Source organism: Panthera tigris, chromosome A3 (assembly GCF_018350195.1).
Source record: "Panthera tigris isolate Pti1 chromosome A3, P.tigris_Pti1_mat1.1, whole genome shotgun sequence".
Taxonomy (NCBI): Eukaryota; Metazoa; Chordata; class Mammalia; order Carnivora; family Felidae; genus Panthera; species Panthera tigris.
In genome coordinates this window covers 42851953-42919389 of record NC_056662.1, presented here as the reverse complement: position 1 = coordinate 42919389, position 67437 = coordinate 42851953, and the positions used below count along the sequence as shown (strand labels likewise).

General features: G+C 43.3%; 2 protein-coding genes, 1 non-coding gene and 1 pseudogene across 8 annotated transcripts; 3 read left to right on the top strand and 1 right to left on the bottom strand.

The window, feature by feature from the left end:
- Positions 1–14959: 14959 nt before the first annotated feature.
- On the bottom strand, positions 14960–33255 carry MGME1 (mitochondrial genome maintenance exonuclease 1). Of its 4 annotated transcripts, none has more exons than XM_007096539.3 (5): positions 32924–33255; positions 31694–32276; positions 27210–27426; positions 16045–16177; positions 14960–15654 (listed from the first exon to the last, which is right to left on the bottom strand). In XM_007096539.3, the coding sequence occupies exons 2-5, from the start codon at positions 32205–32207 to the stop codon at positions 15493–15495; spliced, it is 1026 nt and encodes a 341-aa protein (XP_007096601.1). In that variant the 5' UTR covers positions 32208–32276; positions 32924–33255; the 3' UTR covers positions 14960–15492. The 4 variants fall into 4 exon arrangements, with proteins under 4 accessions (XP_007096601.1, XP_007096599.1, XP_007096600.1 ...); XM_007096537.3 differs by having other exon boundaries at positions 31694–32273; XM_007096538.3 differs by lacking the exon at positions 32924–33255 and adding an exon at positions 32616–32910.
- Positions 29443–29540, top strand: LOC122237553 (annotated as a pseudogene).
- On the top strand, positions 33256–59865 carry SNX5 (sorting nexin 5). Of its 3 annotated transcripts, none has more exons than XM_042980949.1 (14): positions 33272–33348; positions 33591–33670; positions 44907–45011; positions 46163–46273; positions 47060–47181; positions 48353–48476; positions 49584–49679; positions 50875–50980; positions 51068–51143; positions 52106–52145; positions 52233–52319; positions 53669–53828; positions 56823–56908; positions 58453–59865. In XM_042980949.1, exons 2-14 carry the CDS (start codon positions 33623–33625, stop codon positions 58501–58503), a joined length of 1212 nt encoding a protein of 403 aa, XP_042836883.1. In that variant the 5' UTR covers positions 33272–33348; positions 33591–33622; the 3' UTR covers positions 58504–59865. The 3 variants fall into 3 exon arrangements, with proteins under 3 accessions (XP_007096598.2, XP_042836883.1, XP_042836884.1); XM_042980950.1 differs by having other exon boundaries at positions 33275–33348; positions 33595–33670; XM_007096536.3 differs by lacking the exon at positions 33591–33670 and having other exon boundaries at positions 33256–33348.
- LOC122237537 lies at positions 39203–39439 on the top strand. Its single transcript, XR_006216139.1, has one exon. It is a non-coding gene; the product is annotated as a small nucleolar RNA SNORD17 (small nucleolar RNA).
- Positions 59866–67437: the final 7572 nt, after the last annotated feature.

Sequence of the window (67437 nt, the reverse complement as noted above, 5' to 3'; positions counted from 1 at the left end):
CAGTCTTCCCTCCAGACCTCTGCTTCATCTGCCAAGGCTCTCTACCATCATTTTTTAAAACACGTTTTTGTAATGTTTATTTATTTTTGAGAGAGAGAGCAGCAGAGGAGGGGCAGAGGGAGAGGGAGACACAGAATCTGAAGCAGGCTCCAGGCTCTGAGCTGTCAGCACAGAGCTCAACACGGGGCTCGAACTCACAAACTGTGAGATCGTGACCTGAGCCGAAGTCAGATGCTTAACCAGCTGAGCCACCCAGGCACCCCACCTCTCTACTGTCATCATCAACCACTGTTAGCTTCTTGTGTAACTTTTTAAAAATGTTTTTATTGATTTAAATACTCCCTACACCCAACATGGGGCCCAAACTCACAGCCCTAAGATCAAGAATTGCACACTCTTCTGACTAAACCAGCCAGGCTCCCCTTCTGTAAATGTCTTGAGTTTCTTCACTCACATATAAGCAAACAAGAATACAAGTATTATTCTCTAGATGTTTTAGAATTAGTAGATAGCATCATGCATCCTGTTGAGAACCTTGCATTTTCCTTTTAATAATGCATCTGGTAGCTCCTCCTATAACAAAGTTCTCATTCTCTGTTACGGCCATCCAGTCTTGTGTTGTATGCACATATCATAATGTAGGTCATCCTGTCTCCTACTGATGGGCATTTTTGTTGTTTCCAGTGGTTTGCTACTTTGAAGGGTGCTACAGAGAGTGATTTCATATGTATGTTATTTCACATGTGTGCCAACCTATCCATGGGATAAATTCCCACAAAGGTACTTGTCGGGGCTAAGTCATATCCACTGTAACACTGATTGACACGAAAAAATCTGCAGTCCCACTGGTGACATGTGAGAGCAGCCCTCTCCTCATCGGCCTGCCAGTCCTAGGTCACCATGGTTCAGGATTTGGGCCAATGTGATGGGTCTTACTTTACATGAGTAAAGTGATGCGTGAGAGAAAGAGGTTGAACGTTTTTGCACATGGTTAAGGGCCGTTTGTGGTTCCTTTTTCTGTGAACTGCCTTGAATGGCCATGTTTCTACTGAGCTGTTGGCCCCCTTTTCTGTCTAATTTCTAGGCGTTTGCTTGTTTGTTTATATCAGGAGGTTTAGCTCTTTGTGATGGAAGTTGCTGGCTTTCCTCCCAGGTTGTCATTTATCTTTTGATTTTGCTCATGCTGCTTTTTCTTGGCCAAACAAAAGTTTTGTGATTTTTATGCAGTTTGCATCGGTCCATCTTTTTCTTTTATGGCTGCTAGAGATTGAGTCGTCGTTAGAAAGGCCTTCCCTCTCCGAGGTTCTATCGGAATTCTGTCGTGCCTTTTTCTAGGACTTTAATGGTTTCATTTTATCACGTATAAATCTTTGATCCGTTTGGACTGTTTCCTGGCGCATAGTGGGAGGTATAGATCCAACTTTATCATTTTCCAGATGGCTGACAAGAGATATTTTTTAACAGGGAGCTGATCCAAAACACACCAGAGACGCTTTCTTCAGGAAAAGGTCGCGTGCCTCAGCAGAAGGTGTTGCAATTATAGTACGGAGCAGTTTTCTTTAATTAGCAAAGATTCGTTTGTTCAACAAGTATTTACCGAGTGCCCGCTGTGTGCCAGGTACTTTTCTAGATACTGAGGCTGGGGAAGAACGGACACAAATCCCTGCCCTCTAGGAGCTCCTGTTTTCTTACGGGGAGACACAAGAAGTAAGCAAGTACAAATACACAGTCTTAGCTAATATACAGAAAAATCAAGTTTGATGTTTTAGCTGCTCTGACCATGTAACAGACTGTGCCAAACCTTAGGGGTTCTTAGGCCAGGGATTTGGGCAGAGCACAGAGCAGGGCAAGGGGGTGGCTTTTCTCTGCTCTGTGATGGCCAGGGCCAGAGCTGGAAAACTCGAAGCCTGGGGCCTATGAACCACCTGAAGGCTTGTTCACTCATGCAGCTGGTGGTGAATGGTGGCTGGGGCCTTGATTCCTCCTCACGTGGGCCTCCCCTTACGGTCTCTCCATGTGGGCTAGTTTGGGCTTCCTTTGACGTGATGGGCTACCAGGGAGAATGCCCTAAGAGAGATAGAAAGAGAGAGAGAGAAGGCTGTATTGCCTATGAAGAGCCCACCCTGGAGTCCTGCAGTGTCCCTTTTGCCACATTTTATCTGGTAGAAGTGAGTTCCTAAGGTTGGTCCGTATTGAACGAACAGGAGGGGAGTAAGACTCCCTTTGGAGGGGAGGAGTGCTTCTAGGAGAGTCTGTGGGAGCATACTCATTGCTATGGCCATTTTTTTAAAGTGTGGACTGTCACACGTGGCAAGGAGGGCTGGGATGAGGATGCATAGGTGACGTTGGTGGAGATTTTTGGCGTTTTAAATAGGGGGCAGGGGCGTGGCACACGGCTGGCAGGAGTGAGCACGCCTAGTGGTTACCTGGCGGAAGCCTTCCAGGCAGAGGGACCGGCAAGGGCACAGCCAGGAAGCAGGAGCCAACCTGACTAGTTTGAAGAGCGAGGATGAGTGTAGCTTAAGCGGGAGTGAGAAGAGATGGGGAGATAAACCAGGTCAGAAGCTGGGGGAGCAGCCCCAGTTGCAAGCGTATTGTAAAGGCTTAGGCTTTTCCTCTCAATGAATTGGGAGATCGGTGAGAATTTTCAGCAGAGGAGTAACACGATCTCACGTTTTAATGGGCTTGCTGTGGCCGCTGTGAGAACAGATTTGGAGGTGGGAGGCACGGGTGAAGTGGGGAGACCAGTCAGGAGGCCACTGCAAAAATCAAGGCAGGGCAGGATGAATGCTGGGTCAGGGTGATAGTGCAGGGTCGGGGGAGGCTGGCCAGATGCCGGATGGGTACTTAAAAATAGAGCTAACTGGGTTTGCTGATGAATTGCATGTGGGTTGATGGACAGACCACACATCCAGGTTTGTCTGGGACAGTTCTAGCCTATACAATGAATGACACGACACCCTAGTTATGAGAAGCAAGAGAGCAGGCAGGACCGGCTTTAAAGTTTCTGGCCTGGGCCACGGGGAGCATCGTGGTGCCATTCATCGAGATGGAGTGACTGAGAGTTGCTGGTCAGGGAGGAGCGGAGTCAGGAGGAATCAGAGACGTCCAAGTGCCTTGGGAGCACAAGGACAAGTTGAGCAGGTGGAGGGGTGTCGTGGGCGGGTCTGGGGTGGAGGCGGAACGTGAGTGTTGCTGGACTAGAGAAAGAGGAATAAAGAGGAGTCCAGGAGGCTGGCTGCGGTCACACTCCAGTGATGACGAGAGCCCTGGGCACGCCAGGGCAGAAGGTGAGGTGTGCGGGAGCCCGGTGGAGAATAAGGAGCTGCCTGGGAGAAGAGGGGCCGTGGTGAGAGGCGGTGGGGGTGCTGTGAATGAACGTCTTTCTCAGGTAGGTGTGCCTCTTCGTCTCAGGAGACAGCGCAATCTGATCTTTTCAAAGTGACTTAGTCATCCTCATACATGTGGCCTGCCGTCATACCATTTGTAGGCATGGCATCCATGGCCCATAGGTCTACGTTGGGGACTGCTCTGCTCTGTACCTTCCGTGTTCACTTGGAGTTTTCTTCCTCCCCTTGCTGGCAGGTATCGCTTTCCTTCTTGTCCTATCATAGCACCCCCCCCCCTTAATCCAGTCTTTCCAGGCCACAATTGCTCGATAACCGGCTTATCGAGCACACTAGAATCATAAAATGAGGGGCTGTCCTGTGACCTTTAGTCACTATTGAGGCTGCTATGAAGGATTTCTTCCTTTCTTCTTCGTTTTCCCCGGCTAATTGCTTACTGGAAGGTAACTTCTAGATAAGCATAGTGGGATTATAAAAGTTGTTTTGTTGCCAAATTAATTCAATAGTTCAGTATTTACTGGGCACACCCTCCCCACCGGACCTGTGAGCTAGACACGCCTGATTTATCATTCCTACAACAAACATTAGGGGGGCCTGCAGACAGAACAGCCCCAAATCCCAGCCTGTTTCGAGTTTACAGTCTAGAGGGAAAAGGTAGACCCCACAAAAGATAAATTAGTAAATAGCACGTATGGAGTCGGTGCTGAGTGCGTGGAGAAATCATCAGAGGAGGCGCAGGGAGAGAGCGAGGGGTGGAGGGTGCAGTTTAAATAGGGTGACCCTGGGGGGTCGGAGTGAGAAGAGGGAGTCTTGTCAGTTGGGACCCGGCAGCGTTACCAGGTGAGCACCGTGTACCTCAGCACATCCCGGGCCTCCCGTCACACTAGAGATAACTCCCAAATCCTTTTCTATGGCCTGCGTCGCTGAGGCGGTCTGATGCCCAGCTGCCCCTTGACCTCATGGCTCACAGCTCAGCTCCTGCCGCAGTAGAATGTGCTCTCCTCACACACCCCAAGCACACTCCTGTCTCAGGGCCTTTGCATGCCCTCAGATCACGCCATATCACTCCTCCACTTGATGCTGGTCTCTGCTCAGATGTCACACAATCAGTGAGGCCTTCTGGGTGGCTGGCCCCCAGTGAGCCCTGCCTCCCAGGGCCCACTGCCCTGTGCAGTCCCTTGCATGCACACACTGAGTATATGCTGGCCCTGTGACCCACTTGAACCAACAGAATGCCAGGAGTGAGGCTGTGCCAACTCTGGGCCTGAGCCATAAGATGGCCTGGCAGCTTCTCGTTTTGAATTTGGGGAGCCCTGGGCTGCCATGGAAGAAGTCTGGCCACTCTGCTGGAGAGGCCATGTGCAAGGGCCATCTGGACAGGCCACCTGGACAGGGAAAGGGACCACCTGTCCCGACATTCCAGCAGAGCCCAGCCTCCTTGCTGTCCCGGCCAAGACGCCAGACACATGAGTGGGGCGTCTTGGATATTTCTGCTCAGTGAGGCCTCAGCCGACTGCAGCCCCAGCGAAAACCTGTGGGGAACAGAACCCCCCCAGCCGGGCCCAGTCAGTCCACAGAATCTCAGGAGATCATAAAATGATGGTTGTTAAAACAACAGTCATCTTGAGGTGCTTTGTCACGCAGCTGTAGATCCTGGGACACTCCCTGACCACTCAAGCTGTAGCACCCTTCTGTTTCCTCTCTTCTGCTTTTGCTTCACTGCATTTCAAGTTTCTGGACACTGATACATACATGAGTTTGTTTATCACCATCTCTCCCACCGGACTGTAATCTCCATAAGGTGGGGGAATCGTCTTTGTTCTGCTCACTGCTTCCTTCCCGGAGCTCAGGACAGTGCCCAGCTCGTAACAGGCACTCAAGTGTATGAGTAACTCTTGAATGAATGAATAACAATGAATGAACGTGTTGAATGGATATAATAAATAGCCACTCTTCTACGATCAAAATAGCCTTGGTTTCAGAAGGACCCTTTTCTTCTGAGAAGAAAACAGCCAATCCCCAGCTCATAAAGGCACACACTGTTCCATGCGGTACCTCCTGCCACTGACCTTGGGCCTGAGACCTACACGTCTTCTACATGGAATGCTGATTGGAAAAGTAAGCCGAACGTTTACACATAAACAGCAACTTTAAGCAGATCCAGTTCTGTGTTTGGGGAGCGCCCTGTGTCCCCGAAGAGGGGGCAGGAAGCAGTACCTGACACTAAGCCAGGCTTAGGAAGGGGCAAAGAGCACCCGGGTGCCAGGAGGAAGAACGTAGGGCCCTGCCCCCGCTCCTCCTGATTCCCAGGGCCCACCTGCACCCCCTTCTCCGTGACAACTCCCCAGGAGTGCCTTCCAGGTGAAGGGGCAGATTTGTGTGGTCCCCATGGTCCGCACAGTTGCTATTTCGGTTCCCCCCTCTCTTCCACCGGCCTGACATTTTCCCAACTGATTCCAAGCCCAGTGCACCATTTTAGCTGACGTGGGTGAGCGTTTCGTGGGGACAGCAGATGGATGGGATGACAAATAGCAGGATGGTGGGGACAGCTGAGAAGTGCTTTTTCCTGTGCCAGAGCTGTTGGCTGTGCACGTGCTCCAACGTAGTCTAGACACTGCGGAAGCGGCAGCATGTGCTAAGGGACAGCGGGCAAGCTGGCTTCCATTTCTTTCTTTGCTGCTAAGCATCCTTAGCTACATCCAATCAACCAACTCACCAACTGTCCCAGAAGCAGACCCTGAGACAGTAGTTATTTGGCCCCAGGGAATGTGACAGGGTGGTGAGGAGGTGAGATAGGGGAGAGAAGAAAGGCAACAACGGGGTGTGTCAGTGAGCAAGTGACCTCGACAGGGCTGTCCCACCTGTGGTGTGAGGAGGCGGCGCTGTTCATCCACCAACTCCTGTGTTTCTCCTGTTGGCTGAGAGTGGCTGCAGGGGACTTCCTCCATGGAACCTCAGCCTGCCCTGCCGCTGGACAGAACCTTCAGGCAGCTCTCAGCTTCCTAGGAGACATCTGGCTTAGTTCAGGCTGCTCTAACAACGCACCGTAGACTGGGTGGCTTATAAACTATGGAAATTCATTCCTCACAGTTCTGGGGGCTGGAAGTCCAAGATCAGTGTGCCGGCATGGCCAGGTTCTAGTGAACGCCCGAGTCCTGGTTGCGGACTGCCATCGATCTCATATTCTCACATGGTGGGAAGACGGCAAGCTGGCTCTCTGGCTTCTTCCTAGAAGGGCACTAATAATTCCACTCATAGGTCTCCACCCTCGTGACCTAATCACCTCCTGGAGACCCGGCCTCCAAATACCATCACATTGGGATTAAGGCTTCCACGTGTGAATTCGGAGTGACACAAACATTCAGTCCACTGCACCGTCATGTGGAACAGTTAAGTGCTGAGGGTGTATGGGTGGGGCGAGAGAGGGTTCGCTCCACCAACCAGCCCTGTCTGTCGTCTGCCCCAGTCGGGTGCTGTGCTAGCACTGGGGCAGAGGACTTTTTTAAGTTTTTATTTATTGATTTTGAGAGAGAGAGAGAGAGAGAGAGAGAGAGAATCCCAAGCAGGCTCTGCACTGTCTGCGCGGAGCCCGATGCGAGGCTGAAACTCACAAACCGTGTCATCATGACCTGAGCCCCGTAGTCAAGAGTTGGATGCTTAGCCAACTGAGCCACCCAGGCGTGGAGCAGAGGGCATATTAAACCAGATCCTTGCTCGTAGCCTAGTAGGGGAGATGGTTAGACAGTAGATGAGGTGAACAGGGGTGCAGAGGCCTGTGTCAAATGCCGCAAGACGCAGATCACCGCTGAGGGTACCGGGAACCTTTGCAGAGCAGGGAAGATGAGTGGGGGCTTGAGAGCAGATATGAATGCAGGGTTACATACGTGTAGAACTGCGCTCACATGGCGGCTGCCTTCTGTGAGGCTGGACACGTGGGATTCCTCACTAGCAAACTCTTCCCGGGCGTTCAGCACGGAAAGCTACACGGCGCAGAAGCAGGCGGAGACCTCTCAGTCCCACATGTTCAGTAACACCTGAGGTGCCAGGCTAGGAGGGAGAGCTGGCTGATGGCCCTGGTGACAAATCAGAGGGTCCTGGAGCTGGAAGGTGGTTGGAGAGGCCACTGGCCCTGTCTCCCCAACTCATGTCCTACAACTGGCTGGGATTTGAAGACCTCGTGGGAGGGGAGTGTGCCAACATCTTGTAAGCTGTCCCAGCGGCTAGTGAGCGACCTCTCCCTTCCTCTATGGCCCGCCTCTTTGTGCACTTCTTTATGCCTAGCCTCAGGGAATATTCTCATAATCTGCCCCATTTATATACTACTTTATAGACTGAGAAGCACTGTGATTTACAGGCCCTTGATTAGTTCTTACAGCAACTCAGTGAGGCAGGTATGATGATCCTAACTACGTTCTTCAGTTGAGGAACCCAGGGTCCCCCAAACGTCCCTTTTCTCTCCCTCCTCTTCCTACCCTTCAGAGGTCTCCTGGGCCTTCATGAGGGTGGGAAGCGATTCTCTCCTCCTGTCTCTGGTCTGGCCTCGTGTTTCCTAAATGACTTCAGACCGTTTCTGTACTGCACATTTTATGTGCTGCTGTGGAGAGAACACTGGTGAAAGTGTTAGCACGCGGTCAAAGTCTTCTATCCTGCTGGTTATATGGAGAAGAAAACGTCAGGTTTTCTTTGGCAACTTTTTCTTGAAGACCCTCTTCTAACAAAGAGGCCTCAGATCTGGCCTAAATAAGAACCTCAGTGATCCTCAAACATGGCCAAAATCCTGGCACAAGAGTGAAGTTTAGGAAATACTAGTCCCTAGTAGAGATTATTAAACTTGATCATTATCGTTATCATAATAAAACAGTTACTATTGAATATCTGTTATATGCCACAAACTTTACATTTGTTATTTTTAACAATTATTTTTGAGACAGCGGGAGAGAGAGCAGTGTGTGTGCCCGTGTGGGTAAGTGGGGGAGGGGCAGAGACAGAGAATCCCAAGCAGGCTCCGCAGCAGAGCCAGAGGCAGGGCTGGATCTCACGACCATGAGATCATGACCTGAGCTGAAATCAAGTCAGACACTTTAGCCCACCGAGCCACCCAGGCACCCCTACATTTGTTATTTCTAATCCTTATAAAAACTTTATGAAGTCGTTGCCTTGCCTATTTACAGATGAGAAAACCAAGGCCCAAAGACTTTGGGTAACTTGCCTGAGTCATACCATCAGCACGGTAGATTGTAAACATGCCCCCAGTTCTTCCCTTCCCTGGATCCACACCCCTTTGCAGTGTGACTTTTTGGCTTTTCTCGTCAAGAAGTGATGAGTGGAATTAACGGCCCCCCGCCTCCTGAGAACTGGGGCTTCAGTGAATGTGACCCAGACAGGCTTGAAAAGCACAGTGCACTGGGGCTTGTTCTTTTGCAGCTCCTGGGAACCCCTTCCAGCACTGCCTTCTGAGCGAGCCCAGGCTAGCCCACTGGAGGATGGGAGGTGCAGGGCCAGGCATCTCCGAGGCCCGGCTGATGTTGAGCTACCCTAGATCGACCTCAGCTCGGTCCCCAGACCAGAAGTGCCAAGCTTGTCCTCGGACTCAGGAGAAATAAGTTTGAAGCCGCTAATTTTGGGGTGATTTGTAACAGCAAAGTGAGCTAATGATGCTGTCGGCAAGGGGAAGAGCTAGGATTTCACCTGGTTTGTTCTCTCTCTCGTCTTTCCCATTCTAGCAAATGACACCCACCTGCTCAAGCCCCGAACCCAGGAGCTACCCTTCATTTATACTTTGTCCTCACCCTGCTCATCCAAATGGCCAGGCAAGGGTCCCAAAGTATATCTCGGATCTGGCTCTTGCCGGCATTTCCTGCCACCTCTCTTGCCCAAGCCACCATCAGCTCTCTCTCATCCAGACCAGGGGATGGCTAACATTTTCTGTAAAAGCCCAGATAACAAATACCTCACACTTTGCAGGTCCTACAGCCTTTGTTGCAAATACTTAACTCTGCAGCCACAAACAATATAAAAACAAGTGGGTGTCGCTGTGTTCCAATAACACTTTATTTTTAGACAATGAATTTAGAATTTTTATAATTTTCTTGTGTCACTAGTCTGCTTGTGACTTTTTTCAAACATTTCAACAATTTTTTTTTTTTTTTACATTTTATTTGTTTTTGAGAGAGACCGACCACAAGTGGAGGAGAGGCAGAGGGAGAGGGAGACACAGAATTCGAAGCAGGCTCCAGGCTCTGAGCTGTCAGGACAGAGCCCAATGGGGATCGAACTCAAAACCCGTGAGATCGTGACCCAAGCCGAAGTCAGACACTTAACTGACTGAGCCACCCAGACACCCGTCAAACATTTCAAATGTGAAAACAGTCCTCAGCTCACAGACTGTACAGAAACAGGCAGCAGGCCGGATTCGGTGTCTGCCTGATGCTGAGGCCCCTGCTTTCGACACCACAGCATCTTCTTTCTTGCAGAGTTGGGAAGACTTGAGGGAGGATTGGGTTTAGACCCGAACACTTAGAAAATTAAGATCTGGCTGAACAAAGGGAGGAAGGGAAGTTATTTGAGGCAAAGGCATTCGCAAAGTAACAGCTTAGAAATGGGCATGAGCCAGGAGAACCTGGGTGGCTCAGGTGGTTAAGCATCCGACTTCGGCTCAGGTCATGATCTCGCCGTTTGTGAGTTTGAGCCCCGCGTTGGACTCTGTGCTGACAGCTCAGAGCCTGGAGCCTGCTTCGGATTCTCTCTCTGCCCCGCCTCTGCTTGCACTCTCTTTCTCTCTGTCTCTCAAAAATGAACAAACATTAAAAAAAAAAAAATTTTTTTTTTTAAGGAAATGGGCACGAGCCTGCTGCTAAGGGACAGTCTAGATCAGCCCGAGTGGCTGTTTCTAATCACAGCTGACCTATGCTGCTTGTTGAGACTTTTTCTTTTAATATCCCATTAATTTAGTAACAGTACTTGATTAAATGCCTGACTAAGGTTATAGAACCTTTCAGTAACATTGCTTTATTTATACCTTTATCTTTCATGGAACATTTTTGTACAGATCTTTAAAAATGTACCTATGCCTTTGATGATTAACCACTAACATTGTCACACGCTCTTAAATCTTTGTAGGCTATGATTTTAAAAGTCTTCACAGCAGACGGTCCAAGTGCCTGATTTGGAAGGGCGATAATTGGGACCCTGGTCAGCCCTCTGTGGTGGTTTGAGGGAAGGAGTCTGATGCAGGCGCTTACTTGACCACTTGCCCAGGGGGGAGGTTAGGATCGCTCAAGGAAAGCCTGCCCTGCTGGGAGCCACAGTCTCCGGCCAGTTTGTAAATAGCCTCGTTCCTAATTTATCTCACTCCTCTTTTCTGAGCCAGTGACCCAGATTCATTGGGCTGTGAGGCCGCGCGCACGGGGTTGCACAGACAGGTCTCCATGTTGCTGTGCCGGGGAAGATGAGGAGAAAAATCACGAGCTGCTTAAAAGCGGGGAAAGATAAAAGAAGAACCCTCACACAGTTGCCTCAATTCCAACTAGACCTGTGGTAGTGATGCAAATGCCTAAATTAACCCCAAGATACAGGTAGGTTCACCGGTATTTGGCTTGTGCCACATAACTGCAGCCTGCTTTTCCCACCACTAGATGGCAACCCCGCTTTAAAGCAAATTTTATTCAAACAATAACGCTGTTCAAAATAAAAACTATTCTCACCCCATCATGTTGGCACAAAAAAGTCCTAAAACTCTTGGGTTAGTGAATGTGTGGGACAGCAGGGAATTTCAGAAAGCACCGGAAGAGTGAGTTGATAGCACTATTTTGGAGGAATTTGGCGGTAATGTTCATGCTGTGCACATTATGTGACCCAGCCACGACACACGGAGATTTGATCATCTGATTATGACGATGACGGCTAACGTTTACTTTGTCCCCACTGTGTGCCAGGCCCTGCCCTAAGTGCTTACCTCATTTGCTCCTTACAACTCTCCCGTCCCCGCGCACCCCCCACAACTTACCAAGGAGGAATCCAGGCACACAAAGGTCAAGCACCTTGATCGAGGTTACAGAGCTATTAAGTGGGAGAGCCCAAACCTTTGCCCTGCTTCCACTACACTGCACGTGCCTCGTGTGCACCCGGAAACACACACCACACACATATAGGAGGGAATCCACTGCAGCAGTGTTCGTTAGCCTAAACAGTGCGTTAAGAGACAATAAAGCACGAGGGAATGCTGCAGAGCCGTTAAAGCCATGCACTAGACCTAGAAGCGGTCAACCAGTACGCATCTCAAAATCAAATGCTGAGATAAAGTAAGCAAAAATCAAAACGAGGAAGCAAAACTGTATATTATTCATTGAGACCAACAAGGGGAGTAAAACTATAAAAGGACACACCGGAAAGGTATATACCAAATTTACGACGGTGTCTCAGGGGCAAGGTTAAATGGGATTTGGGGAACAAAAAGACAAGGGCTTTTAAATTCATCTGTAATGCCCTGTTATTTTCTTTCTCTCTAACCTACCTGTCTCGAGCAAAGAGGCAAAAGCTCAAAGCCTAGCCTGATCCAGAATATCATTTTTTATGATTGGATCTTTACAAATGCAATCCTCAAGCCTGATAACTGCTGTTGTCAGGCCACCACACAAACCTTTTCCTCCATCAGGGACATCTCCCCAGAGAGCTTTTCTCAAGCTCCCTTCTAGAGTAGAAATCACCTAAGAGGTCCGAAGGTGAGACTTCCAGCGGCAGCAGCATATGGTTTTTGCTTAAGGTGCAGGACTCTGAGGCTGGAAAGAGGGGAGGGAAGAGGGAGACAGGGAGAGTCAGTTCTAACTTGTACTTAGCGATTGATTTAAGACAGCGGTTCTCTTTAGGGCGCCAGCTCCAAACAACTTCTTTTATTTAAAACATTTTTTTTTCTTTAAGTTTATTTTGAGAGTGTGTGTGCATGAAGCGGGGGAGGGGCAGCGAGAGAGAGAGAGAGAAGAGAGAGAGAGAGAGAATGAATCCCAAGCAAGCTCCTTGCTGTCAGCGCAAAGCCCCTCATGGGTTCCATCTCCCGAACCATGAGATCACCACCTGAGCCGAAACCAAGAGTCGGGCGCTCCACCAACTGAGCCACCCAGGTGCCCCTGAAGTGTTTCTTTTAAAGTTCAAACTATTCCCTTGCTTCACTGTTTCTTGTGGGGGGTGGGGGGAGGGGGGCGGAGGGCAGGTTATAATCAAATGTTTAATTGCTCAGGTGGAAAGACACAGTGATTCCAACAAATTACCTCCCTCCAACTCCATTTAAAGCCAGTAGGCAAACTGGTTACCTAGAAACACAATGACTTACAACTAACCCTCTTCCTGTATTTACCAGAGTCAACACATATGAAACCACAGGTCATATGTTGACAAGTTTTCCTAGAACTATAATAGGTTTATAGAGGTTAATGCTCTCAGATTAAACAGGAATAATGGCTCCGAGCAAGAGGCCAGGTCTGGGGGTGGGGACGGGGAGGGCAGAAGGCATAATTTTAGAAAGATTTGAAAATTGGTTTTTAGTGCCAGCATGGACCTTTTGTCAGCAGCTGAGTGCACTAAGAATGTAAATTACGGAGGAGAAGGCTATGTGGGTAGCTTTGAACCTAATGGATTGTCTCAAAGCCAAAGACTAATACTGTGTCCTGTACTGTAAGGAAGCCTCCTCACAAAAGCAATTTATACCTCCTTTTAAAAATATTTTAAGCATCCTCAATCAGAGAATCCCTCATCACAAATCTTGTTTCATTTCACTGGAGTTAAATATGCCATATCACTTAGGGGAACAAGTGGTATCCACAGTTCAGTAACATACATAGTAATTTTTTTTTTTTTAAGTTTATTTATTTTGAGAGAGAGAGAGCATGCACAGGTAGTGGAGGGGCAGAGAGAGGGGGAGAGAATCCCAAGCAGGCTCCACTCTGTTAAGTGCGAAGCCTAACGCTGGACTCAAAGTCACAAACGGTGAGATCATGACCTGAGCCAAAATCAAGAGTTGGCTGTATAACCGACTGAGCCACCCAGGTGCCCCCATAGATGGTAATTCTTGAAAAATTATCTAGTTAAGAAACGCAGATTTGGCTTTCTCCTCCTATGTGTTAGTGGGGAAAACAACTTTTCATTGACATTTCCCTCTCAAGAGGACTGCGACTTCTTGAAGTAGTGACATCTGAGGAATATTAGGATTGTAGTGAGGAACTGGTGTGTCCCTGGTTTTTTCAGGGAAGCCTGCCCAGGGATCAACCCTCATTGTTCTCATAGAACCGTGTGCCTGGTCAGACTCTGAGTCTTTCATGGAACTCTTTGTGCCATTAGCTCGGGAGACTCTTGATGCAAAGTGTCAGGTCCAAGGTGCATTTATAGTAACCGAAGAGAACTGTATTAAAATGAAGTCTTGCTGGGCCCTGGTCTCACAGGGTGGCAAAATCTGTTACAACTTTTAATTATCTCACTTGATTTTTCATTTTGGAAATGACAGGCTACATGAATATCTGCTGCTTGGAAAGAATGCAGAGGTGTACAGAGTCAGTGAAAGGTCTCCCTCAACCCTCCTCTCTCCTACCTGAACCTTACTTTCCTTGCCAGGTGACCATGGTGGACAGCACCTCCTTCTTGTGTGCACTTACAGAGAACACATACCAAAGCTACTGAGCCAGTAGCAAACATGTGAATTTTGGGTGCGCCTGGGTGACTCAGTCAGTTAAGCGTCCAACCCTTGACTTCGGCTCAGGTCATGATCTTGCAGTTTGTGAGTTCGGACCCTGGCTCTGCGCTGACAGTGCGGAGCCTGCTTGGGATTCCCTCTCTCCTCTTTCTACCCCTTTCGTGCTCTCTCAAAATAAATAATTAAACCTAAAAAAAAATTGTGATTTCTGAACTTCTAAAACCAAATCTAAACAATTTCCAGGTTTATGAAATTACTCTAGAAACACACAAATCTAAATAAAAAGAAACAGAAACAAAAGCTTCATTACTTTACTCACATCTTGTATTTTATTTCTTACAATTAACAGCTAAGAAAAAAGTGATTGTAGCACCCTATTATTTTAAGACCACAGCTGTCACTCAAATGCTAACCCATCCCATAAAACAGGGAACCTTCCCCCAAAGCTACACTGGCCATTTATTCAAGTTTCCTGATCCCAGTGACAACTAATAATTTTTATTACTTATCAAACACAGAAAAATTAGATTATTGTTCTCCCTAGCTGAAAAATCTCATAAATGATACTTTTTCTCTGTGCACATGGTTCACTGACTCAAACCAGGATAAAGCTACTAAAATATCTATAGTTACGCATCTCAGACTGGGGTCTGGATACCTGTGGGAGTTATTTAGTGTATGCTAGGGGGGACTGGCAATGATGCTCCATCTTCCCAGAGAGCAATGCTTATTTGAGGCTAAGGACTCACATATTTATTTTCCAAAAAAGTTAAAAGGAAGCTTTTTTTCCCCAAATGAAATATATAGAAAACTTCAGGGGCGCCTGGGTGGCTCAGTCAGTTGAGCGTCCGACTTTGGCTCAGAGCCTGGAACCTGCTTCAGATTCTGTGTTTCCCTCTCTCTGCCCCTTCCCTGCTCATGCTCTGTCTCTGTCTTAAAAATAAATTAAAAAAAAAAAAAAAAAAAAAAAAAAGAAAACTTCAATATATAAAACCAGTTTTAGGAGGCTGCACTGGCAGTAGGAGTTGGCTGATGCAAGTTCCCCCCACCCCACACATAGCCTGGGGGCGTGTGGCCCCTTCCCTCCCAGGGTACCCTGGGGGAACTTCTTGCACATCAAGCCTCGCCCTCTTCAATCTCAATTCAAAGACTGGGCATCCTCCTTGGGATAACAGAAAGTTTGCTGGGGGAGTCCAAGGGACACCAATGCTGTGTGAGTCCTGCTTGCCCTTTTCCAGGTAAGTGACAGACCTTACTTCCTTGTGCTTTTTTTTTATATGCTCAAGTCCAACCTTTAAAATCTAAACTCTTCTGGCTTTTCAATCTTTTTGGCTGTACTACATTTCAACAAATACTTCCACTTGTGTAATGAAGCTCTTAGATCCTGTCACATCTCTACAGTAAACAACAGTGTATCTTCCCAAACTGTGAGGAACTACTGAATGTTCCCAAACAGTGTCCTGTCCTCTAATCTGGTTTCTGAATATTCTGGTTCTTTTCCTTCTTGGTATATTCTTCTAGTCGAAGAAGCCACTTGGCCCAGTACTGGGAACAGAGCTCAGTGTCCATGAAATGGGGGTGAGCAGGGGATCCATCCTTGTAGGCAACCACAATTAAGCCACACTGAACCTAGGAAGAAACACAGGCCAGTTCCAGTATTTATACGGTAGGGCCAGAGTTGATGTTCATTTCTGTCTTGCTTCAGGGCAAACTCAGAACAAAACAATCTACAATAATATCTCCTAACGGTTTTGAAGATGGGTTGATGAAAGATTGTATCAGGATACATAAGAACACAAAGATGACAAATAAGATATCCAAGAATGGACTGTAAACACTAAAGCACTATTAGCAATGACAGAAAGCTCAGGAACAGAGGGAAGTGCTTCTTAAGGTGGTAAAAGGACAAGGAATGGAGTAAACAGTGGGACACAAACAGAATAAAAATCATAAGGAGTTAAATGGCCATACATAAGCATTGACCAAGGCTTTACATAAGCAGAGGTGCAGTGTCCTGACCTGAAAGCTGTAGTTGGCATCATTATTTATGGCACCAACGTAGGCCACTACCTGCAGCGGGTTGTCAAACGTATTTCGGATATAAGGTTTTGGTTTCTCCGATGTCTTCCAATCAATCACACACAGCTTGCCCCTAAAGAGAAACCAAAGGAAGTCTTAGTAGGTAACCGTCCAAACTGAGAAACCCTAATAGGTTAAGCCTCTTCTCAGGTATAGTTTATTATCACTCAATGACCTCTCCCCACTTTTCTTTAAAAAAAATTTTTTTTCTTTAATGTTTACTTATTTTGAAAGAGAGAGAGAGGCAGAGGCAGAGAGTGAGCAGAGAGTGAGAGGCTCCCAAGCAGGCTCCGCGCTGTCAGCACAGAGCCTGATGCGGGGCTTGAACTCAGGTACCATGAGATCATGACCTGAGTGAGTTAAGATCAAGAGTCGGACGCTTAACTGACTGAGCCACCCAGGCACCCCTTTCTCCACTTTTCAAAAAGACAGCGGCCCTGATCTCTACTTCTGAGGATTAGAGAAGTGTGATGTTCTCTTTCCGATGAGCCCTATACTCAGCTCAGTGACGGGCCTGCCAGGGGTGTGATGGGAAGTGCTTCCTGAAATACCCGGCTGACAACGACAGGGACAGGCCCATGTGGAAGTGCTAGGGGACTTTTCCACAGTTCTGGTTTCTCAACTTTCTCGAAATTCCTTTGGACCCTCATGGCTTCCTTTTCTTTAACAGTTGACAGGGGAATTGAAACTATGTCTCTATCACTATCTCAGTGGATGAAGCACAACAGATCAGTAGCAAAGTCCCCATCATAAAGGATGAAGCATAGTGCTTCAGAAATCCTCTTGCTCAGAAACCAAAGCTGAGGCTAAAATCTGTTAGCATTTAATAGGCACCAACTATAAGCAGAGATACAGATAAGAAGACCTGGTCCCTGCCCTGAAAGTTTACACACAGGGCAGGGGGCCTTCCTAGTAGGGATATTGGGGGGAAAAAAATTCCTGCCAGTTTCTAAAGAAAGTCAAATAACCAGTGCATTCTCCCCATTACCCCTCTCCTGGTGAGATTTTATACTTGCCAAACGCAGAGATCAGAAGGATCACAGGGACAGTAGACTGACAACTGGTGACTACTTGTTCAATCTTTCATGATTTCAATTTTTAAAAAATTTTACTTATTCTGAGAAAGAGAGTGTGCACGAGTGGGGGGTGGGGGGGGGATAGAGATAGAATCCCAAGCAGGCTCTACACTATCAGCACAGAGCCCAATGTGGGGCTCGAACTCACAAACTGTGAGATCATAACCTGAGCCAAAACCAAGAGTCAGCTACTTAACCGTCTGAGCCACCCAGGGGCCCTTCATAACTTCAATTTCAAAACCAGCGGTCCAAACGGAGATTTTGTACAAAGTATGCATGTTATGTACCTGTGACCATAGCTCTAGAGTTATAACCTATGCAATGTATTTATAAGTCAGCCTAGAGTAGCACTGTCTAAATGAAATAAAATGCAAGCTACGTGTTATTTCAAATTTTCTAGTAGTTACATCAAAAAAGAAAAAAGGAAACAGGTGAAATTTTAATGTTTTATTTAACCCAACATACCCCAAATTTGATCATTTCATTATGTAATACAAAAAAAATTATTAATGGGATACCATACCTTCTTTTTTGTACTAAGTCACTGAAACCTGCTTTGCTCATTTACAGCATACCTCAGCTGAGATTGGCCACACTAAGTATTTAAAGGCCGTATGTAGCTAGTGGGTATTCTCTTAGATGTGCAGGTCTAGAGGTAGTTTTACTATTTCTGTCAAACTTTGTAATATTACAAAACAATTATAATCTATGCAAATGAAGAGAGGGCCCCAGTAACCCCAGAACCTCAGTTCTCAACCTGGAGCAAATCAAAATACCCTAAAATAAAGATTTCTGATATGGACCACTGTCTCTTGCAAAACATACTTCATACTGTAACTTGCAGAACTTAATGTGGAAAAGATTTTTAGTAGTATAACTCCAAGTTAAAACTGAACAAAGACAGTTCATAACAAATGAAAAGATGTTCAGTCTAACCTAAGTGAAATACATACTGAAATTATGAGATACAATGTTAATAAATTATATCTAACACTGTGTCATTAAAACTGTGCAGAAATAAGCACACCTTCATCTGGGAAAACTTACAATGCACATACCCTTTAACATAGCAATTTCCTTTTTAGGTACCTGCTGGAGAGAATGGTTTGATACCCTGGGAAAATGTCATAAAAGTGACAAATGCCTGGAAAATTTAAGTATTCATATCCAGGCCTACTTCAGACTAACTGTATATATCATCCACCAGAACAAACCAGCAAATGAACCTGTGTGCCTGCCTAGAGAAACTCTCACAACAGTATACAAGGAGACACGCTCACTGCTGCAGTTCGTGATTGTGAAAAACTAGAAATTACCTGAATTTCCCCAACAGGGAAATGGATGTGGTTCATTTTTACTAATTCTTACTAATTTTACTAATCCTTTTTACTAAGGAATACCAAATAAGTTAAAAACAGAGAACAAGATCAAAATAATCATGCTAACAGTTACTGAGTAGATAGTATTCATTTTAAGTACTATACAGAGAATGTCTCATTTAGTCTCTATAACAACTCTATGAGGTAGATCCTATCTTTTGTCTTATTTTATTTTTTTCTTAAGTAGGCTCCATGCTGGGTGTGGAGCCCAACACCGGTCTTGAACACACAACCCTGAGATCAAGACCTGAACTGAGATCAAGAGTTGGACGCTAAACCAACTGAGCCACCCAGTGCCTGTCTTATTTTACAGATGAACAAATTGAAGTACAGAGAGCCTAAGTAACTAGCCTAACGTTAAGATGAAAAGCCAGAAATGAAACCCAGCCAGCCTGGCTCTCGACCCTCGTATCTTACCAGCTTTGTGATAAGACATATCTAGAAACTTCTCTGTATTGTGACTATTACAGACATGTATGTAACAATACACAGTGGTGTGTGTATGCAGAGTAGACTGGCAGTGTACCTGTGCATGCATTATACAGTGTTGTGGGTGTGTTAAATAATATAGGAAGTAGCCTAGAAGGACACAGTAGCAAACTTATCACAGTGATTGTCCTTGGCCAGGGGTCTATGAGAGGAGATAAGAGGTGGTTATAGGTGATGCGAGCTTAATTTATGTTATATTTAAAAAAAATTGGAAGCAGATGTGATGAAGTGTTAATAACTGCTAATTCTGAGTGGTGGAAAATTATTAAAAGAGAAAAGGATGTTGCAGATCATATAAACTCTAATAAGGATCTCTGGAATGTTTTCAGAATGAAAAAAGCAGGGTTTGGCACTGTTAGTAAGTGGGGGTGGGGACCAATGATAGTGCATGCAGTCATAAAAATATCTCAGGATCACAAGAACTTTTAACCAAAGGTTAAAACCAGGATGGGGGTAGAGGATTCTAGGAGGATGGAAGAGTAAGACGCACCAGAAATCTGCAGGCCCACCTTGACAACAATTGCAGTGGCAGAATCTGGAAATCCAGAGGCTACTGAAGGCTTGGATGGTAAACTGTGGTTAATTTTGGTCAATTTCAGCTCTTAGCAGCTACCCATCCCCCTCCTCCTCATGAGGCAGGCAGCTGTGCACATGATCCTGGAGCAAGGTGCACACGGCTCGTGGGAATGGGAGGGGACACAAAGGACCCCTTCTCCGTGTTATCAACACCGACTTCAGTTTCTGTTCACAGAGGTGTAGACAAGAGGAGGGTAGCTATTGTTATTGCAACTCCACCCACTGCTGCAAGCCCCTCTCCTTCCACCTGCCTGACTGCCTGGGGATTTAAAGGGCCAAAGCACATTTTTTCCACCCCTTCATTTTTCTTTTTTCCTTTTTGGGAATTAGATGCTAAAGACTACAACATCCAAAAGCAACTGCATATATGCGGAAAATTAAAAAGTGACAGTAACTGTGCATGTCCAGGGAGAGGCACAGGCTCAGAAAAGACCTGATAAGACCTTAAGTTTATACCTCAGACTGATCCTTAGGAAAGAACCTACAACAACACCACCCCCAATAAAAACAATGAACAAAATCTGGCAAACCCAGGGGTAGAGGGAGAACCTGATTTCCAGAATTACATACTAGATTCAAATGCCCAGTTTTCAATAAAAAATGTCACAAAGCATACAAAGAAACAGGAAAGTATGGCCCATTCAAAGAGGAAAAAAAGAAATCAACATAAATTGCCCCTGAAAAAGATGTAATAGCAGATCTAGCCAAAGACCTTTTTGGTCTTAAAGATGCTCAAAAACTTCAATAAAGGTAAATACACGGGCAATTATAAAAGCAAGTATTATTGTAACAATGGTTTGTAACTCCACTTTGTTTTCTACAGTTTAAAACAAAAAACTTGAAGCAAGCAGACAAATTTATTCTTCTCAGGTTGGTTGATCATATAAATCTTGATCAACATTTAATGAAACATCAGATAGCATTGGCTCATCATGTTCTTCCACTCTGCTCAAGTGAGGTGCCCCATACAGATCATTAATTTCAACTTGTGTTTTCCGGGTTGGCTGCTGTATCTATCCTCTGAATGTGAAACATCTTCACTCTTATTTTCTTTTTTTTTTTTTTTTTTTTTAATTTTTTTTCAACGTTTTTTATTTATTTTTGGGACAGAGAGAGACAGAGCATGAACGGGGGAGGGACAGAGAGAGAGGGAGACACAGAATCGGAAACAGGCTCCAGGCTCCGAGCCATCAGCCCAGAGCCTGACGCGGGGCTCGAACTCACAGACCGCGAGATCGTGACCTGGCTGAAGTCGGACGCTTAACCGACTGCGCCACCCAGGCGCCCCCACTCTTATTTTCTATACACATTCTCATCTCCTTCTCTAATTGTTCTTGAGCTCTCTACAGTTCTCCTGTTCATTTTCTTGCATTTCCAACTCCAGCTGAACTATCAGCTATTGCTGCTGAAACATGAGCTCCTTTTACTTAAGTCTCTCCCCCACTTCAGGCTCCATTGGAGCTAGTTCTCATTCATGCTCCAAGTCGGCCATTTTCTTTTGTCTCAGCTGCTCCATGGTTACATTTTCCTTACATCTGTAAATCCCAATACTACATATTGTATTGGATCCACTAGGCAAATTCTTGCCACTTCTACTAGACCCCGAGTTAGACATGTTCCAAGGTACTTTTGATGGTATGTTGACTCCCTCTCTAACTCTTAACCTTAACCCGCCAACCGCACATATATAAAGACAATTTTGTGCTATCAACAACTGAAAGGGTTAGGGACAGAGCTGTCAAAGGAGCATAGTCTGTGTATGCCATTGAAGTTAAATTGGTATAAATTCAAATCAAAGCACTATAACTGGGATGTTAAATGTAATCCCCATGGTAATCAAAAGGAAGATAGCTATAGAATATACACAAAAGGAAATGAGAAAGGATTTGAAATGTTTCATTACAAAAAAGGAAATAAAACACAAAAGAAGACTGTAACATACAGGAAATGAGACCAAAAAGCTATAATGCATGTAAAAAATAAATAACAAAATGAAAGAAGTTCCTCCTTGTAACTATTTTTTTTTTTTTTTAATGTTTATCTATTTATTTTTGGAGAGAATCCCAAGTAGGCTCCATGCTATCAGCACATAGCTAGACGCAGGGCTCCATCTCATGACCTGTGAGATCATGACCTGAGCCGAAAATCAAGAGTCAGATGCTTAACTGCCTGAGCCACCCAGGCGCCCCATTTACATTTGGCAGAATGGATAAAACATATGATTCTACTATATGTTGTCTACAAGAGATTCACAGTATAACCAAAGATACAAATAGGCTGATTGTGAAAAGACAGAAAAAGATATTCCATGCACATAATAACTGAAAAAGAGCAAAGGTGGCTCTAAAACCAGACAAAACAGTCTTTAATAAAAGGTTCAATACATCAAGATATAACAATTATAAACATTTATGCATCTAGTAACAGACTAACAAAATATATGAAGGAAAAACTGAAAAAAGTTGAAGGGAGAAATACATTTCTTTCTTTCTTTCTTTTTTAAGTTTTATTTATTTAAAAAATCTCTGTACCCAACATGGGGCGTGAACTCTGACTCTGAGATCAAGAGTCGCATGCTCTTCCGACTGAGCTAGCCAGGTGCCCCAAAAACAGTTCTATAATAATAGTTGGAGACTTCAATATCTATTTTCAATAATGGGTAGAACCAGACAGAAGGTAAGTAAGGAAATAAAGGACTTAAAACAACACAATAAACCAACTAGATTAACAGACATATAGCACTTGCTCCCCAACAACTGAATATGTATCTTTTCAAGCACACACAGGAATTTTCCAGGACAAACCATATGTTAGGCCATAAAGAATAAGTCTCAATATATTTAAAAAGATGCCATACAAAATATCTTCTCTAATCACAAGATGAAGTTAGAAATCAATAACAGGGGGTGCCTGGGTGGCTCAGTCGGTTGAGCGCTGACTTCGGCTCAGGTCACGATCTCGCGGTCCGTGAGTTCGAGCCCCGCATCGGGTCCCTGTGCTGACAGCTCAGAGCCCGGAGCCTGTTTCAGATTCTGTGTCTCCCTCTCTCTGACCCTCCCCCATTCATGCTCTGTCTCTCTCTGTCTCAAAAATAAATAAATGTTAAAAAAAAAATTTTTTTTTAAAGAAATCAATAACAGAAGTAAAACTTGAAAAAAAGTCACAAATTTGTGGAAATTAACACAATCAGCCAAAGAAAAAAATCACAGGGGAAATTAGAAGATACTTAGAGATGAATAAAAATGAAAATACAGCGTATCAAAACTTAAAGAACACCATTCTTTTAATACTGTAACAGTATTACAGAAGAAGTATATAGCAATAAATACATTAAAAAATAGGAGAATTAAATCAATATCTTAACCTTACAACTTAAGGAACCAAAAAACGAAAATGTACACCCAAAGCTTATAGAAGGAAATAAGAGATTTAAGATAATTGAAATACAGAATAGAAAAACAATAGAAAAAAAAAATCACTGAAACTAAACATTGGTTTTTTGAAAAGATGAACAAAATTGACAAACTTTTAGCTAGATGGATTAGAAAAAAAGAAAGACTCAAATTCCATAAATCAGAAATGAAATTGGGGACATTACTACTACTTCAGAAATAAAAAGAAGAGTACTATGAAAAATCATATGCAAACAAGTTGGATGAACTAGATGAAATAAATTCCTAGAAACATAAAACCTACTAGGACTAAGTCATGAAGAAACAGAGTATCTGAATAGCTCTATAATTAGTAAGGAGATTTCATCAGTAATCAAAAATCTACTAGCAAATAAAAGCTCTAGACCTGATGACTTTATGGGTGAATTCCACCAAACATTTACATACCTAATACCAATACCAACACTTTTCCCCAAAAATTGAAAAGTAGGGAGCTCTTCTTGACTCACTTTATGAATCCAGCATTACTGTGATACCAAAGCCAGACAAAGACACTGACTGCAGAACAATAATCCTTATGAGGGGTGCCTGGGTGGCTCAGTTGGTTAAGCATCTGACTTTGGCTCAGGTCATGATCTTGTGGTTCGGTTTGTGAGTTCAAGCCCCACACCAGGCTCTCTGTTGTAGCTTTGGATCCTTTGTCTCCCCACTGTCTGCCCCTCTCCCACCCTCTCTCTCAAAAATAAATAAATATTACAAAAAAATAATCCTTACGAACACTGATGCAAAAATCCTCAACAAAATACTAGTAAACCAAACTCAGCAACATACTAAAAGGATTATACACAATGACAAAGTGGGCTTTATTCCTGGAATGCAAAAATGATTCAACACAATGAAAATTAACCAGCGTAATATACCTTAACAGAATGAGGAAAACTACATAATTACCTTAATTGAAGAAAAAGCATTTGACAAAATTAAATATCCTTTCATGAAAAAAATACTCAACAAGCTAGGGATAGAAAAAAACTACCTCAACATAGTAAAGGCCATATATGAAAAACCCACAGTAAACATCATACTCAATGGTAAAAGACTGGAAAGTTTTCCACTAAGAGTAGGAACAAGGCACGGCTGTCTGCATTCACCATTTCTATTTAACAGCATCTGGATATTCAAGCCAAAGCAAGTAGGCAAGACAAAGAAATAAAAAGCATCCAAACTGATGGGGCGCCTGGGTGGCTCAGTTGGCTGAGCGTCTGGCTTCGGTTCAGGTCATGATCTCATGGCTCGTGGGTTCGAGCCCCATGTCGGGCTCTGTGCTGACAGCTTGGAGCCTGGAGCCTAGAGCCTGCTTCGGATTCTGTGTCTCCCTCTGCCCCTGCCCCTCCCCCACTCGTGCCACGTCTCTCTCAAAATAAATCAACATTAAAAATCTTAAAAAAAAAAAAAGCATCCAAACTGGAAAGGAAGTAAAATTATCTCTGTTTGCAGTTGATATGATCTTTTATATTAAAAATTCTAGGAGCGCCTGGGTGGCTAAGTTGGCTACGCATCCGCTTCTTGATTTTGGCTCAGGACGTGATCTTGCAGCTGTGGGATTGAGCCCCATGTCAGGCTCCGCACTGAGGGTGAGGCCTGCTTGGGATTCTCACTCTCTCTCTCTCTCTCTGCCCCTCCCCTGCTCATGCATGCACTCTTTCTCTCTCTCTCTCTCTCAAAATAAATAAAAATAAGCTTAAACAAAAAAACTCTATAAAGAATTGACACAAAAACTGGTAGGACTATATGAATAAATTCAGCGAAGTAGCAGATACAAAGCCAACACAGAAAAGTCAGGAGCATTTCTATACGTAAACAATGAACAATCTGGAAAGAAAATTACAAAACAATTCCATTTATAATAACATCAAAATGTATAAAATACTTGAGAATTAACCCAGGAGACTAAAGACTTCTACAATGAAAACTACAAATCACTGCTGAAAGAAATTAAAGGCATAAATGGTAAATACACCATGTTCATGGATTAGAAGATTTGATATTGTTCAGATGTTCATACTACCCAACGTGATATACAAATTTAATATAATCTCTATAAAAATCTCAACAACAATTTTTGCACAAATAGAAAAACTCATCCTAAAATCCATATGGAATCTCAAGGGACTCTGAACAGCCAAAACAACCTTGAAAAAGAAAACTGGAGGACCCATACTTGATTTCAAAACTTACTACAAAGCTATAATAACTAAAATAGTGTGGTGCTGGTATAAAGACAGATATATAGACCAATAGAAATGAATAGACAGCCCAGAAATAAACCCTCACCACACTAAGTCACATGATTTTGGACGATGGTATCAAGTTTATTCAATGCGGAAATGGCAGTCTTTTCAACAAATGGCCCTGAAGAGTGTGGCTATCCACATGCAAAAGAATGAAGTTGGACTCCTACCTAACCCCATATACAAAAATTAACTCAAAATGGATCCATGAACTAAAGGTAAGACTTAAAACTACATAAAACCCTTAGAAGAAAACACAAGGCCCAAGTTTAATGACACTGGATTTGGCAATGATTTAATGGATGTGACACCAAAGGCACAGGCAACAAAAGAAAAAATACAGGAAAATTTTTTAAAAATTGTGCATCAAAGGATAAAGATAAGTCAGTCACAAAAAGACAAATACTTTGATTCTACCTACATAAGGTACTTAACAGTAGTCAATCAAATTCATAGAGACTGAAAGTAGAATGGTGGTTGCCAGAGGCTGGAAATAGAGGAGATTACAATGATTACTTTAACGGGCCCAGGATTTCAGTTTTATAAGATGAAACGTCCTGGAGATGGGTGGTATTGATGGTTGTACATTATGAATGTATGTAATAATACTCAACTGTATACTTAAAAATGGTGAATTTTATGGTAAATGTTATGTTATATATACTTTACCACATTAAAGACCTTTTTTAAAAGAAAAAGTGGGGATGGGAGATTTACTTTTAATAGCTTGGATTAACCAAATGCATATATTACCTATTAAAAAGTGTTTTTAAAATTTCTGAAAACTTAATTTTCAGAAACGTTCAATGTTCATATTCTTAACGTTGATGCTTTTCACTTAAAGAGCAGAAAACAAACGTCAGCACTGTGTGCAGCGCGGTTAAGCGTTTGGCGTCATGAACTTCTTGTAGGCCTTGGGTAGAACTGATCGAACGGCGGCCTTGGTTAATCTAAAGGGCAGCTAAAAATAGCTTATTAAATTTCTAGGCACATAGGCCTCCTCACAGATACAAAGCAGCTATGGCACAAAACTGTTTGGTTGCCTAAACAGTTTCCAGACTTAATAAATGCTCTGTCAATTTTTTTTTAATTCAAATTTTAACTAGAATTCTAAGAGTTACACTTGCAGGTTTTTCCCTATCCTTGTGTATTGCATCCTTTTTTTGGAATAGGGATATCTGCAGGTTATATCTCCCGTTGGAATATGGAGTAAGTGGGAAAAACAGTAACACAGCAGCAATTTAAAAACCACAGGAAGCTTTAGGAAGCTCAGAGTTCCTATCTATGTCAAACACTGCCTGGAAGCCAGGAAAAGAGTTAATTTTCAGGGCCAATAGATAAAGGTGCTATTTTTAGGGGAATGGGGAAACAGAATGCAGGAATCAAATTGGATGTTGCAGCTGGTAGTTTGCTTGGGCTTAGGGGAGGCGGAACATGCTGGATATTGAAAACTTATACCTTTTCTCCAGCAAATACTTTGATTTTGGAACACAGATTTACAAGAATTAGGAGGCTCTTCCTCCTATATCTGTCCTTACTTCCTGCCCCATACCCAGTTCTTTTTTTTTTTTTTTTAATTTTTAATTTTATTAGAGAGAGAGACAGAGGGAGAGAATCTCAAGCAGGCTCTGTGCAAAGCATGGAGCCTAACACAGGACTTGATCTCATGACCCTGAAATCACGACCTGAGCTGAAATCAAGAGTTGGATATTCAACTGACTTAGCCACCCAGGCGCCCCTGCCCCCAGTTCTTTTACGTATCATATAGGTTTTGACTTCACAAGACTACACCTTGGAGCAGGAATTCAGAGGAAGAAACAGTATTTGATAGGCATCATCAGTTCCACCCTGTGTTAATTTATCTCCACATTTCGATGGAAAAAAAAAAAATCTAATACTTACTGATACTCAGCCACACAGTCCAGCAGACCTACATACTTTAAGGTCTCATGTTGAACAGCACTTTCAAGAGCTCGCACTCCACTGACATCTTTCAGAATATGCTGGACACTTTCGACATATCCAGATTCAAGATTCTCATCTCTCTCTTTCAAGTCTCCTTGGGGTGAAAGTATGCTTTCCAAGGCTTTATGGAACCGTTTCCCTTGTAAAAATATGTCTGAAAAGAAAATCAGGGGAAAAAGAAAAACAAATAAGAACAAAGCTAGTACTAAAAGACAAATGCCTTAAAACTTGTGAACACTAAAATTAGAAATTACATAAAGTACCGTTAAAGTGACAATCCCTAAAATACACATTTCAGCCTCTTGTGAAACCTGAGAATCGCGCTTTGAAAACCAAAGGGACTGAAATAGCTTGAACAATAAAATTCATTAAAATAAAGAATTTCTAGGATTAGGCCAAAGCTACAATTGAAGATCTGGGGGCAATAGGACCACACCTAGTTTAGGGTACTGTGAATTTAAGTATCCATTAGTGTAACTTAACTGGTTGTGATAAGTAATTATTGGAAATTTAAGGAACTTTGCTTCTGTTCACAATTCTTTTTACAATCAACACTTGATGAATACAGGTGGGGGAATCCTTTTACTAAGGCTTAATAAATGGCAAGGAATGAAAATCAAGGCATATACAAATTAAAAACAACAAATTGGATGTTTTGGAACTTGGGGGTGAGGAGAAGAAATATGTAACACTCTTCTGCATTTTTTTTTTAGGGCAAGAAGAGCCTAATTTTTTCCTGAATTTTTTTCCTCATATGCTTAAAAAAATTTGACCTATAGTTGCCATACGTTATATTCATTTCAGACACACAACATAATGACTTGATATCTGCATATCCTCATACACTTTCAAGAAAAGAAAACCAAACATATTTAACAAACCCAAGAAGTTCTATGTATTCACTTGACTCTTGATAAGGGAAGGAGACAAAGAAGAGGCATTGTGCTAAGCAGTGGCCTTGGCACTTTCAAAATATTATTTAACTTTCAAACACAACAGCCCAGCAAAATAAGAATCATTACTCCCAGTTAATGAATGAAGCCTACACAGTGCTGTTAATTTGCCCCAAAGCAAAAAGGTGGACTAGCAGCTTGGCACCCGAGTCCATGTTCAATTCCAGTCTGTTATACAGCACAGCGAAGAAGGCAAAATCAGGGACCATCATTTAGATACGCACAGGAGCAGAGTAAGAAATATACATGCTTGGAGACACCCATAGAAAATGAGGAAAACAATCTCCTCCACTAAGGTAATAGCAAAACCATATTACATTTGTCAACTATTGTTTTACCAGGATTTTGAAAGGTCAGTTTTACCACTGACAAAAAAAATGGAATCACTTCTGGGGAATTACTTGGAGAGTTAAATGAAATTCAACTGAGAAACTGAGTTATTACACTCCAAATGTACTTGGCTCAATTGGACTTACTAGCATATGAAAGGCCTACAAGAAATTTAAGACAGATGGAATTAAAACCTAGGTAAGAGTACAGTATTCATCTATACATTAGCTTAATGAAAAACACAAACATGTTAAAAACAGGAAGAAAAAAATCCTACTTTATCAACTGCCAAGCAAATAAACTCATTCTCCACTGCAGACTTAACCCCTGGCTGGGTTCTTCACATAGAAGAGGCAACGAACATCGGAAGCTAGATTACAGGATCCCTTAGATTGTAAGGCTCAGAAGTCAGCCAGTCAGAGAAAATTAATATGTAATTTCACTCATACATGGAACTTAAGAAACAGAACAGATGAACATAGGGGAAAGGAAAGAAAAATAAGAGAAAAGAGAAAGGCAAACCATAACAGACTTTTTTTTTTTTTTTAATTTATTTTGAGAAGGAGAGAGAGCAAATGAGCACGAGCAGAGCAGGGGCAGAAAGAGAATCCCAAGCAGGCTCTGCACCCGCAGCTCAGAGCCCAAGTTGGTGCTCGATCTCACCAACCATGAGATATGACCTGAGCTGAAATCAGGAGTTGGACACTTAACCAACTGAGCCACCCAGGTGCCCTGAGACTCTTAAATAGAGAACAAACTGAGAGTTGCTGGAAGGGTGTTGGGCTAAATGGGTGATGGGCATTGAGCAGGGCACTTGTTGAGATGAGCACTTGGTGTTATACCTAAGTGATGAATCACTAAATTCTACTCCTGAAATCATTATTATAATCGCTTCTCGGCCTTTTGGCTAAGATCAAGTGTAGTATCTGAAATCATTATTATACACTATATGTTAACTTGGATTTAAATAAAATTAAAAATTTTTTAAAAAGAAAAAAGATTGTAAGGCTCAGAACATTAAATATGATTGAATTTGTCGAAGTAAAATTTAAAAGGCATACATTCACTGCAGAAAGCATCAAGTCAGAGTATTCATTCAGTAAATTAAAGGAATGAAAGAAAAAAAATCCATGAGTCTCCAAGATTCTGACTGATAGAACTGGCAGGATTAAAAACTCACTGTAGCAAAAAAAATGAAGAAACCCATCTTTTCCACTATGACCAACACATATAAATCAAAGTCAAACTTTGTTATCCTTGGCAATCTTCAAAAGGTAAATTGGTGCTTGAGAAACTGACCAAATGTTTGACAGAATGCCAGCTCTGGGCACTTCTCTATGCTCTAGCCTTTGGGAAGACCAGGCGGAAAGGAATTTATCAATACACTACTTAAAAACTGCCTCTCCTGACGCATTAATCAATTTAGCGGGTTAGGATATGCTCTTTCTCTTTCTTTTCTTCCTTTCTTTTTTATTGGTTGAGAGGAGCAGGACACTAATCTTCATGTGATTGCCCCCTTGAGAAAAAAAAAAAAGCAATCCCCCCCCCCCCGTTCTTTTTTTTGTTGTTGTTATTTTTTTGAGAGACAGAGTGTGAGGGGCAGAGAGAGAGAGAGGGAGACATAGAACCTGAAGCAGGCTCCAGCTCTGAGCTGTCAGCACAGGGCCCGAACCCACAAACCGCAAGATCATGACCTGAGCTGAAGTCGGATGCTTAAACCAACTGAGCCACCCAAATGCCCTGATTCTGTTTCTTAAAACTGATCCTGAGTTAACTGAGAAACACATCCGAGTAATAATCTAGATCAACAAAGTTGATTATATGTAAAACCACCATAGTTTTCTCTCTGCTTTGGGATGGTGGAGCTCGTTCACATTCCCAACAGAAATTCCTTTCCTTTATCAAGGAGGTCCCAGAGCATTTTTTTACTCTGCCAAGGGCTACAAGTTCTAGGTTCCCACAAGTCCTAGCAGGTTTCTGCGTTTACTTTTCTGATTCAGTAATTCCAGGATTCCCACAGCTGTGACATTCCAGATTTAAGGAAAATGAAAAACAACTTCCCATGTGGAAACAACGTCAATTCTAAATTCTTGTGGTACAAATAAAAAACTTAAGATGTCATTAAAAGATGTTTTTATGTTGCTTGTTTAGAAAACAGAGAATAGTTTAGATGTTGTTACTTATTATCTAAAGGCAGGTGGGTCTTGCATAGATTCTTGGCCCCACACAGCTGAGGAATGTTCTAAGAGATTAGGACCTTGACCATTTTTGCCATATGCAGGTACAACCTATATAAATACTTAACAGATGTGACCACATGTTTAATGTGATACCCACACACAGTTTTTTCTAAGGTGCCTAAAAACAAGTGCATTACTCCTAAAATTAAAAATGGAAGTGCTCTGTACCACCTACTAGGGGTACACATAACTGCTCTGGGAAGCACGGGCTAAGGAAAGATCGATGTAAAACATAGCTCTAACAAAAAAAACAACTATATAATCTTGATGGGGACCAGAGAGTTCACCTGTGCCAATGGTCTTTCGTCTCACCTTGCTTTTGAATGGAACCTGTTTTTAAGGAAACTATTCTCCTCACTTGTCTAAGAAGTTAATAAGTTAGGAGTTGAATGCTAAAGTTTACTTATTTTCAATTACCAATCAAGAGCATCTATTATCTCAATTTGCCAAGATCTAAACAACAAATTATGTGTTCCAGCTTATTACCAGTCTTTAAACTTACATGTCAAAGAGGAAAAGTAGAGCAAGGGGGTATTTCCTAGATTCTGAATAGCATGCCTAGCAAAGTAGAATTGTTATCAGGTGACTCCTTAATCAGAGAAAACAGGCAACTCCAATACTCAAGTTTGTAGCTTATAAAACAAAATAATTTTCTACATAATTTGGTCAAATACTTGATCCCTGTGCTTCAGTTTCATCTGTGAAATGGGAATACTAGTATCTATGCTTCACAGGGCTGTCATGATTGAGTTAATATAGAGTGCTATTTAATGCTAATTATCATTTTAAAGTAGCTTCTCACTAGTTCAGGTCAAAAAATACCCTCATTCTTTTGATACCAGTGCTCTATTTTCTAGAAAACATAGTAACCATACAGAATCAGGATTGAGAAAATTACTTGAAGAATATTCTGCAAAGCCATCTTCTCCCAATTCCAGAATCATCCGCTGTTTCCACCTCTCCAAGTAGAAAATCTGTTCTGATGTCATGGTCTGTTGAAGGACCTTGGTCACACTTGGAATCGTGTTTCTTTGCAAAGGGATTCTCAAAGGAATTGTAGGAGTACTTGTTGCATTTGGTTTCATGCTTTTCTCTGGATTGAAAAGAGGACACCAGTTTCCTGGAACTTTTGCCGCCTCATCTTGCTTTGGGGGCTTACACTTACTCACAGGTCCATACAGTAAATTATCCTCCTCGAACAATGATTCTGGAGTCTGAGCAAGGCCTCTGGATGACAAGACAGACTGTACCAAATCAGAATACCTTCCTTGGTCCACTTCTTCATAAGGGTTCACTTTTTTCTTCCGGCTACAGGAATAAGAGGAAGTGGAGAAATCCACACGGGTCGTTGGTTCTACAGAAAACCCCTTTGAACTTCTGAGCTGCCGGCAGATGGTCTGAAACGCCTTCATCTTTAGATGCTTTTTCACTTCCCTCTACTCTACTTGCAATGTTAAGGGCCTTTTATTTTTGCACTCCTACTAAAAAGAAAAGTGGCATTAGATACCAAACGTATTAAATATTTAAACCGCCAAAATGAAAAGCCGCATTAGCATAAGGCATATCAAATTGTATTCCTTCCATTAAGCTTTTTCGACGTGTTTGGACAAAGCTATTTCCAAAGAAAGACTCTCTTTGCCAGGAAGGACAGTACTTGTTAAATGTGAAATGCTACAGCTTGGGGCAAGACGTCCCCGATATTCAATCATAAGAAACGGGACGCCTAGAAAGGGAGGCGTGTGTGAGACACACAAAAGCAACGCTCCAGCCCGTCCTACAGCGGCCACCATGGTCACGGTTAACCACCGATCCCTACGTACCAGGCTCTCTGCTAAGTATTCCGGGCGAAGACTTCTCATTTAAGCCCTTACACGCTTTAAGGTGGGTACTACTGCGACACCGTTTTACAGACGTGGAAACTGAGCTTCTGAAGGGTCCCACCAGGTCCGAGGGGGTAAGCGGTGGTCAGCGGGGCCCACCAACGTGATCCCCTGAAGACGGCCTCCGCCTCCGCCCTACGTGTGGAACCACGGGGTGGGGACTGGACGGCTTCGGCCCCTCGTGTGGAAATCGAATTTAAGGAAGAGAAGGCTTAAATAGAAGCCCAGCTCACGGCACCGGTATGTACCTCTGAAGCCACCACACTTCGCTGAACTCCCAAAGCGCCGACAACCACTCGGGACCCGTACTTTCCACGATCCCGCGCTTCGATCTCGAGTTTGGCTCCGCCCAAGGGGCGGTGGTCCCGGCATGCACTGCGAAGCTCCTACTCCCGCAGCTAACCCCTCCTTCACTGCCATAGACACTCCCGCGATCCGTGGGGAATCCCTCCTCTCAGGCGTTAGCGCGCGCTCCTCCAAATCTCGCCCTTACGCTCTCACGATATCTTGTTACGTCACGGATGGTCGCCATCTTGGACTCTGGCTGAGTAATAAATTCTCCCGCACGAGAGAGCGGGCTTTCTTGACACGCGCTTTGCTGGCAGAGCGTCTGCTTCTCCGCGTCCTTCTCGCGGCTCTGCGGTCGGTGGTTTCCGCGTGGCCCGGAGCGAGGGTAGGCCCCGAGTAGCTTTTTTGCCCGGCTCCAAGATGGACGGCAGCGGGGACGGGGGAGGCCGTTCTGGGGGAGCACGTGGCGCGCCGCTGGCCTTTCCCGGGGCTGCTGGGATGGTGGAGGAGTCCGGAGGCCTCCTGCCGCCGTCGGTCAGGGAGGCTGGCGGAGGCGGGGCCGCGGCCGCCCCTGAGAGGCGCCCCCGAGGCGGCGGCGGCGGCCCAGTCTCTTCTTTCCTCGCACAGCCAGGCGGCCCCCGCTCGAGTCCCGCGTCGCCATGGCCGCGGTTCCCGAGTTGCTGCAGCAGGAGGAGGACCGCAGCAAGGTGAGGCCCTCCTCGCCCTCATGCTCCAGGACGGGAGGCCCCGCCGACCTCCCGGACCCCCACATTCCTTTCCCTGTCCCCCGGGGACTGCTCGTGCCGCCGTGTCTCCCCGCGAAAAGCCCTCCACGCGGGGGTACTCGCCGGTCCCCGCGCGCCCTCTGCTTCTTCCCCTTTAAGGGCTGTGCCGGCGCTCGCTGCGGACCCGAGGCGACAACCAGAGTCTCGAGATCGGTGTCGGTAGCACGAGCCCGGGTGGCGGGTACCCAGAGCGCGCGGCGAGTCCCCGGAGCTTCTGTCTGGAGACTCGGGAATGTGCTCTCGCGTGGAAGGTTGTGAAAACTCTTAGCAAAGACTGAACAGTGAAGGTGAAATCCACCTGACATGCTGCAAATGGCATAATTTGGTGCCGTTGCCTTCAAACTGACCCCTCTCCCCCGCCCCCCTCACTTTGGGAAAGGTTTCTTTGGCCCAGATACTGGGGAAATTCCGTCAAGTCCAATCTGACGCTTGTTCCTCACAACTTTGTAAACGCCAAATGCGTCACTGCGGGAATTCTGTAATTTTTAGTAGGCGCTCTCCAGTACTTGGTTTTTTACTTTTAAAATCTTGCGCGTTTATGTAAACCGTCCCCGTGCCCCCTAAATCTTGAGGTCTGAAAGGTAACTGTTGCAGTAAATTCAGGGTATTATGGCCAAGTAAAGATTTAATGGCCAGTCTCTGCTTATTACTGGTCATTTACACTTAAGATAGTTTGGCAATTTGTAGAGGTGGGTGCGAGCCGCAACGTTATGTGCAGATGAATCATCACCAGGAAAGTTTTTCTGACCGAAAACGAAAAAAAAGAATACAAGGCGCTTTCAAATGTAGGTGACCTGGAGGGCACGTTAGAGTTACACATACTTAAAAGTCAAAAGACATCCTTTGATCCACAGCACGTTTGGAGACACTTTCATGTAGTCAGTAGCGAAGTTAACACAGCTAGCTGGATTCTTCCAACAAAGTTCTTGTTGTCGTGTTCTTCTTCTTCTTTTTTTTTTTTTTTTAATGTATACATATTTTAATGTTTATTTTTGAGACCGGTGGGGGGGTGCAGAGGATCTGAGGTGGACTCCAGGCTGACAGCAGAGAGCCCCTAGGGGGTCTGGGACTCAAAGGTGAGATCATGACCCTAGCCACCCAGGTGCCCCTCACTGCTCTGTTAGTTATTGAAATGCAGCTTTGTGTGTGACAGTAGAGTCTTGATTGGGGTAGTTCTTTTTTTTGAAATTTGAAATAAGTAAACTTAACTTTCTTTTTTTTTTTTTTTTAAACTGAGAGGTAAGTGGGAACTTGAGACCATGATTCTTTGTAAAATACAGCGGTAGTTTTGTCTATAGAAGTTTAGGTGTTGAATAGGAATTTTGACAGCAATTTGACTTTATTTCTATCACCTGATACCTCACCTCTTCCTCCAAAATCTGTTTTATTACAGCTTTTTAAAAGGAGTTAACTCCTTCAACTATCTTCCTGTTACCACACTAGATTGTAGCTGGCTTTTAAAATAATTTTCCCACCACGCTGATGCTCCGGCAGAATTGGAAGTGTATAAAGGCTGTTTCCTGCCTGTTGGTTTTAGTGGGTGCAGGCGAGGATTATATGGAATTTTCCTGATTTTTTTTTTAATTACAGAAATTGGGAAATAATAAAGCTTAGTAAAATGCTACTCTAAAACTCACAGCTTTATTTTGCTTTTATCTGTGATGGTTAGCCCCGTGCTGTGGATCAAGTCTAGGTGGTTTTCACTGTTGAGCAAAAGGGAGTTTGGGACAAGTGTAAAAAAAAAAACCAAACAAACAGGAAGTCAAATCTTAGGCAAACTATCCTCTTGCCATAATACAGCCTTGTTAGTCAATTGAAATTTTTTACATTTAAAACAAATTTTTTTTTAATGTTTATTTTTGAGAGAGAGAGAGCATGAGCAGGGGAGGGGCAGAGAGGGAGGGAGACACAGAATCTGAAGCAGGCTCCAGGCTGAGTTGTCAGCACAGAGCCCAATGTGGGGCTCGAACTCAACAAGCTGTGAGATCATGACCTGAGCCGAAGTCGCCGCTTAACGGACTGAGCCATCCAGGTGCCCCTGAAATATTTTACATTTTTAAACTGAAAATGTTCTAAGTTTAAATATTCTGATTATTTTGGGATTTACATGAGGATAAGGGTTCATTGGGTTTAGGTCCACTAGTTAAGTAGGGAACATAAATGATTCTTGAGGGTTTTGAATGCTTGTACAGCAAGTGCTCTTTTTGGCTTGTTCAGCAAAACTAAAAGGAGTATTGGTTTGTATTTGGTAGCCTGATATTTCCGTTTAGTTACATCCGTTAGCTGAAGGTTTTGGGATTTGTCTCCTTTCCCCGAAAGTAGTTTAGGAGAAGAGATACATGATTAATTTTGTTTTTTTAACTAGTCCTCAACTGATAGTAAAGATTATATCTTGGTCTTTAAATTCAGGAAAGTAGGTTTTTCCGAAGTTCAGTTCCTGAAAAAGTCAACTAAAGGATTAACACCATTAGGCCTTCTCTTCATGATAAACTAGTAATGAGCTTCCCTGTCCCCCAAAGTTCCCTGGTGTCTGGAGTTATCTGTGATGGGTAGAGGAAAATAATTGGAGATTATGCGGAACCGTTTTTCTGCAACAATGATAGTTAACCCTGGCCTTTAGTCATTTTGTCCTTCTAGGTTCTCTGAGCCTTCCCTTTGCCAAAAAGTCATTAAAATAGCTGGGCAGCATGTTTGAGTTTCTACTCAGGTTCAGTGTGTATCTTTCTAAGGGTCCTCATTGACTCTTGGATTTTTTTTTTTTTTTTAATGATTCTTAAATTGCTACTGGACTGAAGCTTAACACAAAAGCTTTGCAAGAGCTAGGTGATACCCTTCCCCACCTACTGCTGTTACAACTTGGTCTTTCACTAGTTGGTTATATGGACTTTGGGTGGATGGTGTCTCCTCAGAGCCAGTCATTAATATTTGAGGTACTGCTCTGGTTTGCAGCGAGTTTTTCTTTAAACTGGTGTGGAAGTTGTAGGGATGCTACTCTCCTCCAGCTTGGATGGAAGAATGACCTACAATTTGTGTTAGTATAGGAACAGTCTTGAACTTTTAACAATACTATAGCAAGTCCAAACTTAGTAATTTTTGTGGCCTGGAGTTTATACTAAATGACTTCATTTTTCTTTTAATTTTCTAAGCTTGGGAAGCATGACTTATCAGAGCTGCCCACACCTTAGTTCTGGATCAGTAACTTGCACACAGTGTCTTAGGATCCTCATTTGTGAATGCCACTTTAGTAGGTCATAATCTCACTTTTTTTTTCTTTCTTTCTTTTTTTTTTCTTTTTTTGTGCTATGGGAAGAAATGGCCAAGGGAGAATTTTCTAGATTCTGAGGTTAAATTTTCGTTCGGTGAGACTTAGATTATGTCTAATATACAGCTTTAGTTTAAGGTGGGATTTCTCAACCTGAGTACTATGGACATTTTGGTCTTGGTAAGTTTTTGTTGTGGTATGTACATTGTAAATGTGTGTTTAGCAATATCCCTGGCCTCTACTAGGTGACCACTCCCTTCTCTCCAGTAGCGAGAGTAAAATTACACATTGCCAAATGTCCCTTGACTGAGAATCACTTGTTAATTCTTCTCTCTAAAATGGTGTGATATGAGTGGGTTAGGTCGTGTTAGAGGCTAAATACTTAGTAAGCCTATTTCAAATCTTGTCAGATCTAGGACTGATAAATTCTAAGGCAACAATATGCTATATAAAATATAAGCGTTGTTGACCATTTTTGAAATTAACTTTCCCCCCAGTATTGAGGAACCAAAGATGGTTAAAGGTGGTTTTCTTCAGCAGCTTCTGGGCAATTGAAGGTTACAAAGGGGCACATAAGTGTTTACCATGATGGAGTTCAGTGCCACTTTGGACAGTGGAAACCTGAGGCTCTGATGACAGCACTTGCAGGACATTTTGGGCTGGGGTCGATTGAGTTACTTTTTTTTAATTTTTGAGAGAGAGACAGAATGAATGGGGGAGGGGCACGGAGCATTCCAGGCAGGCTTCTCCCGACACAGTGCAGAGCCCAACACTGGGCTCAAACTCAGGACTGTGAGGACCTGAGCCGAAATCAAGAGCTGGAGGATTAACCGACTGAGCCATGCAGGTACTCCGGTTATTGAGTTACTCTTAAGAGTATCTTTCTCCTAAAAGAGGGATGTGGAAATCATCAGCTGTTTCATATCCCAAATGCAAGCCATAAATACACAGAGGGGAGTGTGTAAGTTGTAGTTGAAGGCACAAAGGAATGACTGAACTACCTTTGCTTTAGAAATTGGGTCTTTGGCTTGACTCCCTCCCACTTCTCCTTTAACAAATTTGTTGTGATATTTTAAGGTACTACTGTGTGGTCTGGAGAGGAAGGGTAATTTTCTCAAGATAGTTGCTTATGTTAACCTGTGGTATGCGTTTTCTGCCTGAAGAGTTTACGATTTATGTGTCTTGGTGGGTCAGACCCATAAGTTTTCATTCTGGTCAGTGTGAATCATGAAGAGTACAAATGTAGGTGTTACCACTTGCAAAGCTTTTATTTGGCTTTTCCATGGAGGGCAGTACAAAGCTTGAACATTGGTGCTGATGGGTCCCAGGGAACTGGTGAGTTATAAAAGTGAAGAATTGAAATCTTTGTATCAGAATGATCTGGGAAACATGTCCTACTTCTGACACAAAGCAGAAGAAATCCCACCATGAAGCAGGCGACCTCTTTGTATGCTTTTTGTGTCTCAAATTTAGATGACACAAGCTTAACCTCAGACAGTTCTATCCATGTTGCTGAACCATCTGCATTGGTGGTGAAGGTAAATTTTTTTATTCTTAAACCTATTTCTATTTCATCTTGGGTTGATCATAAAGTAAGATCATAAGGATAAGGTGGTAAATGTTTCTGAATACTCTCATCAACATGAGTAATGTGTAAAATGTCAGGTTTCAGAGGGCTGTGGACATAATAGACTAGGGAACTGCTGGGAGGAGTCTTGGTGGGGATGCAGAGGATTTGAGCTTTGAATGAATTTGTTGGAGCTACTTCCTCTGTAGCATTGGTGTTTTGCTTCCCAGCAAAAGATCTGTACAGATCTCAACTCATTTGTTTGTGAACTCCTTTGAAAAAATAATCCAGGTATCTAGCAAGTAGATGGATTTTTTTAAGTTCTTTTTTTTAATGCTTGTTTATTTTGAGAGAGTGAGAATGAATGGGGGTGGGGCAGAGAGAGAGGGAGACAGAATCCCAAGCAGGCTCTGCAGTTGTCAGCCCAGAGCCTGACCTATGGCTTGAGCTCACAAACCTGTGAGATCATGACCTGAGCAGAAAGCAAGAGTCACTTAACTGACTGAGCCATCCTGGTGCACCAGTAGATGGATTTCTTGAAATGAAGGTATTTAAGCTAATAATACAACTTAATCTCTTTCTGGTTCCTTGTTGGGATTTGACTAGTTCATAGGCTTGCAGCTCTGTGAAGTGATGATTCAGTTTATCCATTCGCTGAGTGCGCTGCACTGACCTTCTTCCAAGCCTCGGTTCCTGTTCTAGGAACTCGGAGCTATGTAGCCTCTAAATGCCCTGCAGTCTGCAGTGTTCTACCGTGGACAGCTTGTGTGTTGGTAGACTACCGGTAAGAATGGTTGGTGTCAGCAGGGGTGGGGCCCTCTGGGTCCCATCTCACCAAGATGAGTGGTGGAAATCTGATCACTTGCTGCAGCCCTTTATCTAGTTTTTAAAGCATGTGACTAACTTCCATAGCTATTATCTATGTTGGTAGCCTGAGATTTTCCAGAAGTCTTTGGTTCCATTGTCTTTGAGGATTAAGATATAATATTGGCAGGCCTGAATTATAGGAAGGGGAGATCCAATTGGTGTGAGGGAGGAAGGAGGCAGGAGATGAAGACAAAGATCTATAAAAGCAGAGCTCCTACGTTGCTTATAGTCCATTGAATTGTTTTTTATGCACCAGTGCTATGATGAAAAGCTGGGCTTGAATGCAGATAATAAACAGGTTTTGGTTACCTTTCAGGATAGAAGAAAACTAACAATTGGAATAGCAATACTTGAACCATAAAGAGGGTTTTGGAGGAGGATATGGCATTAGAATTTCTCTAATAGAGCACTTCCTAATGAATTGGAACCATAATACAGTATGTTTCTTAAATATATTTTTTTAATGTTTTTATTTATTTTTGAGACAGAGACAGAGCATGAGCAGGGGAGGGGCAGAGAGAGAGGGAGACACAGAATCTGAAGCAGGCTCCGGGCTCTGAGCTGTCAGCACAGAGCCCAATGTGGGGCTCCAACTCACAGAGTGTGAGATCATGACCTGACCTGAAGTTGGATGCTTAACCGACTGAGCCACCCAGGTGCCCCGAGTATGTTTCATAAGTATCATGTGAGTCTTGCTTTCAGAACTAATGCAGATCTAGAGTGTGTCTTCAGCTGAGCATTTTTGGATTTATTTCCTCACAAATAAGTATTGGGTTATGTAAGGTATCCTTACTTTTCTAGCTGAAATAGCCTGTTTCTTGGTTCTTGTGATCAGAATGAAAATCTGATTTACAAGGCAGGCTTCTTGCCTCTGTTTTGGCTCCATGCTGTTGACACCATTCATGGATGACTTGTCATATTGGCCTTCTCCCTGACACAGGTCTTAGTTCTGTAGGCAGTGGGAAGGATAAAGAAAAATCCTTAGGAAAAAGGAACAGTTTGAAGGGAAGACACACTGATGTCGCATGTGCTAGCGTATTCAATTCCTTACTATGTACAGAATAAGTAAGATTTATTTTTATTTCCAAGGTTTTATTTAAAATTTTTAATACTGGTTTCAGGAGTAGAATTTAGTGATTTATCACATATAACACCCAGTGCTCATCACAAGTGCCCTCCTTAATACCTATCACCCATGTAGCCCATCCTCTGCTGCAAAGCTAGTTAGATTTAATGGTTATTCAGCTAGTCCCCATTCTAGCAGAACACAGTTACTGTGGAGATAATTTCTTTTTGTTGTGTCTTGTCGTTTTGGCTGCATGGTGCTAGTTTAAACTGGAGTCTGTAGTCCCCATAACATTGATATTTTCTGTAAGTATTTCTATTCTCCCTGTGGATTCTGAATTTCAGAATCTACCCTTCTGTGTTGTCCAGTCACATAGGTACCTTTTGCCATCTGTAAGCCATTAAACCATTTGAAGAAGGAGCTTTGCACTTGATGCTGTTTGTACCAGAGTGAGTCATAAATGAAATTTGGACCAAAAGTGGTTTTTAGCGGCTCAGAGCTCTGCAGAATTGTCCTGTAACCAGTGTCAGGTGCCCCATCTGTGAAGGTGATGATCAGGTGAGGAAATGCACAGGGATTCTCTATCAGTTTTTCTCCTTTTCAGGTTCTCTTACCACAAAATTTACATTCAGAAACTTAAATTCCATTGTTTGAGACTAGGCAAGGTTTTTATTTTATTTTTTTTAAGCTTATTTGAGAGAGCACACAAGCAGGGGAAGGCCAGGGAAAAAGGGAGAGAGAATCCTAAGCACAGCGCAGAGCCTGATATAGGGGCTTAATCTCACAAACTGTAATATGACAATCATGATGTGAGCTGAAATCAAGAGTTGGAACCTTAACTGACTGAGCCACTGGATGTCCTGAGAGTAAATACCTTTTAATTTAAAAAAAATTCTTTTTAATGTTTATTTTTGAGAGAGAGAGAGAGAGAGAGACAATGCAAGTGGGGGAGGGGCAGAGAGAGAGAGAGAGAGAGAGAGAGAGAGAGAGAGACATCAGGGACACAGAAATCCGAAGCAGGCTCCAGGCTGTTAGCTGTCAGCACAGAGCCTGACATGGAGTTTGATCCCATTGACCTTGAGATCATGACCCAAGCTAAGATTGGACACTTAACTGACTGAGCCACCCAGGTGCCCCAGAGAAGATACCTTCTAAATTAACTTCTCAGGAGATACCTGAGGGAACTGGGAAACAGAAAAATTACGTGCCTGCTCTCAGTTCTGCAGTTTGCCTCCTTGCTGATTTAAACAGCCATTTTAGGCATTTTGATATCTGTGGCCCAAGTCAAAGACTGACATGTTGGCCTGCAGTGCTAAATAGTACTCTGAATTCTTACTTGGGATAGGGGATAGAGGTGGGTGAATGGGTGAAAGTATATGAAGTGATGCCATCCACTCCTTATACCCTCCATGCTGGTGATTTATTTAGCACGTACTGTGGCATCAAGCTGTGGAGAGTTCGTTTTGTTGACTAAGAAGAATGCTGACCTTTTAATCACACTTGGGCTTCCGGAGTCAGGATACAGTGCTGACTTAAAAGCTTTGAACATTTCACAACTTTTTACTCCTTGATGATTTATCTTCAGTATCTGGAGGGTTATATGCTTCAATACAAGAAAGTTGATTTAACTTGTGAATGAGAACTCTTGAGTTGGTGATGGATGACCTGAATGCTTAGAATTTTGCCGGTATCCCTTTTTAGACAACTCTTTAATGCACAAATACAGACTTAACTGTGCTATCTGGGCTGTTTTTGTTTGGTTTTTGATGGTTAAGACTATCATGTCAGGTGGTTGGATTTTTGTTTGAATCCTTTCCTGGGGCAGTGTATCCAGGCAAAAATGATTTCTTGCTGAAGAAGCTTGGGTCCTTGATATCCTGCTATGGTGGAAAGTCTTTTGAAACCTTTAGGTGTTTTTGCTATTTCTCTGTGTCCTCATTGCAAAAAATGAAATTTGTATGCTGACAAGAAAGGAAGGCGGTAACATAATAGTCTGGAGTTTTACCTCTGTGTGGTTGAGAGTATAGGAAGAAAGGTGAAACCAGAGTAACTTTTTAAAAAAATGTTTGTTTTTGAGAGAGAGAGACATAGACACAGAATCTGAAGCAGGCTCCAGGCTCTGAACTGTCAGCACGGAGTCTGAGTGCGACTGGAACTCATAGCCATGAGATCATGGCCTGAGTGGAAGTTGGAAGCCTGATCAACCTAGCCACCCAGGCACCCTGAAACCAAAGTAATTGTTCTGTGGAACAAAAAGCTGTTGGGAAAGTCCATTGTAGCTTTGACTATAGTGCTTAAATGAATTCCATTTACTAGATTACATTCCCCTGGGGTCCTTCAATCCTAATTCACAACATAGTCTGTGTGCAGTTTGTAGGCTCATAGAGTTTGCTTGGCTTGTAGTGAGCTAAAATGGAATTGTCGGCATGTTAAAAAATTGGCTGGAAACCAGGATTTGTGACTTCTTCAGGAACTGGAATCTTAGGCACCGTAGCAGTTGTTTAAATGCACCTTAGACCTGTTCCAAGGGCTACTCTACCTTTCTAGCAGTATTTCTGGACTCTTATACCTGGCCTGCTTTATCTCCTAAACTGCCAGACACAAACATAAGATAGACGGGATGGCCAGTATTCTCTGCAATCAAATTCAGTGTGTATTTTGAGATCTTTTTCAACATATTTGCCCAGTGGTAAGTTAACAGAAGGAAGGAAGCTTTTATCAGAAATGTCAGAGTTGTGATAAAATGAAGTGTCCCTGACCTTGGGGCTTTATCTTTGTTTGCAGAGATCTCATAAATGGACATGTGAAAATTAAGCCAAACAAGCAAATATTTCATAGGAGTCATCAAGAATTCATTTTGAAGAAGTGTTGAGGTTGAGATGTCAGGGACTGTTAAAGTATACTGCGATTTTATTAATATTTGATGTTTGAATCTTATTTCTTAGAGGAGAGCCACTGTTCCAGGGCTACTGGTTTTTGCAATTTAAAATTTTTCTTTGTTGCAGTGAGTGCTTAACGGGAAAGGGGGAGTACTGGCAGCTTTTAAGATAGAAAAGAGAAAGAAATAATCCATGCGTTTTTTTGTGTGTGTGAATCCATTTTTTGGTGTCTTTATAGGCCTGGTTGAACCAGATTTTCTAGTTTCAGAAGTCAAACCTTGGTCTTGAACTTTTTATTTTGAGGCAAAGAATCCACCGGGACATGCATACCTTTGTATTCCCTGTTCTCTCACCTCTTGATGCCAGTCTTCACTTGGCATTCTCCAGGTGAAGTAATCTAGAGTGTTGTGACATGTTATTTCAGCACTAGTTTCCTAGTTGGGTGGAAGAGGGATGAGCTGCTTATGCTGGTGCGCTGTCAGGCCATGTTTGTGTCAAGTCTTCAGATTGACCATCAGCTTGTCTGCTTTAAAAATTAGGAAATTCATTATATTTTAAGTTTAGTAGGAAAGCATTTTAGCCACTTTTTCACAACAGTGAAGTTCTTCCCGTTTTCTCCCCCCAAATTCTTAAACTGGCAAAAATGTGTTTTGGGGTATTATTTTCCTCTGAATTACCAACTCACAGAATCAGTTACTTTGGCTTCCAGGGCAGTGTTTTCACACTTGTCCCTCGTGTAACCACAGTGGGATTTTATAATTCACCTCTTGTGTCTAGATTTCTCACCTCTTTGAAACAATCCCTGAATATAAATTGGTTCACTCTTGAGCTGGATTTTTCTTCCTACTCAGGAATCTCATACCACTTTACTGTTGTTCTCTTTGTCTTCTCTTTTCTTAGTTTCTAACTTCTTTCAGTTCTGTGTACTATCGGGTTAATGCCTTTTGAATGTTATTTGTAGTTTGGGCATTTATGTGAGAAGTTCAAGCTTTCATTCTGTCTAGTTCAAGACTTCTTACTAGTACAGTTGAAGTGTTTGGTTAAATGTATTTTTCACATAGACCTAAAATCATGTAGTTGCTTTGTTCAGATTACATAAATATTTTGGACCTACCTATCTGCAGGTTTCCCTGCAATTTCAAATAAACTTAAGAGATATCTCAGCTGACTTTGTCATAAATGATCTTTTTTTTTTTAAATTTTTTTAATGTTTATTTATTTTTGAGACAGAGAGAGACAGAGCATGACCGGGGGAGGGGCAGAGAGAGAGAGGGAGACACAGAATCTGAAGCAGGCTTCAGGCTCTGAGCTGTCAGCACAGAGCCCGACGTGGGGCTGGAACCCACAGACCGCGAGATCATGACCTGAGCCGAAGTCGGACGCTCAACCGACTGAGCCAGCCAGGCGCCCCAATGATCTTGTATAGAACACCTTTTAATTACTAGCTTACATTTTTAGAAGCATACTTTTTAACACTACAGTGAAATTGAGACTAATAGCCAAAAAATGTATTTCAGCTGAGATCTGTATCTGTGGACCTGAATGTTGATCCCTCGCTTCAGATTGACATACCTGATGCACTCAGTGAGAGAGATAAGGTCAAATTTACAGTGCACACCAAGGTAAGTGACAGAATGACTTCAGTAATCAAAGCAATGTTAGGTTACAGCCTTGTGATTCACAGTGATGAAGAGACATCCTCAACTGAAATGGTTGCTTGCTTTTTTTTTTTTTTTTGGCAGTGTAGAACTACTGCTGAGTGAGTACATCCCTCATCTTGCTTGTATTGAACATCAGATAAATGCTCTTGGTTCAGCATTTTCCACTATGGTGGAGCCCTTGGGCTGTGGGTATTGCTGATATTGTATATACTCTGCTCCATGAGGAAGCTGAACCAGACAAAGTGATACAGGTGGAGCTGCCTACTATACAGAGCACATCTTCCACCTTTGTTTTTAATTAGCATGCATGAGAAGTGTTTGCTTTCTCCGTATTTACTAAATTATTGGCCTTTGCCCCTCCTGTTTCTTGTGATTCAGAACAATTTCCAGAGTTTTAGTTTGACAAAGGCAATATGCTAATCTGAAAAACATGGAAAGTAAATGTAATTTTGCAGAATCCATCCTTTCTGGAACATGTTCAGCCTCCTTTCTCCTTCCATACAAGTTAAAATGTATTGAATGCTTGTCTTATGCCAGGCATTGTTGAAAAGGGTTTATTTACCTTTATTTTATTTATATTTATTTAGTTTATTTATGGATTTTTTTCTCTTTACAACAACTTTATGATGGTATCCTATTATCCCTATTTTACAGATGAGGAAACTGAGCCACATGTTTAAAGAAAGTAAATGGCTGAGGCACAATTTGAATTAGGCAGTTTGATGCTAGATATAGGCCACTTCCGGCATACAGACCTGCTGTCTGTATGTAGGGTCCTCTCCCATGTGGTGTTCTTTTAATACCTTGGTGGCTTGATTAGCATGCCTCACTCAGGAGGCAGTGTGACACCTATGTGATTATATCTACCTATGTGATTATATCTGCCTAAGTTGACCTCAGGTGGAGTTTTGTGAAAAGAATTCCTTACAGAATATGTTGAATCTTAGCTATGATTTTAGTGGGAAGGTCACGTGTTGCTGCTTTTGTTCTTTACTGGGTCTCACTGAGATGTTTTATTATGCCGAATTTTCCCATAGCGCAGCCCAGGAAATCCAAACCACTTTATCAAAAAGTGGTAGTTACCAATTAACTTCTTACTCTGCTCTTTACAGACAACGCTGCCCACGTTTCAGAGCCCAGAGTTTTCTGTTACAAGGCAACATGAAGACTTTGTGTGGCTACATGATACTCTTATTGAAACCGCAGACTATGCTGGGCTTATCGTAAGTGCATTTTAGAAAATCAAACAAGTCAGTTTCTTCTACCTTATTGTTCATTTTGTTTAAAGAGACTTTTACCCACTTTTTATAAGGGGTTGTGAAAACTGATTTCATCTACCAACTAGAGCAGGTGTTATTGGTAAAGGCTAAAAACATGAGAATGGTGTTATAGCTGTGAGGTGAAGCGTAGTCTTATGACCTGTATAAGAGAAGAGGCTAAACGGTTTCATGATTTAAATCTTCCCTATCTTTGGGTTTGGGGTTTCTCTGGTACTTTCAGCCATCAAGAATTGATTTCTAGGAAAACCTCAGTAGTGCTGATGGCGTACATTCAGTAGATTTCTCAAAAGTGTTGTAGTCTGCTCAAGGAGTGAGGGAAGCCTTTGTCTTTGTGTGAACAAAAGTAGTATTGAAGCCTGTGTTTGAGAATATTCTCTTCACTCAAAATTAGAGTTGTTTCCTTTAATATCTAGAGACTAATTTTGATGGTGCTTCATCAACTTCATTTTAGCGCTGATTATAGTATTTACATTTTAAACTTAAATGGAAGCAGGCTGATATTATACCCTATCAGTCATCCATCATAGGTAACCTGAACAAATGCTTGCAGTCTGAGTGCCCAGGTGTGGGGAGGAGATTTCTTTTTTATATGGCCAAAAGGAATCAGGTTAAAAGAAAAACAGAGATTGACCTGTCAGCCCCACTGGGATGGCTGCCTTCTGTGCATAGGCACTGAGTAGAACACCACCAGGACAAGAATACTCTCAAGTTAATCTGCTTCCCCTACAGATTCCGCCTGCTCCTACAAAGCCTGACTTCGATGGCCCTCGAGAAAAGATGCAGAAACTGGGAGAGGGTGAAGGGTCTATGACCAAAGAAGAATTTGCTAAGATGAAGCAAGAGCTGGAAGCGTAAGTGGATTTTCTTGACAGGACGGTGTCTTTTGAGGAAAAAGTGGTGATGTGTACAGAAATCAGGAGAACCTGGCAGCTTTTCCAAAGTATGGCAGTTAATTAGTGGCCCAGTGCTGTCTTGTAGAACTACATTTTGCAGTTTGTACTTTAACTTTGATTCTCTGGGGGCCACTGACACTGGATGGACCCAGTTGTTTCCCCTCATGTAGACCATACTCAGAATGCTGGTCTGGCATAGTGAAGTAAACCTTTGTCTTTATAGATAAAGACTCTCAGGCTGCTGATAATGTACAAAGCCTTACTCCCTGTAGTTTGGTTACTGGAGTTATAACTGAAACTAGATTGCAGTGATGGCTCTTTCAAGGCAGCACTCTGAATAATAATCATATTGATGGTTTGAAAGAAGTCCAGGTTCACAGGAAGCATATTTTAACTTGGTTATAATTTATTTCAAACAAAAATGGATTCTTTATTCTCTATCACGGTTGGGGGTTTGCATTAAAGTTTCTTATGAAATTATTGTACTTCTCTCTTGACTCCCTCCCCCTTCCATAATCAGTGTGGTGCCCGTTTCAACAGCTCTCTTCTGTGCCTTGCCCTACGCATGTCCCTACTCTCTAGGGCCAGTGCTCATACGCCTCCAGGTACTAAGTCATTCCCCGCACATGGCTTGAGTGTCTATCATGGGCTGTTCTGAGCATAAAGCACTGAATGCAGCCAACTGAAGTCCTACCATTGAGAAGTTTAGACTGATCTTTAATACCTAGATTGAGATGAAGTCACTTTATAATGTCTAATAATTCTAAGGCTTAGTAGATAGACTTCAGTGCTATGTACATGGCTACAGGATTAAAGGGTTTTCATTATTTTACAGAAACCATGTTCTGTGGCTGCTAAATACTAGCACTGATTGCATGTAGGTTTGGACTTTTTGTAGACTTGCTCAACTCTGGTTATACTTTACTTTTGCCCTTCTTTGGGTTCGTTCCACAGATTCCCAATTGGCAAATGCCGTATTACCTAATTAGATATAAAGGTATACCAAAATGTTTTGGTCCAGTTCAGGTGTTTCACTTAGTGGTATGAAGCAGAACAGTGATAACCAGGACCAGTATTGGTCGTTGAGTCGATTGGTGCCAGTTGAATTCCTTGTGTGCTTCTCTTCCAGTGAGTATCTTGCAGTCTTTAAGAAGACTGTGTCCTCTCATGAAGTCTTTCTGCAGCGGCTCTCCTCTCACCCTGTTCTCAGTAAAGATCGCAACTTCCATGTGTTCCTGGAATATGATCAGGATGTAAGGCATTTTTGTTCCATTTCCATGATCCAGTGAAAACACACATGACCATATTTTTAAAAATACGCTTGAAGGGCCCCTGTCTGGCTCAGCTGGTATATAACAGGCGACTCTTGATCTCGGTGTCATGAGTTTGAGCCCCCTGTTGGGTGTAGAGATTGCTTTAAAAAAAATAAAAATAAGACACGCTTGACATATTTTCTGAAAAATTGACTTTTAAAGTACTGAATTTTTTAATGGCATAATGGAATCCTTTTTTAGATGCTGTTTCCCTCTGCCCCATAGATCCATTGTGTAAGACATTTTTAAAGATGCTGCTTAAAGATTTTTACTTTTTATCCCCCAGTTAATTTTGGGATTATTAAGAGGAATTTTGATTCACATTTTTTTTCTCCTTGGCTACCTGTTTGTTGGAAGGAGTCATATGCTTTGCCCTTTTTTTCCAGTGTTATGTTTTTTATTACTTAATATGAGTGAGGCAAGCCCTGACTTAAAAATTTCCTCAGCATTTTTTTTTTTTAAGTTTGAGAGAGGACAAGCCGTGGTGGGGGTGGAGGGCAAAGAGAGAGAAGGAGAGAGAATCCCAAGCAGGCACTGGTGCTGTCAATGTAGACCTGACACAGGGCTCAGTCTTGTGAACTGTGAGATCATGACCTGAGCTGATACCAAGAATCAGATGCCTGACTGAGCCACCTAGGCATCACACTTCAGCATCTTCTAACCAGTGAGTTTCAATAATTTAAGGATTTAAAGGCCACAAAGACATGCCTGGCTAGCTCAGTCATAGAGCATACAACTCTTGATCTTTGGGTCATGAGTTCAAGCCCCAGGTTGGGTGCAGCGCCTACTTTAAAAAAAATAAAAATAAAGGCCAAGACTTAGTGCTAAGTAGCTTCCCAAAATAACTTTAGGTCATGCTTTTAGAATTATTGCTTGTATTTAGGTTTGGCTGTTTATTCGATATTTTAGATCTAGTGGTAAGATGGAAGTATCTTCTGTGTGTGCCTGTGTTAGTAAACAGTACCACTTAGAATGTATTTAGGGTTTTTTAAAGATTTAGAAAAATGTGTGTGCCATAAACTGTTCTTTTGGATTCCTCCCCCCCAGCTAAGTGTCAGGCGGAAAAATACCAAAGAGATGTTTGGTGGCTTTTTCAAAAGTGTGGTGAAAAGTGCTGATGAAGTCCTTTTTTCTGGAGTTAAAGTAAGTGGCTTTTAGCTGTTGTAGAAAATTCTGACTTCGTGTGAATAGGTGACCTTTTATTTCTTCAGAAGAGCTATTTGGGAAACAAATGGTATTAACTTCACAGAAATGTAAATAGTTTTTTCAGATTTTGGTTATTTTTTATCTACTCATTGAATTTTCACTTACTCTCTTAAAATACCCTATTCTCTCGAGGAGATAAGAACCTTCACACACTTAATTCTTCCATTTTCTCCTTTTCTGTAAACAAAGCAGTTGTTCAATTATTTTTAGAAAGAAAATAAGCTACAGGATTAGTATTTCATGCTATTCTCCAGAACTACAGTGTCCACTTTGGTAGTCTCAGCCACATGCAGCACTTGAGCACTTAGCATGTAGTTACTTAGTATAATTAAAGAACCAGATTTTTAATTTTACCTATGTGTTGGGTTTTAAGAATTTCATAAGAAGAAAAGAATATAAAGTATTAAAAGTAGTTTCACCTCTTTGTTTTTGTTTTTTTTTTAATGTGGCTACTAGAGATTTTTTAAATAGCACATGTGGTTCACATACTTCTGTTGGACAGAGCTGTTCTAAAAGACCAAATTGACATACAAGTCTCCCATTTGCCCTGGTGATAATTAATCTCTGACTCCTCAGCCCCCTTCCACTGATGGTTACCATCCACCGAGTTACCATCTTGTGTCTGACTTTTACCACTTTTGTTGAGGGCTTGAGCAGGGAGCCCAGAGTACAGGTGCTGGGTGGAGGGCATTGTCAAAAATTTGTAACTCTAGGACTTCGTCCTTGCCGTGTTTTAAGGTGTGTCGGGCTGTCCTATACCCACACATTGCTGGATGTTTGGCATCCCTGGCTGGTATGCACCAGATTTACCCCCCATACACACAGATGTGGCTAGGTTACAATCTAGGCAAGAACCACTTCTCTACCAGGATTGCTGGATCTTAGTGCCAGAGTTTTCCTGGGCATTGTTGAATGACTCTTCAAAGTGGTTTTCTCTGTTGACATTTCTTGCCAGCACTTGGGTTTTGCCAATCTTGCGTATGAAATGCTGTTTTGTCAGTTTGGATTTCCCTGATCCATAGAGGTTAAAGTTCTTATGGATGAACTTAGGTCCTTAATGTTTCTTTTGATACAAAATACATTCATATTCTTAAGAGTTTTGCTTCTTAAATATCTTCTTTTCCTCTTTTAGGAGGTAGATGACTTCTTTGAGCAAGAAAAGAATTTCCTCATTAACTATTATAATAGGATCAAGGATTCATGTGCAAAAGCTGACAAAATGACCCGATCTCATAAAAGTAAATACCATTTACCCACTAGCCACCTTAGCTTTGCTCAGTGTGCCAGCTTTGTTCATATAAAAAGAGCTGTCCTTATTTCTGCAGATGTTGCAGATGACTATATCCACACTGCAGCCTGCCTGCATAGCCTGGCTTTAGAAGAGCCCACGGTCATCAAAAAGTAAGTTTTTCTTGGAAAAGCATTTTCCCTTTCCGTTAGTCAAAAACTCCTGGGTGGTATAATGAATAATGACTATAATAATTTCACTTCTGCTTTTGAGTGCCAGCTCATCAAGAGTAGATGATTGTCTCCAGCACTCAAGTCTTATCTACCCTATGAATGTAGACAGATTTAAGGTGTTTGTTGGGGACTCGGGGCACTTCTTACCAAACATGGTAGCTGTTGTCAAAGCCTTTATTTTTGTCAAACTGTCTCCATTTTTTAATTGATTTGCTTTAATTTTGGAGTTGTCTCTGAATGAAGTTTGCTTTGTATGTTCTGTGGCAAATGGTGCTTTGTCTGGTAATGTCCTGGACTTAACATTTGTTTTGGTTAAGGTGGTCCTAAGGGTAATGCAATGACCCCAGTCAGATTTTTGAGCTTTTTTATATGAACTTTTCACAGTTTCTCCATCCTGAGCATTTCTGATGTGAGATTGTATTCTACTTAACACCTAGGGCTTGGTATAACAGGTATAACATTTCTGATTTGAAGGTGGAAGTCAGGCTAATAGCAGAACCCAGGTGAAATAGTAGCTTTTTGTTTTGTTTTAAATAGTATATTTATGGCTTTGGGATACCCATGGTAGTGGCTCTTTAGAACCTGCCCTTGGTTAACACAGCTTTGGCATTGGTTAAAGACTATCTTGGGACATGGTTTCTGCATGGCAAGGTGGCTGAAGGGGTGGCAAGAGAGGCTGATATCCATGAGTGTGGCACTGTCCGTGTGTGCTCAGTTCTGTAACCGTCCTCACTACTAGATTGCGCCAATTGGTGATGAAAGTGCTACTTTGATAAACTGATTGTAAAGCACTAAAGGCTAGGACTCCTGCATTTACTCATTCATGTCTTAAGAGTATTGATAAGGTCCTGTTTCATACATGATTTTAAGACCTTCTGCCAAAATCATGTGTATATTTTCAGGTACCTTTTGAAGGTTGCTGAGCTATTTGAAAAACTTAGGGTAAGGATTTCTATATTGGTCTTCATAATATTTTATAATCTGTAGATGTCTGCTTAGGTGATGGTGACTTTTACTTTTTTTTAATAGAAAGTAGAGAGTCGAGTCTCCTCAGATGAAGATTTAAAGTTGACAGAACTTCTCCGATACTACATGCTCAACATAGAGGCTGCTAAGGTAAGTAAGACAGGAGTTCCTGCATTGGAGTAATTCGGGACCACCTTGCCAAACTGAGAGACATTTGAATTACCATTAATTGAGTTCATTCAGGAATAGCAAGGGATTTGCAGTTTGGGGAAACACATGCTATAGCAAGGTACAGGCAAGTCTGTTCAGTGTTTGGGCTGGGCTTGTATTTAGGAGAGTGAAAAAGGGATGTCCAGCCAGAGTCCAAGCAGTAATCCTTTGGCTTGTATTACTTAAGAGCAGTAGGGGTGATGCTGAGTTGATCAGATAGTAATTTGGGGGATTGTAGGATAGTGGATATGGGTGTAACTGAACACACACCAAAAGGGCTATTTCTGAAGGAGAAAAGGTTTTGGGGTTTGTGAGTGTTTATTGAATTGCAGTTACTGAGTCATAAACCATTACTTACCAAAGGCAAGACTAAGTGGTAAGCAGAATGACCATTGGGAACGAAACATGGATTCACTGGGCATAACACTAAACAAAAATATTTAAATTACTCCTGCTGAATCAGGCAATGTAAAATTAGGGAAAATAATCATTAGGAAGTAGGAATTCATTATTTCCCTTATAGTCATTTTATTTTATTTTATTCATTTGTCTTTTGGCATGTTTCCTGAGTCTTCTATTTGGATTTTTTTTTTTTTTTTTTTTTTTTTTTTTACATTAGATTGTATCTCATTTTCTATTTTAATGGACTTAAGAGCTGATGATAAACACAGATTTTTTGAGTGAACACAAGAACACATAATTGTATGTTGAATCTCACATATCTATCAGATTTTAAATATGGAGGTAACTTGTACTTTGCCATAGGTTGCAAATAGTCTTTATTTCAAATGAGAGCCTGGGGTTAGACTCCTCAAGGCAGGACTTGTGGGGCAGGGTTAGAGGAAGGTTCTTCCTGCCTCACTGCCTAGTTGTGTTCTAGCAGTATCACTGGATGCACCCAGTAGTGCCTGCCTGTGTTTCAGTAGAAGGTGGTTAATTTTCTGAACTTGCTTTCTGTGACTGAATCAACTAAAAAAAAAATCCTTTAGTTTTCACTGTTGGGTTTTTTTTCTTGATCCATATAAAGAATTCCAAAACCTCTCGACAATGCCATAAGAATTGCTGTTCCCAGCCTAATCTTGAGATTAAAGAAAACATAAAAACATGGGAGGGGAAGGTAGAAGTGGATTAGATTGTTGCCATCTGACATTTCAGGCAGTGCACTGACATCCACGGTACTTGGGCTGGTTTTTAGAGTGGTTCAGGTACTTAGTCTTCCTGTTGTGTTCTCTGGCGATTTTTCAGGATAAGTTTAACTACCATGTCCTTTCTGTTAATTTTCTTCTCAGGATCTCTTATACAGACGCACCAAAGCCCTCACCGACTATGAGAACTCAAACAAAGCATTGGATAAGGCCAGGTTGAAAAGCAGAGATGTCAAGTTGGCTGAGGCACACCAGCAAGAATGCTGCCAGAAATTTGAACAGCTCTCTGAATCTGCAAAAGAAGGTTGAGCAGGGCTATTCTTTACTTTTTGCTTTTTATTTGGAAATAATTCAAGCTCACAGAAAAGTTGCACAGAAAGTAAAAAGAACACCCATATATTCTTTACTTGGAGTCACCTAGCTGTCTAGTTTGCCCCTTCTGCTTCGTCTCTTGCACGTGCACCCATGCTGCCACGTTTGTGTTTATAAATACACGTGGGGTGGTCTTTTTTAGCCATTTGAGATTAAGTTGTATGTATTATGGTCCTTTTATCCCTAAGCTTTGTTGAGTATTTGTCTTACATCCATATAGTACACTTACCCACTTTGGTAAACTTTAATACAACACACTCCAACCTGCTCTCTCTATTCTCGTCCTATTGTTGGCCCTAATAATGGCTTCCTGTCTGGGGTTGCCATTAGGTTACCATTGCTCTTGTGTCTCCTCTAATTTGGAAGGAACCCTTCTCAGGCCCCCACCCCTTCACCTTTTTTAAAATGACATTTGCCTTTTTGGAGACCATAGTCTCTACAAACAGTGTTCTTCATTTTCAGATGGTCTATTTCTGCAACGAATAGGTTCTAGTTATGCATTTCCAACAGAATATTCTGTGAGTAATGTGTCTTTCGGGTGTCACATCTGAAGGCATGTTCTGTTCGTTTTCTCCTCATTTGTGGTGTTAATTTCTTTGCTGTATAGTTAATACCCACGTCACTAATCAACTGTGTGAGGAGACCATTTAAAAACCCTGTAGATAGTTTCTCCCTAAATTTAGACTGTGTTGAGTCTTGCCTGAGCCAGCTCCTACTGTGCTGGTTGCAGAAAGATGATTCCCTGCTCCCCAGTTCTAGTGTTCTCTTCCCAAGCCTTTGGCATCATCATCATCCATTAAGCACAAGCCTTCCCTTCTTTTGCACGTTTCCTTTCTTGTCATTGTTAGTCATGGGTTTCTATTTTTGAAAATAGTTTTTAAATTCATTCTTGTAGTCCATTATTTTGGCGCTCAATTTGTCCAGACTTAGGGGGAAGCACCTTTAAGTTGGCATGTCCTATATCTTCTCTAGCCCTAGAAATCACCATTTCTTCCATAAGTGTAGGTTCTGTTTAGTTACAGAATTGTGACAAGATTAGGGTGTTGAGTGTGCTCATTTCTCCTGGGGTGTCTCTCTAGGCCCTTCAGGAGACAGAGCCAGGAAATGGAGGGGTGTGTAACTGTCTCCAGGAGTCATGGTGGCGATACAGTTCCAGTCCACAGCCGCAGGGTTCTTTTTTGCCTTATCTCATTCCAGAGTAGGGGGGATTATGGCTTAACTTTATTGGGAGATAGTGTTCCATTTCCACAGAACAGGAGTGTAAATTGTAGTCTTTTCCTTATTAGGCGCGGGGCGGAGGGATGGGGTGGTCTAACCTGCAGTTCTCAGGAGCCATGGAACATGCTAGAGCAAAAGTCAAGAATGTGTCTTCCTGTCTACCTGTAATTATAGTGGTAACTGTACTTGATTCACTCCCACACCTTGGCTTTCTGTGACAAATCCCTAGCTCATTTTAAGACTGTTTTCTCAGAATTCCCCCTCTCCCCACACCTTTGGTTCCAAAATCCAGGCATATCTGAAAACATCCTGATACTAGCAATAAGCAATAGAGTTCTTGTCCTTTGTTTTGTCTTGGCTTATGTTTTCAGTACTATAACTTAGCTGTAAGGGACAGAGCTTCTCTGTACAGAAATCTTGCAAAAGCCATGCCGATATGCTCATGTGGCCGTCTTTTGGATTCTTTTGAGGGAACCTTCTTGCTGTCATAGTAAAGTAAATTCTTGTCCTTTGTTTAATTAGCTAATTTTAGGTTTTTTGAGAACAAACTTCAAAACTATGGAGTTGAAATCTTAGATTATTATGTAGGTCAAAGTTTGGTAGCTCTGACAACTTTAGAGAGGATTAAGGAAAAACTACAAAACTTTAAAGTGGTGCCAATTTAGGCCTGTCCTGATTGCCTAAGCTTTGTCCATGTGTTGTTGGATTTTTATCCTCTTTATTCAAAGTGTAAGCCTGGGTGTACTATATTTGAAAGTACAGTGTTCTATAGGATACTGCGATGAATGGATCTTAACCTGTTTACCTCTGATCCGAGTTCTTTCTAAACTTCATAGCTGAACTGATGAGTTAGTTGAATGAGCACGGTACAAGTGATAGTGTGGGCAGGCATCATGGGTGGTCTGACAGGTTAGTGTTGAGTCCTGGTCCTGGGTGCAGGCCTAGAGGCGGGAGGTGAGTTTATCTGGACATCCGGAAAGACCTGTTTACTATATCCAAGGTAGTGTTACTAACTTATTGTAAGTGTTCTTGCAAGTTTTTACTTTTTCATGTGGCTGCTTTCGTATTTCTTTTGGTTAGTGCTGCACAGACCTGATACAGTATGTTTGCTCTTGAGGACTAGAGCACCAGCTTGATCTGGGAGATTTGAGCAAAGGAGTGGTGGTTCTCACTCGTGGAAAGAATCTGAGGGAGGAAGTACTTATTTTTGGCTTACCCTGATTTCTAATGGGGCAATAGTCCTGAACAGCATTTGGCAATAGAAAGAATAGATGTAAAGGTGGCCTGTTGTACAGATCACATCCACAGAGAAGCTGTCTGAACATGAGTGGTCATTTGAAAGTTTAAAAATAATCGTTTAAAATAGTCATTGGCGCAGGTATGTATGACTCACGACCTCTCCCGGCCCTCTTTCCACAAGCCCTGGGAGTTAGAGGTTTGGGGCAAGACTGACCATTTCAGAGATTCTCCTAAGTAGTCCGTGGCATTATCTGGATTTTGATGTTCAGTGATTGAGTGCGGTGTTCATTTTAAAGGCAGTGGCAGGCACGTTACTACGTTGTCCGTAAAATGTCAGGTGTGTGTCCCAATCACTGAGGTAATAAAAATGTGAGAAAATGTGTGTATCAAAGCTTTGAAGATTGTAAGAATGATATTTGGAAGTTAAAGATGAAAATTGTTCAGCTTTTGTTGGTAAACTCTTTTGCAGAACTAATCAACTTCAAACGAAAGAGAGTGGCAGCATTTAGAAAGAATCTAATTGAAATGTCTGAACTGGAAATAAAGCATGCCAGGGTAAGTGTTTTCCTTCACATTAAGCCAGAAGCTTTTTAGGGTTCAAGTTCTTTCCCAGTTCACTGTCCCAGTGTCATCAGGCAGATGGGGTTTGCTTTGTGTGTGTGTTTTTAATACTTATTTTTAAGCGAGTGTGCATGAGCAGGGGAGGGTCAGAGGGGAGCGGGGCAAGGGCAGGCTCCACCCTGACAGCAGTGAGCCCATGTGGGGCTTGAACTCATAAACTGCAAGATCATGACCTGAGCTGAAGTTGGAAGTTCAACTGACTTGAGCCACCCAGGCGCCCCTGCGTGTGGTTTTAATCTGTAATGTAGGTGGGAGTTGTTGGAATATTTTTTTCTGCTTGCAAGCCAAAATTCTATAACTTATTGATGAAATACTGCTTTTGAGAAGAAGATATACTTGTCTTCTGATACTAATTTCTTTTTTGTTTAGGAAGGAAAAACTTCCTTGAATATTTAATGTCTAGCTTAATTTAATACAGAAAAAATGGAGAACAGTGATCCTCAATGTTAGATACACGTTAGAGTCTACTTAAGGAGCTTTTAAAGACATTTTGGTGCACAGACCAATTCACTCAGTTTCTGGGCATGGCTTTTTCGGTGGTTCGTGGATACAGTTGAGTTTGAGCACCAGAAATGCTGTAAGGCCCAAGACAACAGGGTCAGCAGAGAGCCACTGGAGAAGGGGGAGCAGTCACTGGCCAGTTGTCACTGGTTAAGCAGGAAGACCTTGAACATATGTGTGTATTTTGAATTTCTTAGACTGTAACATTTACTTCTTAAGTCCAAGTCCTGTTGTGTATGAACTTTTAAATTGGGGTTTTAGAGTGTCATGTATACATAGATCATAACTGTAACATTCTGGACCTTTTTAAAGTTTATTTATTTGAGAGAGAGAATGTAAGGGAGGGGTGGAGGGGAGGTGGAGGGAGGGAATCCCAAGCAGGCTCCATGCTGTCAGTGCAGAGTCTGATGCAGGGCTCAATCTCCCAAACTGTGAGATTGTGACGTGAGCCGAGATCAGGAGCCGGATGTTCAACCAACTGAGCCACCCAGGTGCCCCTCATTTCTTTTAAAATGAGAACTTTTCTAAAGCAATTTGTGCTAGGTCCTATATGAATATTTATCATTTATAATCTCACTCATGAAAATTTGTAGCAACTTTTTATCTGGTCTTTCCAAGGCCTTCAACTTCAAAGAACAACTCTTAGATAGCATTTAGGTTAAGTCACAGTAAGCAGAATTGGTGTGAGTGCATTGAGAGCAGACCTCGGGTGGGGGAGGTGCTGGATGGCCACCACTACCTTCAGTGGTGAGCCTCTCCAGGCTGCAGTCCCAGACCCTCAGAGGGGAGGAACTTGACAACATGAAATTGGTGTGCAGGTTGTGATTTAATAAAGAATAGGACCAACCCGGTTTGGCAGGCTTCAAATCTCTTGTGAAAAGCTTTAAGTTGGTGGGTTTGAGTTTACTTCTTACAGATATGTAGGAGGTCTGGAATGTAAAACGATTCATTGGTCTACCATGACTTCTTTCTTCCAGAACAATGTCTCCCTCCTGCAGAGCTGCATTGACTTGTTTAAGAACAACTGATCTGCCTTTTCTCTGAATGAAGGACACAAATGTGAAAGAAAGCCAGCGTCACTTGCACTTAAATCATTACCACAGAAGATTTATTACCTTTGACTTTAGTTTAAAATTATGTGAATAAATATTTTGATTTCTAAAAATCTTAACACTTAACCATGTTGGTTTAAAAATACTTCTATTGCATGCTATTTGGACATAACTAATCCTTTCCTTACGCATTTAATGCCTCAAAGTGGGCAGAATCTAAATGCTGGGTTCTCCTGTAAATTTGTCTTTAGTTCTTAAAGAGTGCAGGAAACATGTGCCTTCTGGAAACAAGTATAAGCAGTTGCCTGGCACATGTTGTCTCACTGTTTCATGTGCCCATGTTCCTACAATTTAGAGTAGGTGCCAATTACAGCAAATAAGTCAGCTGCTTGTTACAGGTAACAGACATTCCATTCCTTAATTAAGGTGATTTGTTTTCTCCCTTCTTATGGTTCTTCAGTCACCTTAAGTGATTGCACTGTAACAGGAGCAAGATCTCATTTGTCTTTATATACCATTTGCAGCTTCATTTTTTGGTAGTTTGGTAAATATTTGAGGGGAGAGAAGTATCTTAAGGTTATAAAAAAATAATATGGCCTATTTTAGAAGATGGCCATTCTACATTAAGAAAGATGTGAATCCCTTCCCTGACCATAGGGGTGGGTGTGTGTGTGTGTGTGTGTGTGTGTGTGTGTGTGTGTGTGGACTTTTTATAAAGTGTATAATAAAATAATAAATCATGTTACCACATGGAGTGTTTTTGTGGAAAACAAGGCCCAAGTTGCCCCAGGACTGCAGTTGGTGCTCGCTTTTGATGGTGGTGAGGGCTTCAAGGTCTCTGCCCACATCTTCCTGGCCTCTGTTCTAATATTCATGTCTCTTGAGACTATTAATGGCCAGTTTTTTGGAAGGTCCTCAGATCTGCTCATGGTTTGATTCAGGTTTGCATTTTTTTGACTGGCTCAGAAAAGATGTGTCTATCCTATATTTGGTGATGACTGAGCACTTAAGGTAGTGCCTGCCATGTTCCCCCGTGAAGTTTCACATCTTAACCTTTGTAGTTAACTATTGGGAAGAGACTTGGAGACTGTGAGAGGTTTACCCACCATGTTTATTCTCTGTTCTTTAATTAGTTATAACTGGTATGAGGGTTGCAGAACACTGATATTTGAACACCATTGGGAGCATTTTTCTTTCATTGGCATCGGAAGTGTCACCTCCCCATCTGCCACTTTAAAATTAGCCAGGTACCTAAGTTTACTAAACGGGCCAGACGGTACCTTCTTCAATCACATTTGGGAAGCATGGTGCACAAAATGAATAAAGTAGTATGACTCTGATTTGGGTTCCTGAGCATATTTGTCTCCCACTTACCTGTCACTCCTATACTGTTCAGAGTAGCACAATGTGTGGTTTGGGTGGGTGACTTAGTGGCCCTGGGGCACACGGGTCTAAGGAGCCCACCATGCTTCAAAGCTTGCGGGGGGGGGGGGGGGGGGGGAGGAGCTTGTTGCACTTTGGGTCGGTGTCTGGGTGGTAAATAAGCAGCCAGTACATGGGTTTTGAGTCCTGGCCCCACATGCTGAGTGTAGCAATTCTTTAGGTACCCCTCAAAATTTTTACTGGTGATTTCAAGTACAGTACTGGGCACAATTCCAGGTGTGCATCTGAATTATCTTGGTTTCAAGGATAATCTTGGGAGTCCCAATTGGGTTTGATGGTGTTCACAAAACCATGCAGTTGTGAGTAGATGAGGCGTTTCTAGTCCTTTCCTTCTACGATCTGTCAGAGCAATCACTGCCTTTGTGCCATCTTGTGCTTGGTGTTCCTGAAGAACCAGGTGGACTGGTGGGAGAGGCAGCCCATCCTTGCCCAACATGAAGGCAAGGCAGTGCCGGATGCTGGCGTGTCCCACACATTACAGAGCCTGTGCTGATTGGGGTGCAGATCCCCAATCAAAGGGAAGGCAGCTTCCATGTGGGAGGAAAGTCAAGTGGGAAACCAACTGTGGAGGAAACTTCCAAGAGTGAAGGGGGGCTTAAAACATTTCTAAATGTAAAGCCAGCAGGTGAACTTGGGTCACTTCAGAATGATTTGTGGGGATGTCTGTTGTAAAGCTTCAGTGGGTGACAGTGATACTAGGGATGTTGCATTGTAGCATACACAGCCACAGTTCAGTGATGCATCCTCCTACCAGAAGATGGGATGCAGGTTGGTGAGGAAAGGCCACCCTGGGTATGTAAAGCTTTGGTCACTTCCTTCCCCATATGTTCACTTGTCCCAACCCTGTTTTTCCAGCTGTCTGCATTTGCTTTCCCCATCTTTTGGGGTTGTGAAGTCCATTTGAGATAATGCCTAGACCTGGCCCTGAGAGGGGTGGATTTTCACTGGGAAGCTCCTTGCACCATCAGCCTTCCGCCTGTAGGCGGCAGAGGCTCCTAGGGCAGCCACAAGCCCTCTTTGGGGCCTCTTCCCATGCAAGGGAGGGGGAAAGCCTGGGGCTCCTGCAGAGTTGCTCAAAGGATCATCGTGTAGCAGGAAGAGAAAAGTCATGGGATTAGAGATTTTGAGTTTCTCCGGATGGTGTGTTCCCGGGCCAGCCGTCCTTTCCAGGATTCATGTGGGCCTCTGATCCCTGGTGACCCAAGGCTGACTCTGTGGCTGAGGCTGCTCCTCCTGTTCTGGGAACTCGCCTTCTGGGACTAGTGTCAAACAGCTGTGAGGTAATGGGGGATTCAGAGCTGGCCAAGAGATATGCCTGGAAGGACAGCAGGGGGGACCCTTTCCCTCCCCATCCCCTCAACATGTGGCTCCCCTTGCCGGGATGGGCAGAGTAAAGATTCCTTACTGGAGGCTTGGTTTGTCGCCATTTAAAGGCATTTACTTTTTGTTTTAAATCCTTATAGCTATAAGAGCAATTCATACTTAGAACCCAAACAATACAAACGTATTAACTAGAAAGTAAAGGTCCTCTATTTTATTGCATCCCATAAAAGTCAGTCCTGAGGAGTGCCTGGGTGGCTCAGAAAAGCATGCATCTCTTGATCTCAGGGAGTTTGAGCCCCATGTTGGGTGTAGAGATTACTAAAAACTAATAAAAACTTGTTAAATATGCTTCTGATATTTTTTTCTATCCATATGTATAGTGTAGCTTACAGAAAACAATTTAGGGATGCCAGAGTTGGGGTCGTTTCTGCTGTAGAGTATCTCTCCCTTCGAAATGGTCACCATGGTCCCCTCCCCCCTCACCTGAACATCTCTTTGGCATCTTGTCTTTTCCCTTCCATCAGCTGACTACTGCACCACCCCCAGCTACCCCCACCCCCGCCCGCTTCCGGCCCCGCCTTCCTTCAAAGCCTTCACTACTTAGACTGTGAGTAACATATGTGGCCATTTTAGGAGGATTTTAATTTTAACTGGGTCTTAACTTTTATGCTTTACAAAACTCCTTTAAAGCTTGTTAAACTGTGGGACCTGTAATACTCAAAACACTTAGGAAAAGGAGACCCATAATCCCAGCCCACGGCCATTTTTATTTCTGATGGTTGCCTTCCAACACTTACATTAATTCATCGGTGCACCCTCAGTCATGGGGATTTTTAGCCTCCGTCGGAGGGGAGAGGTCTGAGCGGTCCAAGGTGTGGGATTCCCATTGAACTTTGCCGCAGGGATTACGTGGTGGAAGGCTGCTTATGTTTCAGGAACTGTTTGTTACTGGCCTTATTTTTTTTAGCTGCCACGTTGCAGATCTCCCCTGTCACTTTATAGTTTTTGCAAATGGAATGGAAGTTGTCCTTTCTTTACCATGGCCTCTCTACACCTCAAAGCCACAGAAGGAAATTTTCACACCCCCGATGATGAACCTAATATGAGGCAAGATTCCAGAATAGCAAGTAGAAACTGCTGCTGGGGGCGTTAGGCTAGTACCAATCATTCCTGATTCCGGCCTGATACACATGGTAATTCTTGGCATGGTTGGTGGAAGTCGCAACTCCCCATTGCCCTGTCCTGCCAGTAAGGGAGGTTTCTGCAAAGCAGTTTGCTCAGTGTGGAAACTTGGAGCCAGAGTCAGCCTTGGCGATTCCAGCTGGCTCCAGCTGTGGCTCCCAGGGCCTCTGCTCCTTGGAGCTGCTGATTGTATCACAGGAGCCCTTAATTTGGTCGTGCTGGGAGGCAGGTGGCTGAGCATGTGTTTGGGGGCAGAAAAAGGGGCAGGGCGGGGAGGAAGAATACAGGAAAAGGATCCTCAGCAGGGGCAGAGGAGACGGAGCCAGGGAGCGTGAGCTAATAGGCAATGGATAAAGCCCCATTCCTTCCTTCCTTCCGTGAAGCTGATCTTGGCCTGCTCAGCAAATGCCCCAGAAGACAGGAAACCCAGTCTGGGCGGTCGCAAGGGAAATACTGGAAACGCCCGCTGTGTCTGTAGGGCTTGCACAGGGTGTTTTTCTAAGGTCTGGTTTGTGTCTGCAGTGCTTTTGACCCTTTTGTGCTGTTAAAGTGCTTGTCCCACTAGGAAGGGTGGGGGACAGGGAGCTGGCTGGATGAGACAGAGTTGGGGACAGGAGATGGAGATGGCGTGTGGTGGTCTCCAAGTGTCCTTGCAGGAAAGGCAGAGGGGTGTGGGGGCTGGAGGCTGGGACAGTCCCACAGCACCTGCCAGCCTAGCCAGGTTCTGGATGAGCTCCCACTCCTACCTTCACCCCTAACACTTTATTTTAAAACCTAAGTCCGATTATGACCCTTTCCTACGTTCCATGACTCCCCATTTGATGCAACATAAAAGCCCAAGTCCTTCCAATGACTATGTTTGCTGCCCCCACCCCGAGGAGGTGTCTTCCAAAGCTGTCCAAGACAATATTTCCAATTCCATGCATTCTTTTGTAATGTGACCTTGCTGCTTCCCTGTCACAGAAATCGAATCTCCCCACACCACTCCGTTGAATCTGAGCTGGCTTCAATTACACATTTGTAAGTCATAGAATGGGACAGAAGTGATGTGGGGAGGTAACTTTCCAGTATAGACCAGAGGAGGCGATGATCCTTGCTCACTTGGGGTCTCTCTCTCTGTGTGTCTTTATCTCTCAATTCAGCTGCCGTTTGGGGAGAAACCCAGCCTCATTTGGGAGAGACCACGGGTCCCAGCTAAGCCCATCCTTTCAATCATCCCAGCCCAAGAATCAGACAAGTCTCTGGAAGAAGTCTCTAGATTGGCAGAGTCCCAATAAAACTTTGTGTTGATGGAAGTGTTCTATGTACGTGCTCTCCACTATAGTGGCCATTAGCCACATGTCAGCTACGGTTTAGAGAGAACACGAACACACTGTTAAATTTGAATTTGAGTTAAACAGTAAATACTTCTCTGGTATGAGTATGTCTCATGCACTATTTGGGTTACACTTACATTAAGAACAGTTATTCATTGTTTACCTGAATCCAAATTTACTGGACATCCTGCATTTTTATTGGCTAGGTCTGGCACCTGGAATGTGGCTAGGGCAACTGAGGAAGCAACTTTTAAATTTTGTTTAATTTAAATTTTGATTTGAGTAGCCACATGTGCTTGGTGGCTATTGCATTGGACAGAGCACGCTAGAGGATTCCAGATCCAGTCATTCTTGTCACCTCAAGACAGTCAGGTCTCCCCGGCTGAAGCCCCAGACATTGTGTAACGGAGACAAGCCATTTCCACTAAATCTTGTCCTTGAAGCATGAGATGGTGGTTGTTTCAAGCATGAAATTCGTGGTGGGTTTTGCTCTCAGCAATAGCATTGGAAACTCCCCTGACCTCTCTGACCTCCCCTCCGTAGACCCCTCCCTCATTCCACTCTAGAGAACCCCAGGCAGACTTCTGCCACAGGCCATTTTCTTCACCTCCTCCCCGTGCTAGAATGTTCTCCCCCTATATGCCCTTGGCTCATTCCCTCACCTGCTTCCAATCTTTGCTCAAAGCTTACTTTTCAATAAGGCCTTCCCTGACCGCCTTATTTAATCCCTGATTCACTTTACCTTACTGTATATAAAAATTTTTCACAAGCCTCTTCATCTTGACGCTGTGTACATAGAGCTTATTTTCCATCTATTTCTGTTCAACTGTAAGATCAAGGAGGGTAGGCTGGGCTCTTCCCCCTTAAGGTTTTCTGATGTGCCCCAGATGCCGAGAAGAGTGCCTTTTCATACAGTGGGTACTAAGTAGATATTTGTGGGATGAGTGAATGAATGTTAAGTGGATGACAGGGTGCCATCTTTCCAAATGCACCTCAAGTATGGCTATGCTGTTCACCGTCCCTAGATTCCCTGTTTGTTAAGAGTATTCATTTGGGGCACAGTCAGTTAGGGGCACAAGTCTTGATATTGGCTCAGGAAGTCATCTTGTGGTGGTGGGATCAAGGCCCACATTGGGCTCTGTGCTGAGCGTGGAAGCTGCTTAAGATTCTTTCTCCCTCTCCTTCTGCCCCTCTCCCGCACATGCATGCCCCCCCCCTTTCTAAATAAATAAAATGTTCTCTAAAAAAGAGTATTCATTCAACAAACACTCCAAGCCAGGTACTGTCCTGGGACCTGGGGGTTCAGAGGTGCCCATGACAGGTGAGGGCCCTGTCCTCAAGTAGTCTTTCCATTAAGAGGGAGAGGGTCTGGGAAGATGACCCTCAAATTGCCGTTTCATTTGGTGTTGGTGACATGAACACAGGAGTTGTAGCCGCTTTCACAGGCATGGTCTTGTCTCAAGCTGTCGCCGTGGAAGATTAAAAAAAAAAAATTTTCTTTTTTAACGTTTATTCATTTTTGAGAGACAGAGAGAGACAGAGCATGAGCGGGGAAGGGGCAGAGAAAGAGGGAGACACAAAATCTGAAACAGGCTCCAGGCTCCGAGCTGTGAGCACGGAGCCCGATGTAGGGCTTGAACTCATGAATTGCGAGCCCATGACCTGAGCTGAAGTCGGATGCTCAGCCGACTGAGCCACCCAGACGCCCCTGTGGAAGATTTTTTACAATGCTGGTGCCTGGTCCCACCTCCATAGATTCTGATTTCAATGTTACGGAGTACAGCTCAAATGTTGGTAGTTTACAAAATTTACCTGGTTGTTCTGAAGTACAGGCAGGATTAGAGCCACTTGCATGTGTGAATCCTGGTTATTGTCTGTGAGCCAGTCCCATTTTACAGATGAGGAAAATGAGGCTCAGAGGCTCTGCCAGATGCCAGAGGTAGGGTGAGAGATGGTGCCTCTGCGGGTCCCTTTGTCCTCCCCCTACAGTGAGGGGACAGTGTCTGGCCAGAAGGCAGAGGCCTGGGGCTAGAGCCTCCTGGGCTTTGGAGGGACCTCTGTCCCACAGGAGGCAGATAACCACCTCCCCCAGGGTCTGTCCTCCCTCCATCCGGGCCTCTCCCCGGAGCTAATCAAGTTAATGAGAAGCTCTCTGGTCCCGCCCACTCCCCCATCTGTAATTTGCTTACCGTCCTTCCCTCTAATTGTATCGCCTCCTCAGCAGTTTCCCAGGACCTGGGGTCTCCGTTTCCAGTGGGAGGCCCTCCCCTGACTTAATGAAAGGGGCTACTTTCCTGCAGCTGGCGGACTGTCCTCTGGGGGTGGGGGTGGGGGTGGGGGGGGTGTGGGAAAATCTGGTGGCAAACGTTTTAGAGTAGAAGGCAACAACCCCCTCCATCCACCAGTGTCACTCGGAGTACTTTTTCAGACACTTTTTGGAAACTTCACAAAATATGTAAAGGGAGCCACAGGGCTCGCCACCAGGGGAGGAGGGGCTGGGACATCTGGGTGCCCAATGTGTGGCTCCGGGTAGGTTGGGTCGTAGCCTCTCCAGTGTGACTGCTTTGTGCTGGGGTTTAACTAACTCCCCTTTTGCTCCCTTTCCTCTGGGTCTTGTTTCCCCCACCAGCCCCTGGCTCCTGCGGGAGAGGATTTTGTGACATTTTGGAACCATCCAGGCCTGGCATGGGTTGGTTTCTGCCTCACGTCCCCGCGGTGGTGATGGTGGGCAAACTCCTGAGGCTCACTCCTTTCCACGTTCGTGAAATGGGGCATCTTGACTCTGAGCACAAGAAGCGGGTCTATTTGGTGAAGCTTCTGGCTCTCCTGCCTGTACCTTAGGGGGCATTTGGAATATCAGTCCCGGGGCGCCTGGGTGGCTCAGTTGGTTAAGTGACTGACTCTTGATTTTGGCCCAGGTCATGATCTCATGGTTCATGAGTTTGAGCCTGTGTGTGGGGCCCTGTGCTGACAGTGCGGATGCTGCTGGGATTCTCTGTCTTTCCCTCTCTCTCTGCCCCTCCCTGCTTGTGCTCTCACTCTTAAAATAAATAAATAAATAAATATTAAAAAAAAAAAAAAGAATATCAGTTCCATCTGTGATGAGGATAATTCAGGCCAGTGTGAGGGGCTGTGAGACCAAAGCCTTAGAAGCCCAGTGCTCGACACAAAGTAAGTGCTTAATAAATGTGGCTGTTGTCACGACTGGTCCCTGCCCATCTTCTGACTGCGGGCTGTGCATGTAGACTCTGAGTCAGTGCTGTTTATACCATGGGTTTGGAGCCGTTTTCTTGGAGGCTAATTCTAGGAGTTCCGTCTCTACCGAAGAAGAGTTCCCAGAGTATAAGCGGAGGCCACAAGTCGAGACCTTCTATGGCTGGGTAGGCAGCTCCTGCGGCAGCCGGGACCCTGCTCTGCTTTTGCACAGGTGCCTTTGTGGGCTGAGTCTCTTGGCCAGGGGGGCTTGGACAATGCATGACCCAGCCGGAAGGTGGAGAGTCCCCCGCAGGAGTCCCCCAGGCCAAGCCTTGGCCTTCTCTGCTGAAAGAGCCACTAGGGAGCCATTCTTTGGTATACACCCTGGGTTATCAGTTTTCCCCATGGCCCTGGCCACCGAGGCCACCTGCAGCTGTTCCTGCACATACAG

Bases quoted from the DNA above. Each gene is read 5' to 3' on its own strand.
- MGME1 (XM_007096539.3), bottom strand. From the start codon at position 32,207: ATGAAGGCGTTTCAGACCATCTGCCGGCAGCTCAGAAGTTCAAAGGGG. The intron at 16,178-27,209 runs GTAAGTATTAGA...GTTTCTCTTTAG, and splicing joins GACTGTGTGGCTGAGTATCA to GGGCAAGCTGTGTGTGATTG. The intron at 15,655-16,044 runs GTCAGGACACTG...GTTTCTTCCTAG, and splicing joins ATGCCAACTACAGCTTTCAG to GTTCAGTGTGGCTTAATTGT.
- SNX5 (XM_042980949.1), top strand. From the start codon at position 33,623: ATGGCCGCGGTTCCCGAGTTGCTGCAGCAGGAGGAGGACCGCAGCAAG. The intron at 49,680-50,874 runs GTAAGTGGCTTT...TTCCTCTTTTAG, and splicing joins TCCTTTTTTCTGGAGTTAAA to GAGGTAGATGACTTCTTTGA. The intron at 56,909-58,452 runs GTAAGTGTTTTC...TCTTTCTTCCAG, and splicing joins TGGAAATAAAGCATGCCAGG to AACAATGTCTCCCTCCTGCA.